The sequence below is a fragment of the Rutidosis leptorrhynchoides genome, chromosome 7 (genome assembly GCF_046630445.1).
Source record: "Rutidosis leptorrhynchoides isolate AG116_Rl617_1_P2 chromosome 7, CSIRO_AGI_Rlap_v1, whole genome shotgun sequence".
NCBI lineage: Eukaryota > Viridiplantae > Streptophyta > Magnoliopsida > Asterales > Asteraceae > Rutidosis > Rutidosis leptorrhynchoides.
In genome coordinates, this window is record NC_092339.1 from 298,057,498 (window position 1) to 298,129,586 (window position 72,089).

Below are 72,089 nucleotides of genomic sequence, written 5' to 3' on the forward strand. Positions count from 1 at the left end.
TAACGATAGTAATAATAATAACAATAACAATTTTTAATGATAATACTTATATTAATAACGATAATGATAATAATAATAATAATAATTAGATGATAATAACGACGATAATAACGACGATAGTAATATTAATAATTATTTTAATAATAATACTAAAACTAATGATAATGCACTTGACCATATCTTTTAATCCGTTCATCAAAACCAAACGCTTTCTAAATGAAAAGTTATTAATTTTTCGCCAGCTTTCCAACGACATGCAAATCATATACCTTATTTCAGTAGCATATGTATTAAATTCGTGATTTATCATAAACTATTTAATGACAAAATTAATCATACAAACATGCATAATCATATTTACTCGAGCACTAGTCAGGGATACACTATTAATATATAAAAGATAAGATATGAATGCTTACGTATCAATATTTTGATACAATATTGCAGGAAAGTACGTAGACGCAACGGAGATGATAAACACTAGGTTTGACTTACGAGCAATACCCCCGAACCATACCCATAACCTCTATAGCTATAACCCATAATTTCCTTAGCTTTAACTCACTCGAAAAAACCATTTTGAAATCACTTGGACAGCACTCCGTCGTAATATTTTATGTATATTACTAATAATAATAATACTCTTAACCATAAGATTAATAATAATATTAATCTTAATAATAATAATAATAATAATAATAATAATAATAATAATAATAATAATAATAATAATAATAATAATAATAATAATAATAATATACGGAGGAAGTAATATGTGAATGGATATTTGTGTGTGTGTGCAATTCAGTGAACGAGCTCGACTTTTATAATGTTGGAGTGACCGACGGCCATGCGATCGCATGGCTCCCCAGGCCTTCTCCCATGCGATCACATGGGTTGATTTACCAGCCCACAAGTTTTTGTTTCGGCTTTGCCGACGGTTTTATTAATTTAAATATATATAATCTATATAATTAATTATATATTATATTATATTCACGTGCAGAGTTGACTTGTAACTTTAGTCCTAATAAATTGTACGTTGTCACTCGACTTATGTCCCGGTTCCAGTTTTTCGAATGTCCTTTCGTACACTTAGAAAACTAGCACTTTATGTTTCGTGTAATGTATCTTTATACATAACAAGACTCAAATCAATGAAAAACTATCCCACTCAAAGTGTAACTTATTCATTTGAGTGTTTTGGTCATTTGCTTCTTTAAATCATCGTTTCGCTATATATATATATATATATAGTATTATTTTAAATCAAAACATTTTATATTAAAGTTATATTTTATCATTTTGAAAAATATATATGTATATATTCATTTAAAAATATAAATTTATATATATTAGAAATATAATATTTAGTTTTTCAAATACTAATTATATATTTCAAAGTATAATTTAAGATCGTTTACTTAATAGACATTATTATATCATATAACGTTTTCATTTTAAACTTAACTAGGTATAATTCATTTATGTACTAGCGTTTATTTTAACTTCTTAAACGTACTAATTATCATATCTACATATCAATCGAATCACTAAGTGAGTGTTACTATCGTTTACTTAACTAATTTGAAATCATATACATTTAATATACATAAACATGTTTTAAATGCACGTTGCAAGTTATTTATATATTTATATTCAATTAAATCACGGACCGTTATTATTTATAACCTGTCAAAAGGTTTCTAGAAAGATTCTAAATTTTAAGATAACGTTAAAACCTTTATCCTTATTAAAATGGCTCGGTAACAATTTGTCAAAAGTGGTTCCAGATATTTATAAAGTTATATTCTTTTTAAAGAAGACGTGACACTCAAATCCTTTTATATAATTTCAATAAAAGATAATGATAATAACTTTTATAATCTAATTCTTGACATGTTGTAAAATGTACTAATCTTACAAAATATTATCGTAGTACATTTTATATAGCATAAAACTTTAATTAAGTTTTATATACATATTCAAATTACATTATAAAACGTTTTAATAATAGAATTCTTTTAGACTGAAAACATTTTCGTACGTTTGAAACTAAATCAAATAACTATCATAAAGTTTATTCTTCTAAAACTAATTATATTCAGATCACATAATCTATTACTAGAACTTATATTTATTTTAAATCCTCATAAGTTTGTATTAACTTGTTTAATAACAATCAAGTGTTACTATATCTATTAATTGTATTCGAAACCATTTATATATAAGTTCAATATACTTTGTCTATATATATATATATATATATATATATATATATATATATATATATATATGTATACACGTTTCACATAACACGTTTTATTACATAGATGTTTATCTAAAACGAATAAGTATAACCTTATACATTTAATACCTTATTAACTTTTTCAAGCCATATAATAGATTTCATAACTTATTTTCATATCAACCAAACCGTTTAATGTTTTATTAATATTTCTCAATTTAATATACACACATATATATGTACATATCTATTCACACATAATTGTTCGTGAATCGTCGAGAACAGTCGCAGGGTAATTGAATATATACAAGTAGTTCAAAAATTTTTGAGGTTCAACATTACAGACTTTGCTTATCGTGTCGGAAACATATAAAGATCAAGTTTAAATTTGGTCGGAAATTTTTGGGTTGTCACAGTTATTGTGTGAGTTTGTTATCTGTAAGTAAAGTTTCTAAAGATAGTAAACTTATAATAAGCTTTGATGATTCTAAATGTTATATTCAGGATTCCAAAACCAAAATGATAAAGGGGACTGGTAGTGAAAAAGGAGGATTATATTTGTTTGGTAATGTGCATGGTGACAATATTGTTTGTAATAATGGTATCTTCTATTATGAATCTTTCTCTATTTGGCATTCTAGACTTGGGCATCCTGCATTTCAAGTTTTAAATGTTTTAAAAATCAACTAAAACTTAATCATACTTTTGACAATTTACCTTGTGAAGTTTGTCTTAAAGCCAAACAAACAAGGGAACCTTTTCCTTTAAGTGAGCATAAATTCAAATGTGTTGGTGATCTAATTCATCTTGATCTGTGAGGTCCATATAGTGTAGCTAGTAGAGAAGGATTTAAATTTTTTTTAACTATTGTTGATGATTTCAGTAGGGTTGTCTGGTTATATTTTTTGAAATCCAAGGATGAGGTGTTTGAATATGTGGAGAGTTTTGTTAATCTAATTAAAACTCAATTTGATAAAACTGTTAAAGTGTTTAGAAATGATAATGGAATTGAGTTTGTAAATAATAACATGAGAATCTTTTGTGATAAAATTGGAATCATTCATCAAACTTCATGTACTTATACACCTCAACAAAATGGTATTGTTGAGAGAAAATATAGGCACTTATTAAATGTTGCTAAATCTCTTATGTTTCAAGGGGGAATTCATCTTTATATGTGGACTGAGTGTGTATTAACTGCTACTTATTTTATTAACAGGCTGCCATCTAAGGTTCTAGTAGGAAAGTCCCCATTCCAGATCATTTATGGCCATGTACCTTCTTTCTCCCATTTCAAAAGCTTTGGGTGTCTTTGTTTTGTTAAGATTTTGAATGTTACTGATAAGTTTTCTGAGAGGTCTGAAAAAGGTGTTTTTCTTGGTTATTCTAATTTCAAAAAAGCATATAAAGTTTGGAGTCTTGATAGTAAAGCAATGGTTTTCTCTAGAGATGTTATATTCTTTGAAGATGTTTTTCCTTTTAAATTGACGAGATCAGAAAATAATGAGTCTTGTGTTAATCAACTGAATTTCTTTTATCTATTTTATCCTAAAAAATCTGATGCTCCAAGTTTTCAAAAACCCAATGATGAAGGGAGAAATTTATCAAGTCATGATCATGATGTGGCATCTTCATCTCAGTCACCATACCATTCTACAAACTTGGGAGCTGGTCTGGATGATGATTATACTCATGATCATGATATTCATGATGATAATACAATTGAAATCCCTGAGGGTACATACAATCAAAATCAAGTTAATATTGTGAGACGGCCCGTCCTAATCCATAAGGACGAATACAATAACATACGATTACATTGCGAGGTATTTGTCCTCTAAATGATACATTTTACAAACACTGCATTCGTTTTTAAAAGACAAACTTTCATTACATCGAAAGTTGACAGGCATGCATACCATTTCATAATATATCCAAACTATAAATGACTTAGTAATAATATTGTTGAACTCAATGATTCGAATGCAACGTCTTTTGAAATATGCCATGAATGACTCCAAATAATATCTTTAAAATGAGCAAATGCACAGCGGAAGGTTTCTTTAATACCTGAGAATAAACATGCTTAAAAGTGTCAACCAAAAGGTTGGTGAGTTCATTAGTTTATTATAATAAATCATTCTATAATTTTTAATAGACCACAAGATTTCATTTTCAAAACAACATACAGGATTAACACATTTGTATACAAATCCATTCATACGAGTAAACACCTGGTAACCGACATTAACAATAATGCATATAGGATATCCCCAAAGATATATGATTAACACATCTGTATACGTACAGGATTAACACATTTGTACAAAAATCAAAGTACTAAAGCATCCAAACTCTCAGGATGGGGGTCGTTAGTGCCCGTAGACCTACCTTTAGGATTCGCGTCAATTTGGGGCCAGTTCCCAAATTCTTATGTTACCAAGCTAAAAGGGGTGATATCCGGTATAATACTCAAATCGTAGAATGTTTTAAGTACTTGTGTCTATTTCGTCAAACATTTATAAAAAAACAGCGCATGTATTCTCAGCCCAAAAATATATATAAAAGGGAATAATGAAACTCGAAATACTGTATCTTGTAGTAAATATACATGTGACGGCATTGAACAAGTGTAAGATTAGCCTCGGATTCACGAACCTATATTAAGTATATATATATTTATATGTTGGTCAATATCTGTCTAGCAATTTTGGTCAAGTCGTAGTGTATCACAATCCTAATGCTCGAGATTATCATGCAAAAGTCAACAAAAGTCAATTTCACCCAAAATGACTTTAAAAAAAACAATACATGTTTATTATATAACTTAAATAGTCGTTTTATATATTAAAATATATTTATCAGATTTTATTAAAGTAAATAATACAAGTCATTTATTAATAAATAAAAAATGTATATTAAAATTTTATATATGATAAAAATATGCTTTTATATCTTAAGTAATATAGTTTATATTGTTCACCTACTATCATAAAAATATAGTGGTATGTATTTATATTACGTGTGGTAAAAATATCTTTATATCGCATATTTATTTGATAGGATAATATTGATAATAATAATAATAAATAAAAGTTCTATTATTTTGTAATAATAATAATTATTATTATTCTACTAATAATAATAACAATATTTATATTTACTAATGATGATAAAAATTATGATAAAATGATAATTCTAATCATGATAATTTTAATAATAACGATACTTTTTAATAATAATATTTTTATATAACAATAATAATTTTTTTTTAAAATGATAATTTTTAATAATAATACTAAAATGATAATAATAATGATATTTTATAATAAAAATGATAATTTTAATGAAAATGATAGTTTTAATATTAATAATACTTTTAATAATAATAATATTGATAAAAATAATGAAAACAATATTTTTATCTAAATCAATATCATACAATATTTTAATTTCATCATGATACTTATACTCGTTATTTCCTAATCGATTTATTTAATAGCTTTTAGTCCTCTTTTAAATCGCATTCATAATAATGATAATAATAATAGTAATTATAATGATTAGATGATAATAATATTAGTTTTAATGATACTAATAATAATAATAATAAATATTATAATAATATCAATGATAATAATAATAATAATATTAATAATAATAATAATAATAATAATAATAATAATAATAATAATAATAATAATAATAATAATGATAATAATAATAATGATAATGATAATAATAATAATAATAATAATAATAATAATAATAATAACGATAATGATAATATTAATAATAAGTTTAATAATAATAACGACAGTAATAATAGAAATAACAATTTTTAATGATAATACTTATATTAATAACGATAATTATAATAATAATAATAATAATAATAATAATAATAATAATAATAATAGTAATAATAATAATAATATTAATAATAATAATAATAATAATAATAATAACGACGATAATAATAATAACGACGATAATAACGACGATAGTAATAATAATAATAATTTTTAATAATAATACGAAAATTAATGATAATTCAGTTGGTCATATCTTTTAATCCGTTAATCGAAACCACACGACTTCTAAATGAAAGGTTATTAATTTTTTGACAGCTTTTCAACGACATGCATATCATATACCTTATCTCAGTAGCATATGTATTAAATTCATGATTCATCATAAACTATATAACGACGAAAATAAACATTCAAGCATGCATAATCATATATACTCGAGCACTAGTCAGGGATACACTATTAATATATAAAAGATAAGATATGAATGCTCACGTATCAATATTGAGATTCAATATTGCAGGAAAGTACGTAGACGCAACGGAGATGATAAATCTAATGACCCGTCCTAATCCATCTGGACGAATACATTACATTTGGTTACATCACGAGGTACTTGACCTCTATATGATACATTTTACAAACATTGCATTCGTTTTTTTTTTTAAGATAAACTTTCATTACATCAAAAATTGACGGCATGCATACCATTTCATAATATATCCAACTATAATGACTTAATGATAATCTTGATGAACTCAACGACTCGAATGCAACGTCTTTTGAAATATGTAATGAATGACTCCAAGTAAGATCTCTAAAATGAGCTAATGCACAGCGAAAGATTTCTTTAATACCTGAGAATAAACATGCTTTAAAGTGTCAACCAAAAGGTTGGTGAGTTCATTAGTTTATCATAATCGATCATTTCCATAATTTTAATAGACCACAAGATTTCAATTTTTCCATAAATATCATTCTCATATCAGGCATTTCGCAAACTGCATAGAGATAAAAATCATTCATATGGTGAACACTTGATAACCGAACTAATAGGATGCATATAGAATATCCCCATCACTCCGGGACTCTCATCGGACATGATAATCGAAGTACTAAAGCATTCGTAACCTGAATGGGACGTGTCAAGGTTCATAGATCTATCTTTAGGATTCGCATCAATTAGGGGCCATTTCCCTAGTTCTTAGGCTACCAAGCTAAAAGGGGCATATTCAATTCGATAATCCAACCATAGAATGTAGTTTTAAGTACGTGTGTCTATTTCGTCAAACATTTATAAAATCAGCGCATGTATTCTCAGTCCCAAAAATATATATTGCAAAAGCATTTAAAAAGAGAGTAATGAAACTCACAATACGATATTTTGTAGTAAAAATATGCATACGACGATATCGAACAATGCAGGGTTGGCCTCGGATTCACGAACCTATATCAAGTATATATATTAACACGTATAATTGTAATCGGACAAATTTTTATATAATTAGTGATATGAATTTTATATAATAATTTTTTTATAGGTTTCCTTAATAAATTAAATATATCCATTTTATGTATAAAAATATTAATATTGTTAAGTTATATATATTGAGTATAGTTTTAATATTTATTTGATAAATTAATACTACGTAATAAAAATGTTAATAAAAATTTTCTAAAAATGATAATTTTAACAATCATGATAATAAAGATATTTATATTCTTAATAATGATAATATTAATAATAATAATAATAATAATAATAATAATAATAATCATAATAATAATACTATAAAAATAATGATTTTACTAATAATAATAATACTAATATTTATATTAATAATTACAATGATAATACTACTACTACTAATAATACTAATACTTATGACAATAATAAAAATAATAATGATAATAATAATAATAATAATAATAATAATAATAATAATAATAATAATAATAATAATAATAATAATAATAATAATAATAATAATATAATAATAATAAAATGCTACCTCAAAAGAATAGGCTTTTAAAAAAATAATGCCCCAGTCCGGGCTCGAACCCGCGACCTCAAGCTAACCCGAACACACCCTTAGCCATCCGTCTATTCTGTTTTTCTGATTAACATCTCAACTATATTGTATCTAACCTGTACATCGATGGGCCAACACAGTGAGCTGCAACTAAAAACTCTCGGCCCAATCAACTAAGTAAGATTCATCCCAATAGCAAGAATGACTACGGCCCACCAGATAAATTATCTAAGCCACTTAAAAGCCCAATCTCGGCCCAACACAAAAGGAGTCCATTAATCTATCGTTTATAAAAATTGGGTTTATTTGGACGTGGGATTTAAAGAATGTTTCGGTGTTCAATCATCATCATTCAACACCCAGTAGCCACTTCATCATCTAATACTATCACCATATATTCATAATCATTATCTAATCATAATAACCGAATTCATCTCATCTTCTTAACCACGATTTTATCATACCCTACTCTATTTTGATTATACGTAACCATCATCTTCATCATCATTTATATCATAATATTACAACATCTATCATCATCATCTTATTTTCCGCCATTTACGATTATCATTGTTATATTAACATAATCATAATCATCTTTCTTCATTATTATTAGCTTATCTCGTCATCACTCAATCATCATCTTAAACATTAACCCTACTCATCATCATCAATATTAATAACATAAGTTGAATCGAGTAGTAACAGAATCCTAATTGAACGAACACCATTAATCATTCATACTTATATTTGGGTTTTTGGCCCACAATAGGAACCCAATATAAAAAAAAATACGGCCCATGCAGACCAAATAAATCCTTTAAAGGATCGGGTACCAAATGCAATGGATGTATGCGTGTAATAGCTGGCTCCACAGCAATCCAAAAGTAATATTTATTCTCTAAATGGTTATCAATTTGTCGGCCAAAAGCAAAAGAAAGAGTAGGTGCAACACTTTTGTCTTGGCACAGAATTTTGTTAACCAAAACATTATTAATTTTTACCCTCTACATCATCATCCATCTTTGTTTCATGACTTAATATTATCTTCGTATCATCATGTTTCATCATTATCATACTCGTAATACCATCCTCATCATCAACATCTTAATCATTACGATCACATTATCACTATCATCTTCTCATCATCACTATTTCTGCAGTATTAGCAGCGGAGGAAGAAAGAAGAAAAAAAAATACAGTCGAGCAAAAAAAAGAAGTTGTAACAAAAGTGGTGCTGGGTTGCAGTTTGTTTTGGGTTCGTTTTGAACATAAACAGTCGTAGCAGTAGTACTAGAGAGTGGGTGACAATGTGTGTTTGACAAACAGAAATAAAATGCAGATGGTTGTTTTATTGGTTTCATCAAGCTTAAAGAGGGTAACGGAAGCAGTTGTAACAGCGGTTTTGGGTTTGTTATCGAAACAAAAAATAGAAATTTAACATAGCAGTCGGTGATGGTGTCGTAGGATGGCTGGGAAGTGATGGAGGTTTGATGGTTTAAACAAAAACAAGGACAAACGCATCATCCATAGTTGTTTGGTGAAGGTGCACGATTGAAATTGAAATAGAAGAATAGAAGTGGCAGTAGCAGTAGTTATAAAGTGTGCTTGGGTTATCTACGGATTTAACAAAAAAAATATATAACTAATGATGGAAGGGTGGCAAGTTTTGGGTTGTGGTGATCAGACTCACAGTCATAGAAGTAGTCGGGCGGTTTTGGTGTCGTGTGGTGGTTGTCTAAAACCGAAGCAAGAGAGGGATAGAGAGATGGAGATGGTGCTCATGAAAGGTGGTTAATGGGTGTCTATCTATATTCATATGCTATATATATGTATATCTATAATATAGAGATTAGATAGATAATAGAAAAGAAATAAAGAAGTGGGTGTACGTGAAGCTCGATGGAGAGGGTGGCGGTTTATGGTGATCATGAGTGGTGCTCCGGTGGTTGTGGTTGGAGATCTTGATGATAGTCGATGGTTTTATAGTGTGTGGTTTCTCGGTTGGTTCATGAGTGTAATATATAAGCATATTACATATGTATATATATAAAAATTTAGTTATAGTTCATAACAATAATTAGAATAATATAATAATAATTAGTAAAACATAGTGCAAATGGAATGAATCACACACAGTAATGCAGCCTTTAAATTTAACTCTTTCTACCGACGCTTTTACACGGACTATTATTTCGTACTCTGTTGTTACTCAATGGCGAATAAAAGTCTTCGGAAAAATCTCAAATTTTTAGATTAAATAGCTTTATTTATTTTGGTCATTATGGTATAAAATTCAGTCATTAATTATTAAATAAAAATTACATTAATTATTCACTCCCAACCCCAAGTAAAATATGGAAAGTTTTAAAATTCAACAAATGGTTCTTAAATACATTTTTAATAAGTCTAAAATTTGTAAAACTCATTTTCAGATCATCGTTTATTTTAAAATAACATATGTTCGAATTTAACTTGTTTAATATTGATCGAATGATAAATGAGTGTAACCGTCGTTTACTAAATAGATTCGAAATTATTCACTTTCAATATACTATATATATACATTTTAATTTAACAAATCTTATTAGATAAACGATTAAACTAATTATATATTTTTAACTAAATAAATTTAATATTATTATATATTTACAAATAACATTCATATATATATATACATATCTATTTGCAGATATTTGTTCGTGAATCGTCGAGAGCAGTCGAAGGTCAATTGAATATATGAAACAGTTCAAACTTTTTGAGACTCAACCTAACAGACTTTGCTTATCGTGTCGAAATCATATAAAGATTAAGTTTAAATTTGTTCGGAAATTTCCAGGTCATCACAATAAACACTAGATTTGACTCACGAGCATACCCCCGAATAATACCCATAACCTCCATAGCTATAACCCATAATTTCCTTAGCTCTATCCCGCTCATAAAACCCGTTTTGAAATAACTCGCTCATGACCTCGTCGTAGTATTTTATGTATAATAATAATAATACTCCTAATTATAAGATTAATAATAATATTAATCTTAATAATAATAATAATAATAATAATAATAATAATAATAATAATAATAATAATAATAATAATAATAATAATAATAATAATAATAAATATCTATATTTATACGGAGTATGTGAAAATAATGAATCAGAAAACCAGTTTTCGCTCAATTTATAGAACTTGGCTGCCACCTACTACCCATGCGATCGCATGGGTTTGGCCATTATGCCATGTGATCGCATGGCTTGTTTCTCCAGCTCATGATCCACTAAATCTTCTGCCGACACACGTTTATTATTATTTAATATATAATATATTTAATATATATAATTATATATATATATTATATTATATTTACATGCGTAGTTAAATTGAAATTTTAGTTTCGATAGTTCATACATTGGAAAACGGTTTATGTCTCAGTTCCGGTTTTTCGAACGACGTTTCATACGCTTAGAGAACTAGCATTTTACATTACGCGACGAGTACCATTATCAATAATTAGACTTAAATCAAAGAAAAACAATCCTACTCAAAATGTAACTTATTCATTTGAGTGTTTTGGTCAGTTGCTTCTTTAAATCATTGTTTCACTATATATATATATATATATATATATATATATATATATATATATACACAATAGTATTATTTTAAATCAAAACATTTTATATTAAAGTTATATTTTATCATTTAATATATATATATATATATATATATATATATATATATATATATATATATATATATATATATATATATATATATATTCATTTAGAAATATAAGTTTATATATATTAGAAATATTTATTTAATAATATTTAGTTTTTCAAATACTAATTATATTTCAAAGTTCATTTTAGAATCGTTTAGATAATAGAAAAATATTATGTTTACGTTTTTGAAACCCTATTTATATATTTGTAATTTATAATATAAGCTTTAATTAAATTCTTCAAAATTCATATACACATTATCTTATAAAAAGTCTTGATTAATAAAGTTCTTTTTAAACTGAAACATTTTTGTACGTTTAAATCAAATATAATAACTTTGTTTTCTAAAACTAAATATATGTAAGAATCATTTTATTAAAAAGGTTAAAATGGAAATCGTTATATTATAAAACATTTTAAAAAAAATAAAGTTATTTATACTCATAATAGGTTTCAAACTTTTAAATTACAGGTTGCTGGTGAAGCGTGGGATAAGTCCAAAGGTTAAATAAACGTATGAAATCATGTAAAATGTCGATTTACTTAACTTGTCAATATCCCACATCTAAGTTATTTACACTATACGTTCTTACATTCACATGAAAGTTATAATAATTATATTATAAAAGTCACAAGGAAAATATGGTAAAGCATGACTTGGAATTCAAACAGGAATCTCCACTAACCTTTGTCAAGTTTCTGTTAATTGACACATTTGTTCTCACTTGTAAATCACATTACCAATTATTCCGAATACCGTTAAAAAGGAAAGGTTTTCTAAATCAAAGTGAACCTCTCAACAGAGACACGTAAATCATATAATGAATCTTGATAATTCAATCATTTGATATTATCTTCTAATTCCATCGATAAACATATCGAAACAAATACACTCATGTAAAGTATTATATGCTTAATACTTTGTTAACATTCTCAAGTTATAATATATATATATATAACGGTTCGTGAATCGTTGGAATTTGGTCGGGGTTAAATGAATGCATGAACACAGTTTAAAATTCTTGAGATTCAACTTTACAAACTTTGCTTATCATGTCGAAATAATATAAAGATAAAGTTTAAATCTGGTCGAAAATTTTCGGGTTGTCACATATTGATCATGGGGTCTCAAATACTAGCATAGATACTGTTAGAAAATCTAATAGAGTGTCTAATTTACCAAAAAGATTTGATGATTTTGTTTAAGATGGGAAAGTTAAGTATAGTTTTGAAAGAGTAGTAAATTACTCTTATCTTAGTACTGATAATTTCTGTTTCACTTCTAGTCTTAATAAAAGTATTGAACCTAAACAATACTTTGAAGCTGCATCTGACCCTAATTGGGTTGCTGCTATGAATGATGAGATGGATGCTTTAAATAGGAACAATACATGGATTCTTACTGATCTTCCTCCTGGAAGAAAGACCATAGGGTGTAAATGGATATATAAAACTAAATATAGGTCTACAGGAGAGATAAAAAGGTAAAAGGCTTGGTTGCTAAAGGGTATAGTCAAAAAGAGGGTGTAGATTATGATGAGACTTTTTCTCCTGTTGCTAAGATGGTTACTGTTAGATGCTTAATTACTCTGGCTGTTCAAAATAATTGGAAATTATATCAATTAGATGTTAATAATACTTTTCTATATGGAGATTCGTTAGAATATGTTTATATGGATCTGCCTCAAGGATATTTTTCAAAAAATGAAACCAAGGTTTGTAAATTGGTTAAGTCTTTGTATGGTCTTAAACAAGCACCAAGACAATGGAATGACAAGTTAAGTGTTGTGTTGCATGAACATGGTTTTAGACAATCTATTTCTGATTATTCATTGTTTGTTAAAAAGTCTGAATCTGTGTTTATTGCCATGTTGGTATATGTAGATGATATTGTTGTGACAGGAAATGTTGAATCTGAAATTGATAAATTTAAAATGTTTTCAAAATCAAAATTTAAAATTAAAGATTTAAGAGTGTTAAAATATTTTTTTAGGAATAGAAGTTTTAAAAGTACCTAATGGTGTTTGTCTTAATCAAAGAAAGTATTGCCTTGAACTTATTCATGAATTTGGTTTACTTGGATCTAAACATGTATCTTCTCCTCTTGAATCAAATCTAAAAATATTGTCTGATGCTTCTGATTCTGATCCTTTGCTTGATAACATTACTAATTATCAAAAGTTGATTGGTAAGCTAATCCATTTAACTATTACAAGACCTGACATTGCTTATATTGTACAATGCTTAAGTAGATATATGCATTCACCTTTAGATATGGATTGTTAATATTCTTTCTGATCTTTCAGTTTCTGATTTACTTCCCATTGATTTGTATCGTGATAATAGATTTGCTGTTCTTTTAGCTGTCAATCCTATGTTTCATGAGAGAACCAAACATTTTGAGATTGATTTACATATAGTTAGAGATAAATGTGTTTCTGATTTTCTTAACATTGTAAACATAGATTCTGAAAATCAAATTGCAGATGTATTTACTAAAGGGTTGGGAATTGGTCAACATGCTTGTTTGTGTAACAAATTAAATCTTAAAGACTTGTTTCGGAAATCAGATTGAGGGGGGATATTAAAATATCAATCTTATTTCTTTGCTTAATATTGTCTCATGGCAAGATTAGCCTTTGTGCAGGTTGCAGGTTTATAGTTTTTCTCTTATTATCAAAGTTATGGGGTCAAAGTGTGAAAAGCAAAAGATTTATGTTGCTGCTAAAGATATTTGTGGCTGTTTCATAAAGATATAAAGTTCAAGGGCTTGCTTGCAATTTCTTAAATTATATTAATTTATATACCCGTATTTTGAGTTTATAGGGTATTCAGATCATTCTTATTTTTTTTCTGGCAATTTAGGGTTTTCATACGATTGCTTTTCATCTTCATCATCTTGGTGATTTCTTTCATTCTGTTCTTCGATTCATCTAGCTTCTGTAGAAGATTGTAATCTTGAATCTGGATTGATATTTAAAGAGTGTTATGATTTCTGGTATTATTCTTTAAATCTTTACAAAAAGAAAAGAAATTTGTTTTCTAAACATGTGTCATCTAAGAAGTGTAAACCAAAATTTGATTTATCATCATCTTCCGCTTCACCAAAAATCCTTTAAGTACTTTATATCAGAGTTAAATAAGTTTGAGACACGACCCGTAAGCCTTCTAGATAAACAAAAGTTTTTCAATCACCATTGCTTCCACGAAAACTCTTTTTGAATGATTGCCGAGTTTCATTTCAAGTTGAAATGCAATGACAAAGGGACCTAAATTGACACTACTTACAACTGATTTTCAAAAAAAGTCAAAAACAATTGGGCCCATCTTCAAATGGGTTCCAAAAGTTACCTCAGAGTAACTAGTTTTCGAGATGGCTGATATATGTTATAGCTTATCACCCGGCCTTAACCGAATTTCAAAATGGTTTGATATCCTACCCTAACTTAAAGATAGGAACCAAAATAGCTGATACATATATTATTGTATCACCCGTACTTTAAATTATTTTCTAAAAAAAAATGATCTTTTCAAGGGGGAGAAAATTAATAGCGCCTTTTGGACTTTAATATGACTAGCCTTTAAGATCCCGTGCGTTGCACGGCAGGCCCTAATAAGACTAAATATAAAATGTTAACGAACTTATCAAAAACAACATCGATATAAAACATCACTTGATATTAAAACAAACAATTTTTTCAATTGATAAAGATAGAACACACGTTTCTTAAAGTCGTAGGTGAAAAACCACTTTGTGCCAGGTTTGAGACGATTTTCTTTCTAGAAACAGTTGAATCTGTACGTCACTGGAAGGTTTGGCTTTTTCTTTGACTCTTCCTGTTTCAACCTCCATTTGTATTTGCGCCTCGCCAAATTGTAACATGACACTCTTTCTCCACTACGTAGTCAGGGAAGTTTCATCAATTCTTCAAGAACAACTTTAACTTGTTGTGTTGTAAATTCAGCACGACACAACTTTCGGCTCCTCTATACCTTCAAGCAAAAGATATACGTAGTACAAATTATTATTCACCATTCCTTAAAAATTTAATAAAACAACCCCAATTCCAAAATAGGTTTTTAGGTATAATATATAAACCATTATAATATATTGATATTACAATTAGAGTTGGTATCTTATTTGCAGATATATAAAATAAACCACTTTGGTGGTGTTTTAATTCTAATAACGCATGACTATTCGAACTTTATATTTAAAAAAGTTGAAATAAAGATAAGAACAGATGGCCAGAATTTAGGCCATAATGTAGTAAGTACCCATGTACCCAACTATAGATGCACAAACCGGATAAAAAACCGGATTCGGACAACAAAAAAACCGGATTTTTTTGTCCGGATTTTTCGGAACCGGTTCCGGATCTGGTTCCGGTTCTCGGCGTCGGATTTTTTTCTGGAACCGGTTCTTTTTCGGATCTCGATCGGATTTTTTCGGATTTTTCTTGGACTAGGATTCGATTTTGCGAATTATATTTTTACCGGTTCTATTTTTTTTAACGTTTGACAACAATAATATAATCGGTATAAAGAAAAGTTATAATGCTCAACACAATAGATAATATAAATAACAATATTCGAACAATACAATTATAAAAATAACACTTTTATTCGAACGATACAATAATAAAAATAACAACACTTTTATTCGAACAATACAATTATAATTAATACATTTCGAGCTTCGGCATGGCCATCACCCAATAATGTATTAAGAATAAAGTATATTGAGCTTCGTCATTGCCATCACCCGTTATACTTTAGTCGTCAAATGACCCAAATGTGTTATCTTGTTGAGCGCGTTGAGGACGGTGCCTTCGATCGTAGTCTTCAAAAGCGGGGTCATCAACTAGAGAAAGGTAAGCTTGTTGGTAACCCGATACATTCATTTCGGTTTGGTCCATATCAAACGCTTCATAGTCACCTTCATCCACTTCGTTTAGTTCATTGTCGGAATTCTCTTCGGTTGTTGTAGGTGATAATCCCGCTAAATTTTCTTCATACTCTATACATTCTTCAATGTCGTTATATAACGAACCTTCTAATGAAGTTTGATCTTGTATCCTATCTACCCCATCCAAATAATCTTTCAAACATACACATACTTTCACGGCTTGGGGGGGTAAGTCTTGACCTTCTTTCCGATATAATTCGACCACTCAAAGAAAATGCCGATTCGGAAGCTACGGTTGAAGCTTGAATGGTAAATAAGTCACTAGCCATAATGCTTAATATTGGATATGTGTCTTGTTTTGTTTCCCACCATTTTAAAATGTCAAGGTTGTTAAATTGTTCTTCACTCATGTTTAGTGCAAAGTTTGCCATCTTATAATTTCCCAACCCGCTTGTGGGTGCCGATGTTCGTGCACGTTTGGAAGCGTCTTCACGTACCAAGTTAAAAAGACTTATTTTGAGGTCTCGGCTCCTTCGAGAAGATGATCCGGGTTGGTCAACAATTGAGTTTGATTGTCGACCATATTTTGTTGCATAAATACCAAACATATTCTCAAAAACATCATTAAAAGCGCGTACTTGGTTCAAAAGATAGTTGGGTTCGTCATCGAAAATACCATGCACACAATCAAAGTTGGTATATATTGTTGTCATCAATCGTTCAACCCCATTAAAATTTAATCGTGGGTCAAGTGCGGCCGCACATAAAAATACCTTCGGTATCTCTCCAAAATATTTTTTTAGTTTTTTTCTTATATGAAAAAAAAAAAAAAAAAAAAAAAAAAAATCGCTTGTCTAAAAATAACATTATTTGAGTTCGCAAATTCGCATATTTTTTCCGTCATTTATAAAATTGTTCTAAAACTAGTACGCTAGTTGGGTAATAAACACCCGATAACATTGTTGATGCCTCTTTAAAAACTTGTAAAAAACTTGTTAATGATTCCAAGTCATCCCATTCGTCGTCACTAATTGGTTCGGAAAATCCCTTTCTAAGTAGTTTTCTATTAAAAGCTATTAACGTTTCTTTTTGACGTAAAATATTTTCGAACATTAAACAAGTAGAATTCCATCTTGTTTTATTATCAAAATAAGGACCTAACCAAGTGTCATGACAATCTTTAACAAAAGCCTTATAGTTATGATGTCGTGCGTTGCTCGTACGATAAATCGTTACTAATAATCTTCTAAATTTTTCTTTTAATGAAGAACAAAAAGCTAAACAATCTTGAACTCCCAAGTTTATAATATGAGCAACACAACGTGTATGAATAAATGCACCATTTAAAATTGGTCTAAGTGCAATTTTTAACTCACTCATGGCCGCATCATTATTAGATGCATTATCTAGCGAAATTGTAAAAACTTTATCGATTAAATTATATTCTTCTAAAGTGTCTTGTAACGCTTTTTTTATATTATTACCGTTATGTGGATAACCAAATATTTTAAAATCGATAACACGTTTCATTAAAAGCCACGAATCGGGATTAAACCAATGAGCGGTAACGGCTAAATAAGAATTTGTCATTCCATGTGGTGCGCTCCAAACATCACAAGTTATAGAAATCCTATGTTTATATGTTCGAAAACCTTCAATTATTTCAGTTTTAGCTTTTTTCATAATTTAAAGGCGTCACGTCTTAAGGTAGAACGACTTACATTGCTATATCGCGGTTGTAGTCGATTCCGAATTAGCTCCGTAAGCCTTGAATTGTCGAAGTGGTTGAAAGGAAGCGCTTGTTGAATGACAAACCTTGACAAATCTTGCCGAAGAGCTTCGGCATCGTATTCAAAAATCGAACCATCGGCCCGCATTGTTTGTTGTCTCGGGTCTTGCCTTGCACTACAACTTTTGTCAAGATGTTTTCTTAACGTTGTATTACCCGAAACACCCATGAACTTCATACATTGTGTACAACGAGCTTTTTCCGCACCATCCTTCATTACACACAACTCGAATTTGGACCAAACGTCCCCTTTTCGCTTTGTTTCTTTTTTGTAATCAATATCGGCCGTAGTGTAGCCTTGTGAAGATGTTCCAACGGAAGCGGAACCGGAAGCTTGTGAATTATCCATTATGAGATAAGTAGAGATTAGAGAATATTTAGTGATTTAGAAAGAAATATGAGAATGTTTGTTGGTGCATTTTCAACTAAAGCTAAACCATGTATTTATAATGGACTTTATGGGATTGAAATGGTCAAAAAAAAAACTCAAAAAACTGCAAAAAAAGGCTGAAACTGCAAAAAAAAAAAAAAAAAAAAAAAAAAAAAGGCTATTTTTTTGAAAAACCGGATCGGATAAAATCCGATTTATATCCGAAAAAAATCCGGTTCTCTTGAAAGATATCAAAGAAATTAACCATCAATTGTACTAAAAATAATAAAAATAATTATCATTTTAATAATAACAATAACAATAACAATAACAATAATATAATAAACAATAAATAATCAAAGTAAAAACATGAAAAAAATACCTGAATCTTATTATTGAAGATCAACAATGTTCTTTTTAAGGATAATCTTAGTGACTAAATCTTGACGATAGTTTAATTTGATGCTCTAGAAATACCCTTTGATAAATACTATGTATTCCTGCTATATGTGTTCTGAAACATCACAGATTAAAAATTAGTGCATTAAAAAACTCACAAATATGTCAGTCACAATAAAAAGCAAACATTGGAGTCCCTCATTGACGTTGAGTAGGCAAACCTTTGTTCTCAATAATGACATACAAATGAATAACGATATACAAATGTATCTATATTGTAAGTGGTGTAACAAAGTAAATCACGATAAAACAAATAGATTGTTTCATGAAAACTGTAGAACTTCCACTACTAACTAAAAACATAAAATTAGTCACATATGAGCACCAAAAAATCAAAGTGAGCTTCGTAAACAAAACTAACAAAGTCTAACATGACCTGAATTCTTAACAAACTTCGTAAATAAAGAACATACATGTCATCATACAAAATTAATGGCCAAAATAAACTCCCAATGCATATGAGACTTCATTAAAAATGAAACTGTAAGTTGGTAATTGATAATGCATACAATATTTTTTCAAATTACAAAGACATACATCATAAATTTATGGACACTGATTAACATATATAAAACCAAAATTACAACCGCAAAACTCAAAATAATCACTGTAACCCATAAGATTCAATTGTTACAGCAGATAGTTAAAACAAAATACCTTCTTCAATCGGAATAAGAGTTTAATTACCTGGAAAATCAAAATAACATCCAATCTGCTGCCCACCACCATCACAAATCGTCGACATCAGTAATAACAAAAAAAAAAAAAAAAAATCAGTGTACTTACTGTGGGAAATCGAAGGTGCCAAAGGTAGCAAGAGTGGCGATTATACTGGCGACCAATTTCGTTTACATATGATTTAAAGAAACAATAACAACAGGATAACCAACAAACCTTACTGATTAAAATGCAGTGTTGGGACCAAAAAAGTTCAGAAACACAACACAGATCTCATCATGCACAAACTTTCTTAAAATATCAGGTAAATAACTAAGAAACTGTTGTAGAGAGACGTACCCAAAAGACGAAAACAGAAAACACTTGAAATCGCCATAAAAACCAAAAATAAATAAAATTGAACACCAAGATAGAATTAAATGCAGTGTTGGGACCAAAAAACTTACAATCAGAACAACATCCTATCGTACACGAGCTTTCTTAGACCTAGCATGTAAATGTCTATAAGCTTGTTGTGATGATGGGAAAACAAAAACATATGCCAGAACAATAAATACTAAAAAATCAAATAAAAATCAGCAAACCATGACGAAACCGAAAAGACCAGAACAAATAACACTCAAAAACGCCATAAAAAACCAAAAAACAGCACATCATGAAAGATTAAAATGCGGACCAAAAAAAGCTTACAATCAGAACACCATCCTATCATACACAAGCTTTCTCAGACCTATCATGTAAATAACTATAAGCTTATTGTGATGATGGAAAAACGAAATCATATGCCAGAACAGAAAACATTAAAAAAATGACATAAAAACCTGCAAACCACGAAGGATTAGAAGACCAATAAATAGATAAATCATGGAAAATAAAGTAAAAGCATAATAGCATGACAACTTCTAAATATAGTTTAAGTAATCAAAATACAACCCTCTAAATATAAACGATCACCTTTTGAATGACTCTGCAACTGTACATCTGAAGACTAAGAGGCAAAACATGATCGATAAGTTGATCAGCTAACTCCTTTATCTGACTCTCAGTTCCATGCTCAAAAAAACTCTACATTTATATATAAATATAAACTTCTAAGCATTGAATAATATATAATAATATATAATATATAATATAAAAGTAAAAAAGCCATTAAAATGAAAGACAATATTGATAAGTTAAATTACCTTCTTTATGACATAATTCCCAAAGACATCAGTAATCAAAACATGAGCATGAAGAATAATCTCTGGAAATACTAAATTCTTTCCTTCAATGGTTGCGGTTTCAAGCTTCTGTTGAATAAACGGCTTCCATAGTGATCCGTACTGCACCAACAAAAAGATATAGACACAACTATGAATATGTATAGAAACACAAATACAAAAAGTTAATGATTCATATAACTCTTTGGCTCACCTAAACTCAATGACATGACCAACAAAGGATTTAGTGACTTGTGCAGAATATATTATATTATGTACCTTAGCATATAATCAGGTAAACCAACTAACCACCAAATCTACAGATCTAAGGGCATTTTTTTCAACATTTGACAGCACAAATATTTGTAGCGGCTAGTCATATTCAGAACAAATGTGTGTTACTGGCAGAAATATAAAGGTATAAAAGTGCATACACAACATATCTTGAGATATGGAAACCAACAAAGGCAAATCGACAAACAAAATTGAAGTGATGAAATCAGTATGCATTCTGCACAAAAAATCTATAATCAAACAAATACACACACACACACACACACACACACACACACACACACAAAAACTACCTTCATGAAATTAAATTGCTTAAAACAAAAGCTTTATGAATTGGAATGACAATTTTAACCTATACAAACATTTCGAGGTTAAAGATGAACTCTAAAATTTTTAATTAGAGAATTATAAAAATAAAAAAAAAAACAATGGTTAACATATGAACTGATACACATCTCGGTGGTTTGCGTATTAATCAACAAATTCGAAAAACATAAATTAGCTTTTACATCAAACCAGCAAAATTAAACCGTATTGAAAAATAATCAGAATCAATTAGTTAGTACATACCTGATTGTAAACTGATTGGAAATCATTTGATCTTCAAATTGAACTGATTGGGAATCGATTGGAAAGTAGCACAAACCCTAAACCATTCACGTGGCCGGATCGATTGGAAATCAGTTGGCCTTCAAGTTTTCATCAAAATCGTTTTACGGCCGTATCGAATCGAAGGTGGTTATGTGGTTGAAGGAATACATCGGAGACAAAAAACAGTGATAATCGTAACGGGTTTTGTGAGCGACTAATCGTCTTTAGGCCGGAAAGGTGGTTGACGGGTTGCGACGGTGGTTATGTGGCCGTCGGTTTTCATGAACATTTGTGGTGCAAAAATTATACCTTCTGGTTGTGAATAAAGAGATGAAAAAATTGGTGTCTTTTGACGGATGATTTGGAGCAGATCGGAGGAGTAATCGACGATGAAAAAGATTATGGGGAAGATGGGGAAGAAGAAAGGTTGAGATGAGACCTAACCAATCAGTTTTGGACAGATGTCTTTTCCTAGCATTTTTTTGTTTTTTAATTGGGCCAATAGGAATATAACATGTTGATGGGTAGGAGTAGAATAGCAGATAGTATGACCGTGGCAACAAGCCACACGGTTTGTTTGTAAGGGGTAGAGAAGATTTGTGAACATATTTCAGTACACAACCTGAACTTCAAATGGTTTTTATTCATTTTAAAAATAAAACCCGATTTTCAAAGCAGCTTATAAACATAAACATATCAGTTTATAACTCGTGCTAAATATGTCAGTTTATAACCTCACTAAATAAATTTTTTATTTTTTTTTACTTTAGCTTTAACTTTGATGAATAATTTTCATTTTATCAACTGACTATTCATTCATGATGAACAAGGTGAATCATATTTATCATGAAGGGGAGAAATGAGAATATGGTTGATAAAAGTGGAAATTAATGAGCTTTCTCTGTAAGTCGCAATTGTGAGGTGTGGTTTAACAAGCTCGCGTGTGGGAGTTTGTAACTCACGACTGGAAATTGGCCTCGCCATGCTTCTCACGAACGCGAGATTTTGTGAAGAGGGAGACTCGCGATCGCGAGTCTGGATCTGACGGGAGAAATTAGACGTGTTCTGTTAATTGTAATTAGACGTGTTCCGTTTGTTCAATTAGATGTGTTCCGTTAGTTCAATTAGACGTGTTCCATTGGTTAACCCTGGTTAAAATGTATAATATTTCAACTAATATACCCGCCAAATTTTTTGCCACATAACACCTGCCAAATTTTTTGCCACCAGATGTGATTCAACTACAACTAGACGTGTTCAAAATTAAAAATTAATAAAAAAAATCAAATTTATTAGAAAATCAAAGTATATATAATATTTTTAAATTTTATTTACAAAAGAAATACATTTACATAACTCTAAACTTAAAAAGCTAATGTTATAATATAAGCTAGCTACTATGTGTGTTCTCCGATCTTGCTATATGTAGGTTCTCATGCTGCCTTCCTGCCTCTTGCCTTCATACCTTCACTTCTACTGTTTAGGTAAGAATTCATGCTAATTTAAAGGGTATCATCAAACATTTTATATTTTTATTTAAACGTTATGTCTATATCTATTAAGGTCAAATGCTGCAAAATACATATGGTTGTGAATGTATAATAAATTGATAAAGTGAACTTATTTATAAAACCTACAAATAGCTGAAGTTGGGACAGTCTGAACACCATTTCGCTGATTATAAAACGGAATTTTGGTAAATAATTCATAATAATCAGTAACTAAATAAAACCATACCAGTGATATAACATGTTGGTTTAATAGTATGTCCAACAGATGCAAGGCAGTAAAAATCTGCAATGAAATCAAGTACCTGAAGGCAACATAACAATAAACAAATAACTGTTGAAAACCAAAAAAGACAATTTATATAAAAAAATCTGAGAAATTGAAATTCCTACTAACTCATTTGAGAATAAGACGCAAAATCACCAGTTATGCTAGACAACATAGATTGTTTGCATTCTATTTGGACAAAACAAAACCTGTTTGCAAATTCAGAACAACAATGTCAAAAACATTATAAGGTAAACCTTCATGGGCAACTTGTAAGCTTGATCAGTATGAGTTAGAACATATATATCTACAAAACAAAAAGACATTAACATGACAACATAACAAAGAAAAAACATAAATAAGAACTTACCATTAGTAAGTTCAATTCTTACGGGATTACAAACAATTGCTAGAGTGATATGTGAATCCCACAGGCCTTCAACATAGGCTCATCGTGTAGTAGTCTTGTTCAGCTTCAACGCCTTTTAAAATAAACAAAATAAAGTGCCTACAACTGAGAGCAGGGCACAAAAGCATCAATGATAAACAGCTCATCTCAGAGGCAACAATAAAAACTAAAAAAAAAGCATGAAAAAATAACGAATAAGAAACATACCATCAGCAACCGAAAATGCATCCATACACCAACACATATATGCTACATGTGAAATTCAAAATCGACGACACTACAAACGTAAGCATCTAATTCGAACAACCAAACTTAAAGACAACATAAATAAAATAAAATCATTACTTGAAAATAAAGAAGATAACCAATTATGTTGACGTTCGCAAGTGTAGCAGCAAATGCCCGAAGCAAAGCGAAAATATAACATCCAGTTCGAAATTAAGAACAATAATAAACATGATATGCATAAAAAAGGAAAGATCGAAGGAAAAATAGAATCAAAGATGAGTACTCTCTTTGAAACCTCATAGGCAAAGAACAATCGCAATAAAAAATAAGGTAAAAATATTTTTTCCTGCATTTAAAAGATAAAATACAGGCATCTCATTCTATTAAGAGTGAATTAGACCATTAAATTTCCTGAAAAGTAAAGTTCAATACTTTAATCAACGGGAACGTCAACCAAAAAATATACAATATATACAAAGAAACGATGTTAACAGAAAGGAAAATAATTACGTTCATTCAGGCATTTACACAAACACATGGTGTGCTACATAAAATATATATTCATTAAAGAAACTCAACAAATGATGTATGTATTTCCTGAGAGAATAATTACTTGGAAACATCACAAAAGATCCTTCAAAGCAGAATCAGAAATTTTTTCGCAAAAACAATCGTAAATTAAAAGAACAACAATATGGAAGAAGATGAAAAATCGAACGAAATAGAAAAAAGGCAGCACGATCGGTCCTGGCAGTTCGATGTGTACTCTACCTCCAGCGCCACTTCATACCTACCATTTATTAGCGGTGGTGGTGAGGGGTTTAATGGAAGATGATAGCAACCGGTTTAGAAGGTAGGGTAAAAAGTGTCAGATCTAGGCTTTGTAGGTGAATTTAGTTTGGGAGCTAGGGTTAGCAGTTGAGAAATCGTTGGGGAGAATGAAATAGATATTGGCTTAGTATTGTAATAGATAATAGGCTTAATATTAAAGAGAGGGGTTGAGAATTAAGGCAAGAATGAACTAAGATGGAGGTTTAAAAGTTTAAAGTGATTAAGAGGAAACAAGGCCGGCTGAAAAAATTAATAACACGTCTAAATAATAACATATTTAGACGTGTTGCTATCAATTAGACATGTTCATGTTAAATTTATTAGACATGTTATTGTCAATTACTCGTGTTCCTGGTACAACTTATTAGATGTGTTGTCAATTAGACGTGTCCTGGTAAAACTTATTAGACGTGGTCATCAACTAGAGGTGTTATACTTATTTAGACGTGTTACAGGTTTCTAAATAGACGTGTTCCTTCTATTATTTACACGTGTTCCGAATTTTATTTTAGAGAATGTTAATTAGAGGTGTTCCTTTAGCTTATGTAGACGTGTTAGTTCATCAACACTTCTAAATAAGGGGCACTAAATGAGGCGAAATGTAGTAGTTATTGTTTTTCATATTTAAGCATCCTATTATAACCCATATTCTCTTTGGTGGTCGAGGATTAAAGTAATCATCTTTGATTACATATAACCTCATTAAATTCTCTTGTCTTTATTATTCTTGGTAGTTTCTTCGTATACATCAAATATTTTTGTTTATTGTAACTTGTAAGTGACTTTGATAACTTGAGATTATCAAGTCTTGTTAGAGCTCACGCACTTATTTCTAACACAAGCTTTCGGTGAGCTATTTAATCTTGAATTATTCATTCCAACCATTTTCCTTTTTAATATTTTTTTATACTTTTTGAGTTTTATAAGATTTACAAATAATTTAGAAAATAAATATAGTTTTAAAGTGTTAGATTTTTATAGAAATATTGTTCAACCTCATAGGAAACTAAGAGTTGAACAACCTTGACCCAAATAACGATTCAGAGAGACACGAGTATTCGGTTGGCTGAAACGTACTTCATAACGGCAAAGTGAAATTGCTAACAACAAACAAGACCACGGTTGACCCATCGTCGGACCATAGTTCGGCCAAGAAACATGCTTTCACAAATTCACCCATTATGTTGTTGGTTTGGCCCTTGTATTATAATAGTGACTCTAGTCCAACTGAAAGTTTATCATAATCTGTAAATTAATTCACGTGTGTAGTCTATGACTTAGTGTACATCATACTAGCTAACTATCCTAGACAAGTGAGGTTATTCAAACTATTGCATCGTGTATATATGTATATGTCATATGTATCTCTTGTTAATAATAATAATAATTCATTATTATCTCATTAACTTGTTATAGTATCAGAAGCTGTAAAAGAGGCTTAAATCGCCAGAATGAACATTCAATCATGCTTCTACATCAAACAAATCGATTTCTTCCTGGCTACCTCAACCAAAATCGTTCAGCTCAACGCCCCAACTCATTTACCAACAAAACTCACCCAATTCAATTTTGTTGTATGGCATCGACAACTTTCTCCACCCTAATCGGCTATGATGTTCCTGGTTTCATTGATGGCTCGATTAAAACACCTCCCAAGGTTCAAGAAGATAAACCAAACCCGGCTTAACTGCTATGGTTTCGCCAAGATCAGATTATTCTGAACGCTATTCTGGGCAGTTGTTCACCCAACATTCAAACACATATCTCAGGTGTTACAACTTCAAAGGCAGCGTAGGACAGACTAAATGCCCTATACGCCAACAAGTCTCGTACTAGGGTTATCTCGTTGAAACAGAGGCTCATGGAAAACTCGGCTGATGACAAAACGGTCGCTGTATACCTTCAAGAAATGCGTAGTATTGCAGACGATCTTGCTCTTACAGATAGTAAGATTGATGAGGATGATTTGGTTCTCTATATTCTCCACGGACTTGGCAACCATTTTAAAGAAATTTGTGCCGCTGTACGTGCCCGAGACACCCCAATATCCTTTGATGAACTCCACGACAAACTTGTCAATTATGAGATACAACAAAAAACGACCGCTCCTCCAGCGGCTCCTGTTCTTCCAACAGCCAACTATACACAGAGAGGCTATCGCCCAAATAACCGAGGTCCTCGAACAGGCCATCAAACCACACAAATGACTAGGAACTACTCGACCTCCAACTGGATCTCGAACTACAGCTCAGTCAAATTAGTTTAGAAACAGTGGTTCCTCATGCTCCTATAATAAGGACGTCTACTGTAACTTTTGCCTTAGAAATGGCCATTCTGTGAAGGAGTGTTGCTCACTGGCTCGATTTCTCAAAGAGAATGAAGTTGTTCCTATTGCTAATTTGCCTCTACACATCGGTCTTCCTCTCCTTCATGGATAGTAGACACGGGGGCATCTCATCACGTCAACACCAACACCAACAATCATCAATCATTCTCAAAGAGACTGGGCATCTCATCACGTTTACACATTTCCCATCTTGGTCATACATTTATAAATATACCACATCGCTCTTTTGCATTAAATGACATTTTATGTGTACCTTCATCTCGCAAAGATCTATTATCAGTTGCTAAGTTTTGTCGTACTAACCGCGTTTCAATGAAATTTTTTCCTTTTCATTTTCTTGTGAAGGATCTGAAAATGCGGGCACCTTTACTTCGGGGGAAAACTTGCAATGATCTATACTATCTGCGCCAATCAACACCACCGCAAGCTCATTCCGTACAACTCAATAATATGGTACAATCGCTTGGCCCATCCGTCTTCTACTGTTTTTAATTATCTTGTGAAACACGCAAAGTTAATGCATGTTTCTAATTCAAATGTTAGCAAACATTGTGATTCATGTCATTGTAATAAAAGCAAAAAATTGCCATTTGTTGAATCTTCTCTTGTTAGCACACGACCCCTGCAACTAGTGTATTCAGATGCATTTGAGGTCCCACGGACTAATCACATGATCAATTTCGATACTATGTTACATTTATCGACCATTACTCCAAGTATATATGGTTGTATCCCTTACGCAATGAGTCAGATTTGTCCACAATCTTCCCACAGTTTAAAACACTTGTGGAGAATGTATGTCAACAAACCCTCACTGCCTTATATTCCAATAACGGAGGGGAATATGTTGGTCTAAAATCATTTATGAACGAACATGGTATCTCTCATTATACCACACCATCGCCCAAACCGGAACACTATGGTTTCGCGGAACGCCGACACCATAACATACTCACTACAGCTCTTGCATTACTACAAGAGGCTGGACTCCCTTCTAAATTCTGGTCATATGCAGTAGTCACTACTGCATACCTCATAAACTGATTACCAACACCCACTCGCCCACCTTATATTGGGACATCTACGGAAGCAGAATACAAGGCGGTTGCAAATGAAACTTCTGAGCTAATCTGATGCAGAATCTGGTACCGATGGCCTGAATAAAGACAAGTGGGCTCAGATTTATCAGCGGAGGCCCAAGCCGCATGTTGGGCTCCTGGAATATTTTGGTGAAACGTAATTTGGGCCCATTTGTGGGCTAAGAGATTCAGCTTAAGGAGGAAGGATTCAAAGGCGGCTGTTTACAGCTAGAGTCATTGTTGGACTCTAGTTTATCTAGTTTTTAAATTTGAATGTTTGTTCTTATCGTATTCTAGTTTAAGTGTTAAATAAGGCTTTAGCCTAGCCATTGTAATCAGTTTTTTTTGTTACAAAATTATCGTGAATAATAAACAGCCGCGGCTATTTTCCAGCCTCTTTCTTGTTTCGATCTTAAACATTGTTTGGCCACGATCAATTACTACATTAAGTGGTATCCAGAGTCAGGAATGGCCGAACAACAGCCTCGTCGTGGTGCTTACCGATCGGTGAGAATCGGTGATCCTGACCCATATGTGGAGATCGAACGCCTACAAAGAAAGATCGCAAAGTTGGAGCTGAAGAACCACTCATTGTATGATGATCGTAGTTCTGAGCAGTCACGTGATGATAGCGATCAGTATAACATGTTTACTGATCAAGATTCACGAGACTATCGTAGAGGGTATAATGACCCTTTGCGTGGCTTGGGCATGAAGGTGGAGATCCCGGAATTTATGGGAATTTTGGAACCGGACGATTTCATTGATTAGTTAAGTACCGTCGAACGAGTATTTGACATTAAAGACATTCCAGAGCACCTCAAAGTGAAATTGGTTGCGATTAAACTGCGCAAACATGCGTCTTTGTGGTGGGAGAATTTGTGTAAACATCGGGCGTATGCCCGAAAATCTAAGGTAGCAACTTGGGATAAAATGAAGAAACTCTTGTGGTCTAAGTTTCTTCCCGAACGTTATAAACAAGAAGCATATTTGGAATACCATAACTTGAAGCAACGAAGTATGAGTATTGAGGAGCTTATTCGTGAATTCGATCGGGCTCGTTTACGTTGTGATGTTCAAGAGGAAGAAGAGCAAACAATTGCTAGATTTCTTACCGCGTTAAACACTAACATCGCTGAGATCGTTTCGTTACAAACTTACTGGACATACAGTGATGTGTGCCAACTTGTGGTTAAAATTGAGAAACAGCAAAGAGGGAAGAGTAAAACCCCGTTTTTCAGGAGTAACACACCGTCGGTTTCCAAAGTGAACTCGACGACTCCAGAAAAAGCCAAAAGCGAGCAGCGTCTAACTGGTTCAACTAGCAACACTCGGGTTCCCAAATGTGTCAATTGCCAAGGATTTGGCCACTTATCTCGGGACTGCCCAGACAGAAAGGTTGTCGCTTATTGTGATGACCAAGAGGAGCCCATATACGACACCGATAATAAGCAAGAGGACCGCTTGTATGAGTGTGATAAAATTATCTATCCGGACCACGGGGAATCATTAGTCATACGCAGAGCCCTCAAAACAGTCACAGCCCCTACTACTGATCCATCTTGGTTACGCCACAACATTTTTCGTACTAAAGTTACCTCCAAAGGAAAAGTTTGTACGATGATCATCGATGGTGGGAGTTGTGAAAATGCGGTTTTAACAGAAATGGTAGAAAAGTTAGCCCTTGTAGCTGAAGACCATCCCGAACCATACCAACTCACGTGGTTAAAACGGGGAAATCATATTAAAGTGACGAAGCGGTGTTTAGTTCAATTTTCAATTGGGAAATTCTACAAGGATGAAGTATGGTGCGAAGTCATCCCGATGGATGCGTGTCATCTCTTACTCGGGCGACCATGGCAATATGATCGAAAGACGAAGCATGATGGGTTCCGTAATACGTATAGTTTTGTGAAGGATGAGTTTAACATCACATTAGTGCCACTTGACACCAGAAACGAGCCAGACTCAAGTCTCATTCTGAATAGGGCAGCCTTTGAGGATGAAGCAAAGGCAAAGTTGATTGTATTTTCTCTCATCGTAGAAGAAATTAACCCGGCCATATCTCACGTACCACCTGCTGTTCAACCACTTATAGCCGAGTTTAGTGATGCTTTTCCAGACGAAATTCCGGCAGGCTTACCTATTATGCAGGACATCCAACATTGTATTAACTTTGTGCCAGGTTCCATCATCCTAAACAAACCGGCATATCATCTTAACCCGAAGGAATTCGAGGAGTTACAATGACAGGTTACCGAGCTCTTGAATAAAGGATTGATACGAGAAAGTATGAGCCTGTGCGCGGTACCCGCTCTTTTAGTACCCAAACAGGGAGGTTCATTTCGCATGTGTATTGATAGCCGGGTCGTTAACAAAATTACGGTCGAATATCGGTTTTCTATTACACGGTTCGACGACCTGATCGACCAGTTGAGCGGGGCAGTGGTATTCTCAAAGATTGACCTTCGTAGTGGGTATCACCAAATACGCATGAGACCCAGTGATGAGTGGAAAACGGCATTTAAAACGAGGGATGGATTATATGAGTGGATGGTGATGCCCTTTGGTCTATCCAACCCACCGAGCACGTTTATGCGCTTAATGAATCAGGTATTTAAACCTTTTATCGGTCGATTTGTTGTGGTTTATTTCGATGAAATTTTGGTGTACAGTTTAGACGAGACATAACATATGCAGCACTTACGTGACGTCTTCACTGTTTTGCGCGAACAAAAGTTGTATGCAAATGGGGAAAAAATGTCACTTTTTAACTTGTGAAGTCACATTCTTGGGGTATATTATCTCGAGCAACGGGATACGCATGGATGAAGTGAAAATTGAAGCAATAACCAACTGGCCATTACCTTCCAGTATTCATGAGATCAGGAGCTTCCATGGGCTCGCATCCTTTTATTGTCAATTCATCCACAATTTTAGCACAATTATCGCTCCCGTTACCGACTGTATGAAAGGAGGGCGGTTATCTTGGACACTCGAAGCCACTGCCACCTTTAATTCATTAAAAGAAAAGGTAACAAATGCTCCTATACTCGCACTTCCAAATTTTAATGATGTTTTTCAGGTGGAGTGTGACGCCTCCGGAGTTGGTATTGGGGGGGTTCTCAGTCAGAATAAGAGACCCGTTGCTTATTTTAGCGAAAATTTAAATGAGGTACGTCGACGATATTCAACATATGACCGTGAGTTCTACGTTATTGTTCATTCTCTTGAAGTGTGGCGGCACTATTTACTACCGGCTGAATTTATCTTGTATTCGGACCATGAATCGCTTAAGTACATCCATGGTCAACATAAGTTGAACCCGCGTCATGAAAAATGGGTCGAGTCACTACAAGCATTCTCATTTGTTATTAAACATAAGGCAGGCACGCTGAATCAGGTCGCGAATGCATTGAGCAGGAGGCATACGTTGCTCAATACAGTGGGTATTCGGGTCACAGGGTTCGAACATTGGCGGGGTTTGTATGTTACTGATCGAGATTTTAAGCATGCGTGGGACAAGTGTACACAAGGGGTGTATGGTTCATTTCTAATATGTGATGGTTATATATTCAAAAATTCCAGGTTGTGTGTACCAGGAGGTTCAAACCGCGAAGCTATAATTCTCGAAGCACATGCAGGTGGGTTGGGCGGCCATTTTGGTATGAACAAAACTCTTGCGGGTATTAAGGAGCGTTTTTATTGGCCGCATATGGAACGGGATGTCAACCGCATCGTAGCAAGGTGTCGGGTGTGTCATATCACCAAAACTCATGGTACGAATGCAGGTCTTTACTCACCACTTCCAGTCCTAAATGGTCCTTGGGAGGATGTATCACTTGATTTTGTTTTGGGGTTACCAAGAACGCAACGTCAGAAAGACTCGATCATGGTTGTGGTCGATCGTTTTTCCAAAATGGCACACTTTCTTCCGTGTGTAAAGACATTCGATGCTAGTCAAGTTGCTCGGTTATACTTTGAAGAAGTTGTCCGCTTGCATGGGGTTCCTAAATCAATTACATCAGATCGAGACGTCAAGTTTATAAGTCACTTTTGGCGTACTTTGTGGGCCCGGGTGGGTTCCAAGTTACAATTTAGTAGCTCGCACCACCCACAAATGGATGGACAAACTGAAATGCCCCGTTCATATACAATATAAATGATTCACAATAGTTGATTACATCGCGAGGTAATTGACCCCTATATGATACATTTTACAATCATTGCATTCGTTTTTAAAAGACAAACTTTCTTTACATCGAAAGTTGACGACAAGCATACTATTTCGTAATACCTCCAACTATAATTGACTTAATAATAATCTTGATGAACTCGACGACTCGAATGCAACGTCTTTTGAAATATGTCATGAATGACTCCAAGTAATATCTCTAATATGAGCAAATGCACAGCGGAAGATTTCTTTCATACCTGAGAATAAACATGCTTTCAAGTGTCAACCAAAAGGTTGGTGAGTTCATAGGTTTATCATAAAACAATAAAATTCATCATTTTGATAGACCACAAGATTTAAATCCTGCATGGTACAAATGGACCCGAATCCTATACTGATAATGCTAAAAACGAACATATATTTCATAGCATTATCCCTCAATAAAGACAAGCTTTTAGTTGCAATTGTTCTATTTACAAGTGATATTCGTTTAAATAATAAAACGTGAAGATAAAAGACAGATTCGACGAATTGAAGACGCAAACGACCAAAAAGCTCAAAAGTACAAATTACAATCAAAGTGGTTCAAATTATTGGTGAGAAACGTCTCAAAATTAGAAGAGTACAAGCTGCAAAAGCAAAATACAAGATACTAAATTGTACGAAAGGACGTTCGAAAATCCGGAACCGGGACCAAAGTCAACTCTCAACGCTCGACACAACAGACTAAAAATTACAAGTCAACTATGCACATGAATATAATATAATATATAATTAATTCTTAAAATTATATATATATATATATATATATATATATATATATATATATATTATATTATATTATATTATATATTATAAACGTCGGCAAGCTAGTGAACAAAATCACTTGGGCTGGATCCAGCTGGCCATGCGATCGCATGGCCTGGAAGAACAAAACCCATACGATCGCATGGCCCCAAAAGTTGGGTCAGGTCCTATAAATTTTGTGACGACCCGGAAATTTCTGACCAAATTTAAACCTAACCTTTATATGTTTCCGACACGATAAGCAGAATTTGTAATGTTGAATCTCAAAAAGTTTGGAACTACATTAATGTAATCAATTACCCTTTGACCGTGTTCGACGATTCACAAACAATTATGTGTATATAGATATGTATATATAATATATAATAACTGAAAACATTAAAAAAGTATTAGATATATGATACTTTACATGAACATATTTGTTTCGATATATTTATCGACATAATTAAGAGATAATATCAAATGATTGAATTATCAGATACATTATGATATGATTACGGGCCAATGTTATGAGGTCCACTGTGATTTAAGAAATCTATTCTTTTTAACAATATTCGGAAAATGGTAAAGTGATCTATAAGTAAGAACGTGGAGTGTAAATAACTTAGATGTTGGATATCGACAAGTTAAGTAACTCGACATTTTTCATTAAGATGATTTCATACGTTTATTGAACCTTTGGACTTTATCCCATGCTTCACCAACAGACTGTAATTTAAAAACTTGAAACCTATTATCAATATATATAATTCTACTTTTCTAAAATGTTTTATGATATAACGATTTAAATTAATATTAAATATATTTATACGCGTATTATACGTACATATTTTTATACTTTTACTATACTTTAACTTTACCTTTACTTTACTTTTACTTTACTTTTACTTTACTTTAACTTTAATAATTTACTTTAATAATTCACTTTAATAATTCATACTTTAATAATTCACTTTAATAATTCATACTTTAATAATTCACTTTAATAATTCATACTTTAATAATTCATTTTAATAATTCAAAAATCTATTATAAATAGAATTCAATAGGTTTCATTATTTCATAGAAACTTGAAAATATATTTCTCTAAACTCTCTCAATCGAATTACATATATATATTTACTTAGTATTACATATATATATTTACTTAGTATTATTTCAAGATATTATTAGTATACATAAAATACTACGACGGAGTTATATTCAGACGATTTCAAAATAAGTTTTCAAACGAGATAGAGCTAAGGAAATTATGGGTTATAGCTATGGAGGTTATGGGTATTGTTCGAGGGTATTGCTCGTGAGGTCAACCTAACGTTTATCATTTTCGTTGCGTCTACGTACTTTCCTGCAATATTGAATCACAATATTGATACGTGAGCATTCATATCTTATCTTTTATATATTAATAGTGTATCCCTGACTAGTGCTCGAGTATATATGATTATGCATGTTTGTATGCTTAGTTTCGTCGTTAAATAGTTTATGATAAATCACGAATTTGATACATATGCTACTGAGATAAGGTATATGATATGCATGTCGTTGAAAAGTTAAAGAAAAATTAATAACTTTTCATTTAGAAATCGTGTGGGTTCGATGAACGGATTAAAAGATATGGTCAACTGAATTATTATTAATTTTAATATTATTATTAAAACGATTATTATAATTGTTATCAGTTGATGTTATTACTAAAATTATCTTTATTACTAAAAATTAATATTTTTATTGAAACTATCATTTTATTATTTTTATCATTATTATTATTATCAATATTATTTTATCAAATAAATATGCGTACAGAGATATTTTTACCACACGTAATATAATTACATTAATAATACATACCACTATATTTTTATGATATTAAGTGAATTTTATAAATTTTATTACTTGAGATATATAAAAGTATATTTTTATCATTTATGAATTTAAATATAAATTTTTATTTATTAATAAATGACTTGTATTATTTAGTATAATAAGATCTGATAAATATATTTAAATATATAAAACGACTATATATAAGTTATATAATAAACATGTATAGATTTTGGAAGTCATTTTGGGTCAAGTTGACTTTTGTTGACTTTTGCATGTCGGTCTCGAGCATTAGGATTGTGATACACTACGACTTGACCTAAATTGTTAGACAGATATTGACCAACATATAAATATATATACTTAATATAGGTTCGTGAATCCGAGACAAACCCTGCACTTGTTCAGTGCCGTCATATACATAATTGCTACGAAATACAGTATTGTGAGTTTCATTACTCCCTTTTTATATATATTTTTGTGCTGAGAATACATGCACTATTTTATAATTATTTTACGAAATGGACACAAGTACTAAAAACATATTCTACGTTGAGTTGTACCACTTTGCATATTTTTCCCTAATAGCTTGGTAACTACCATTTACATGCGGTATTGTAAATGTGAATCCTGTTAATAGATCTATCGGGCCTGACAACCCCAACCGGACTGGACGACCAGTATTCAACGGTTGCACAGTACTTCGTTTCAGTGACTACACTTGGTACAGTGTAGTGAGATTTCATAATAAAGGGAATATGCGACGTTGATTAAATGTTAAGTATGGTTACCAAGTGCTCAACCACTTAGAATAATTTTATTAAAACGTTTATGTATATGAAATCTTGTGGTCTATTACTATTACGAAAATGATTGATTATGATAAACTAATGAACTCACCAACATTTTGGTTGACACTTTAAAGCATGTTTATTCTCAGGTATTAAAGAAATCTTCCGCTGTGCATTAGCTCATTTTAAGGATATTACTTGGAGTCATTCATGACATACTTTGAAAGACGTTGCATTCGAGTCGTTGAGTTCATCAAGATTAATATTAAGTCAATTATAGTTGGATGTAATATGAAATGGTATGCATGCCGTTAATTTTAGATGTAAAGAAAGTTTGTCTTTTAAAAACGAATGCAATGTTTGTAAAACGTATCATATAGAGGTCAAATACCTCGTAATGTAATCAACTATTGTGAATAGTTTATAATGTATATGAACGGGTCCTTTCAGTTGGTATCAGAGCGGTGGTCTTAGCGAACCAGGTCTTGCATTAGTGTGTCTAACTAATAGTTGTTAAGATGCATTAGTGAGTCTGGACTTCGACCGTGTCTGCATGTCAAAAAGTTTGCTTATCTATTCTAGTCAGAAATCCTCTACTTATCATCCTTAGGAAATTACCTGCTTATCATTTTAAGTCTAGACGCATTTTCCTGCATTTATTGCATAATAGTGTATAGACGGATTCTTATCTTAGCACATCTATTACTGTGAACTTTGACTGACATCTTTTCAAAGATACTCCGTAATTTACGGAATTTTGGTATTATATATACATATGCAAATTATGTAATTGAAGAATACCAAATGTAAATTCTACAATCTATTTCATACCAAAAATTCTTTCCCTGATCCTACGAGATGGATCCCTCAACCAGTTCGAATTCCTCAGATTCCGGCAGCTATTCCGATATGGATATCTACCTGAGCTCTGAAAGTAGCATCACCGGAATGGATCAACCAATTTCCCATCATCTATTTTGGATGAATTGGGGATGGGTCCGTAGTCAACTCAACCATTAGAGACAAGAAGAAGGTGATCCCTTCCATCCACCACATTGCCCTCTTGGCGATGAACCTGAAGCACTTACAGGCGAACCTGTTCGAGACACCATTTTCTCACTCATTGCTAGAGTATCTCGTCATGATTATATACTATCCCATATTGCGAAACTTATTCATCCGCTCGTTCCAACCGCCAATCATCCCGGTGTACTAGCAGAAATTAACGAACTTCGCGCCCGAGTAGTGGCTTTGGAACACATGGTGCAAGGATTACAAACACCATCAGCAGCACCAGCAACATAACCAATACCACCAGTAACATCCACATCGCAAGCCTCAATACCACAGCTTCAGCAGCATCACTAGCAGTTACCGTCAGTATCATCAGCATCAACAATATCGTCAGCACCACCATCACCGTCAGTACTGTCAGCATCATCAGCACTAGCAGCACCTATAACATCACAAGTTCCGTCAGTTCAAGAATCGCCGTGGACGTCATCATTGATCAACAACGAGTATTTTGTATCAACGAGTTATGAAGTATTAACTCATTCTTCTGAAGAAATTATATATATATATTATATATATATGAATGCTGAAACTATAAAAATCTTTCGTACTAAGCTATTGAATATGAATTGAAAAAGGGTAGATACTACTCAGTTAAATTCATATTACTAATATGCTATGATGTACATCCTTTGTTAACAACCTAACCATCGTAACTACAATCTTTGATTCAATTAAATGAATTCGGTTTCATAATAAACCAAGTGTATCATTCAATAACATGTTTGATTTTACACTTTCATCTTCAATGTACTCGAAACTTACTGGAAAACAACATTCGTATCTTGTGAAGTTAGCAAGAGTTCTATGAGCATCAGCATAATTCACTAAGGAAATATCTATAAGAATAAATATTGAAGTATTGATTACATTAGCGAAATACTCCGCGAAGATTATGTAATCTCTAATGTTTTAGATATTATTCTTTACTAATCCAAGCCGAAAATCAAATGAGCTTAATATGATATTAACTCATTACATCTGTATTACATCTGAAGAAAATATACATACATATATTTTTATAAAGACTGTAATGAAAAATTCTTGTTCAAAATATTATTTGTGACATTTTTTTAACGGGTAGGTAATACCCGAGAGATATATAAATGCACAATTAATATATTACATTCTTCGATTCTAATTCAGTAAATCATCAACTATACTCCCTATTTTCACAACAGTATACCTTCTTTTATAAGAAATCAAAACAACCATACTCATTCAAATTCAATCACCTATTCTGATTTTTGAAATCTCAGAATGCAACTCGAGATATAAGCAAAACCATCACTCTTAGATCCTTACATTTTTTCAAAGCTATACTTTGACTTCAAAACTATGATAGAACATCACTTTTAATTGTAACACTCAAAAGGATACGAGAATCAATAGAGATTTATGACGAATTTATCCTTTGAATATTGACAATGACAAGCTGCATTTAAAATGCTTTGAAATTTCGGAAGACACTTCAAATAAGGAACAATCGAGATGATGATCCAATCACACATTACCCGAAGTCTTGTACCTGAAAAACTCTCGAACCCAAAGTCATATTTTAACACGTACCCGCGTTGAATTCTTTAGCATTTATTAGCAAAAACAACCTTACGATTCTTTTCAAAGTAGCCAGTTTTGTCACAGCTCCAACAAGTCAACTTCGACTTTTCAGTAAAACTAATTTTATTATAACTTTGATAGATATGCTGCCCTTTCACCATCGTTACTGGGGAACCTTTCATATCTCACCACATTAGCAGTAAACTTATCAACAACTTCATTAACCTTCAACTTAAACCTCTCTGAAAAGTCACTATACTTATTCATTGAAACTCCATCTCTTACTCATCCGCATCTTGCAATAAGAATTGCTATACCAATTACTGAAAATCAGCAATCAGTATTTTGAAATCTCGCAGCGTTTCTACTTCAATAGTTATATATACATATAATGTCTATCTCCTAAACTTACACACTTCGAATGTGAAGTTTCTGAAAAACATCTTAAACTGTGAATTAGTTCTCGAAATGCTAATAAACAGCAGAAACTGTAAACGACTTTAACAGTCAAAAGTTTGATGACAAAGAATAATGTGTTGGTAAAGCCCAGAAAAAGAGAAGAGTTGGTACTGAACAATGGATTGAGCAGACCGTGAAGGAAACCAAGGACAAATACAAGGACCAAAGTTTGTATTTAAAGAATCTTGATGATTCTGTTTCTGACGAAGTCATTAACGAATACCTTGCTCCTGACTCTAAACCTTTGCGGACCTTATTCTTCATCATCATCTTATCTTAAATATTATAAGATATCTTCGTATCTCTCATTATACATATTCTCCATATTTCTGGAGATATTTTCACAACTATTCTTATCTGAGATCATTTATTTCTCCATAATATCTGCAACATAAAAGAAACTGTGTTGGTTTCTAAATTCTGAAAAAATTCAAATATGAATGTTTTGAAGTAGTGTTGGGAACCGAAGCGTGAGTTAGTATAATATAATGACACTTGATCAACGTGATTATATTACAGTAATTCATGCTGAGTTTCTAATGGAACGTGATGATTCACAGAACATACCGTCATCATGTGCCATTTACACGACTCTTACATTCTACCAAATCTCCAAACATATTAAGAACATATCTTCTTGATAGTTCTATCTTTTCGGATATTCTGGTAATTTGCCAAATCAAGATCGTACCATTACGATTTCCTTCTTAGAACATTAACTATGTTCATCCAAAACTTCATACCTACTAATTCTGGACCATTATTCGCTTGACTTAAAGCCGGGAAGAGACAACAAAAGTATGAAACTCTGAAATATAAGGGAGAATATAAAGTCCAATAACAACACATAAATTACAAACCGTGTATATCAATGTTTATCGCAACATAAAGACACGGGAGAATTAAAAACACTATAACCCCAAGGGCGAAGTAGAAGAAAACAGATTCCTCCTGTGGAAGTTGGAAAAGGAGAATGATTGTTGCGATAGTAAGGATAAGGAAAAGGATTAGAACTGGATTAAGCATTTTCGCAATCTTTTGAAATTGGAATTGAGTATAGAAGTGCTAAAAACTAATGGAATGGAAAAGGTAAATATATAAGGGAAATATCAGACGTAGTAATCAGGACAGATCATCGCATTTAATTAAAAAGATCCTAATTTCCTTAAATCTCGAAGAAACAGATCTTATAGATTTCCAAGATTTTTTTTTTTGAATCCCTTGAATTCCGGAATTCAACCATGACTACGTCAAAAATTATGACGAAACTTATTTTCCTCATTCCACTATTTTGTGATAGCTTCACTCATACGCTTCAAGTAATCGGATCATTTTATCCATATTACTCTATGGTAATAAAATCCTATCTATCAATACATATCCGTCATGAAAACATTTTTATGGTTAGCCATGACGACCTCGATCAAATTTCGGGACGAAATTTCTTTAACGGGTAGGTACTGTGACGACCCGGAAATTTCTGACCAAATTTAAACCTAACCTTTATATGTTTCCGACACGATAAGCAGAATTTGTAATGTTGAATCTCAAAAAATTTGGAACTACATTAATGTAATGAATTACCCTTTGACCGTGTTCGATGATTCACGAACAATTATGTGTATATAGATATGTATATATAATATATAATAACTGAAAACATTAACAAAGTATTAGATATATGATACTTTACATGAACGTATTTATTTCGATATATTTATCGACAGAATTAAGAGATAATATCAAATGATTGAATTATCAGATACATTATGATATGATTACGGGCCAATGTTATGAGGTCCACTGTGATTTAAGAAATCTATTCTTTTTGACAATATTCGGAAAATGGTAAAGTGATCTATAAGTAAGAACGTGGAGTGTAAATAACTTAGATGTTGGATATCGACAAGTTAAGTAACTCGACATTTTTCATTAAGATGATTTCATACGTTTATTAAACCTTTAGACTTTATCCCATGCTTCACCAACAGATTGTAATTTAAAAACTTGAAACCTATTATGAATATATATAATTCTACTTTTCTAAAATGTTTTATGATATAACGATTTAAATTAATATTAAATATATTTATACGCGTATTATACGTACATAGTTTTATACTTTAACTTTACCTTTACTTTACTTTTACTTTACTTTTACTTTACTTTAACTTTAATAATTCACTTTAATAATTCACTTTAATAATTCACTTTAATAATTCATACTTTAATAATTCACTTTAATAATTCATACTTTAATAATTCACTTTAATAATTCATACTTTAATAATTCACTTTAATAATTCAAAAATCTATTATAAATAGAATTCAATAGGTTTCATTATTTCATAAAAACTTGAAAATATATTTCTCTAAACTCTCTCAATCGAATTACATATATATATTTACTTAGTATTACACATATATATTTACTTAGTATTATTTCAAGATATTATTAGTATACATAAAATACTACGACGGCGTTATATTCAGACGATTTCAAAATAAGTTTTCAAACGAGATAGAGCTAAGGAAATTATGGGTTATAGCTATGGAGGTTATGGGTATTGTTCGAGGGTATTGCTCGTGAGGTCAACCTAACGTTTATCATTTTCGTTGCGTCTACGTACTTTCCTGCAATATTGAATCACAATATTGATATGTGAGCATTCATATCTTATCTTTTATATATTAATAGTGTATCCCTGACTAGTGCTCGAGTATATATGATTATGCATGTTTGTATGCTTAGTTTCGTCGTTAAATAGTTTATGATAAATCACGAATTTGATACATATGCTACTAAGATAAGGTATATGATATGCATGTCGTTGAAAAGCTAAAGAAAAATTAATAACTTTTCATTTAGAAATCGTGTGGGTTCGATGAACGGATTAAAAGATATGGTCAACTGAATTATTATTAATTTTAATATTATTATTAAAACGATTATTATAATTGTTATCAGTTGATGTTATTACTAAAATTATCTTTATTGCTAAAAATTAATATTTTTATTGAAACTATCATTTTATTATTTTTATCATTATTATTATTATCAATATTATTTTATCAAATAAATATGCGTATAAATATATTTTTACCACACGTAATATAATTACATTAATAATACATACCACTATATTTTTATGATATTAAGTGAATTTTATAAATTTTATTACTTGAGATATATAAAAGTATATTTTTATCATATATGAATTTAAATATAAATTTTTATTTATTAATAAATGACTTGTATTATTTAGTATAATAAGATCTGATAAATATATTTAAATATATAAAACGACTATATATAAGTTATATAATAAACATGTATAGATTTTAGAAGTCATTTTGGGTCAAGTTGAATTTTGTTGACTTTTGCATGTCGGTCTCGAGCATTAGGATTGTGATACACTCGACTTGACCTAAATTGTTAGACAGATATTGACCAACATATAAATATATATACTTAATATAGGTTCGTGAATCCGAGACAAACCCTGCACTTGTTCAGTGCCGTCATATACATAATTGCTATGAAATACAGTATTGTGAGTTTCATTACTCCCTTTTTATATATATTTTTTGTGCTGAGAATACATGCACTGTTTTATAATTGTTTTACGAAATGGACACAAGTACTAAAAACATATTCTACGTTGAGTTATACCACTTTGCATATTTTTGCCTAATAGCTTGGTAACTACCATTTACATGCGGTATTGTAAACGCGAATCCTGTTGATAGATCTATCGGGCCTGACAACCCCAACCGGACTGGACGACCAGTATTCAACGGTTGCACAATACTTCGTTTCAGTGACTACACTTGGTACAGTGTAGTGAGATTTCATAATAAAAGGAATATGCGACGTTGATTAAATGTTAAGTATGGTTACCAAGTGCTCAACCACTTAGAATATTTTTATTAAAACGCTTATGTATATGAAATCTTGTGGTCTATTACTATTACGAAAATGATTGATTATGATAAACTAATGAACTCACCAACCTTTTGGTTGACACTTTAAAGCATGTTTATTCTCAGGTATTAAAGAAATCTTCCGCTGTGCATTAGCTCATTTTAAGGATATTACTTGGAGTCATTCATGACATACTTTGAAAGACGTTGCATTCGAGTCATTGAGTTCATCAAGATTAATATTAAGTCAATTATAGTTGAATGTAATATGAAATGGTATGCATGCTGTTAATTTTAGATGTAAAGAAAGTTTGTCTTTTAAAAACGAATGCAATGTTTGTAAAACGTATCATATAGAGGTCAAATACCTCGCGATGTAATCAACTATTGTGAATCATTTATAATATATATGAACGGGTCCTTTCAAATTTCGCGTGTTTTGGCCGAATGTTTTACATCTTTTTCTATTCTTACTCTCAAACGTATATATATATATATATATATATATATATATATATATATATATATATATATATATATATATATTATAATTTTAATTTTAATTTTAATTTTAATTTTAATTAATAATAAGGGTATGTTAGCGAATGTTGTAAGGGTGTAAGTCGAAATTCTGTCCGTGTAACGCTACGCTATTTTTAATCATTGTAAGTTATGTTCAACCTTTTTAAATTAATGTCTCGTAGCTAAGTTATTATTATGCTTATTTAAGTCGAAGTAATCATGATGTTGGGCTAAATATTTAAGACAGGGTAATTGGGCTTTGTACCATAATTGGGGTTTGGACAAAAGAACGACACTTGTGGAAATTAGACTATGGGCTATTGATGGGCTTTATATTTGTTTAATTAAATGATAGTTTGTTAATTTAATATAAAGATTTACAATTGGACGTACCTATAAATAACCATATACACTCGATCGGACACGATGGGCGGGATATTTATAAGTACTAATAATCGTTCATTTAACCAGACACGGGAATGGATTAATAGTCAATGGACTTATTAAAACAGGGGTGAATTATATACAAGGACACTTAGTGTAATTATAGTTTAAGTCCCCAATTAGTTAGAATATTTGACTTCGGATATATGGATAATTTGACGAGGACACTCGCACTTTATATTTATGACTGATGGACTGTTATGGACAAAAACCAGACGGACATATGGAATAATCCAGGACAAAGGACAATTAACCCATGGGAATAAACTAAAATCAACACGTCAATCATCATGATTACTGAAGTTTAAATAAGCATAATTCCTTTATTTCATATTTAATTGCTGATAATGCTAAAAACGAACATATATTTCATAGCATTATCCCTCAAGAAAGACAAGCTTTTAGTTGAAATTGTTCTATTTACAAGTGATATTCGTTTAAATAATAAAAGGTGAAGACAAAAGACAGATTCGATGAATTGAAGACGCAAACGACCAAAAAGCTCAAAAGTACAAAATACAATCAAAGTGGTTCCAATTATTGATGAGAAACGTTTCAAAATTACAAGAGTACAAGACGCGAAACGCAAAGTGCAAGATATTAAATTATACGCAAGGACGTTCGAAAATCCGGAACCGGGACCAAAGTCAACTCTCAACGCTCGACGCAACGGACTAAAAATTACAAGTCAACTATGCACATAAATATAATATAATATTTAAATAATTCTTATAATTATTTATATATTATATTTATTTATTAAAACGTCGACAAGCAAAGAAACAAAAATCATGTGAGCTGTTACCTACCACCATGCAATCGCATGGCCTGGAGGCACAAAAGCCATGCGATCGCATGGCCCTGAAATCCAGGCCTGGTCCTATAAAGTTCGCGAGTTTTGGACGAAATTTTACATCTTTTTCTTCTTTCTCTCATACGTAAGAGATATATATATATATATATATATATATATATATATATATATATATATTTTAATTTTAATTTTAAATTCTAATAATAAGGGTATGTTAGCGAATGTTGTAAGGGTGTAAGTCGAAATTCTGTCCGTGTAACGCTATGCTATTTTTAATCACTGTAAGTTATGGTTAATGTTATTTTTAAATTAATGTCTCGTAGCTAAGTTATTATTATGCTTATTTAAGCCGAAGAAATCATGATGTTGGGCTAAAAATATTAAAATTGGGTAATTGGGCTTTGTACCATAATTGGGGTTTGGATAAAAGAATGACACTTATGGAAATTAGACTATGGGCTATTAATGGGCTTTATATTTGTTTAACTAAATGATAGTTTGTTAATTTTAATATAAAGATTTACAATTGGACATACCTATAAATAACCATATACACTCAATCGGATACGATGGGCGGGGTATTTATATGTACGAATAATCGTTCATTTAACTGGACACGGGAATGGATTAATAGTTAATAGACTTATTAAAACAGGGGTGAAATTATGTACAAGGACACTTGGCGTAATTGTTAACAAAGTATTAAGACCTTGTTACAATTCGAATCCCCAATTAGTTGGAATATTTGACTTCGGGAATAAGAATAATTTGAGGAGGACACTCGCACTTTAAATTTATGACCGATGGACTGTTATGGACAAAAACCAGACGGACATATTGAATAATCCAGGACAAAGGACAATTAACCCATGGGAATAAACTAAAAATCAACACGTCAAACATCATGATTATGGAAGTTTAAATAAGCATAATTCTTTTATTTCATATTTAATTGCACTTTTAATTATCGCACTTTTATTTATTATCATTGTATTTAATTGCACTTTTAATTATCGTACTCTTTAATTATCGCAATTTTATTTTATCGCACTTTTATTTATCGCAATTTCATTATCGTTATTTACTTTACGCTTTAAATTAAGTTATATTTATTTTTAATATTTTACATTAGGTTTTAACTGCGACTAAAGTTTTAAAAATCGTCAAACCGATCATTAAACGGTAAAACCCCCCTTTTATAATAATAATATCACTTATATATATATTTGTATTTTTATAAATTTAAAACTAATATATCGTTAAGCTTGTTTAAGAGTTCCCTGTGGACGAACCGGACTTACTAAAAACTACACTACTGTACGATTAGGTACACTGCCTATAAGTGTTGTAGCAAGGTTTATGTATATCCATTTTATAAATAAATAAATATCTTGTGTAAAATTGTATCATATTTAATAGTATTACGTTGCAAAAATAATACTATTTTATATATACCTCGCATAACATCAAGTATTTTTGGCGCCGCTGCCGGGGACAATTCTGCTTAAACGCCGGAAGCGCAACGCTATATAAAAAAAAGATTTTTTAATTTTTAAGTTTACTTTTATAAAAATTCGCTTTTGTAAAAATACTTTTTAAATAATATATTCAAAAATATAAAAAGAAAAACAAAAAAATTATATATTTTTAATAGTTTGTTAAATATTTAAGTGTTATAAAGTTTCTTTATTTTTATTTTTAAGTTTGTAAAAATATAAATTTTATTTAAATATTTTGTATTTATTTAAAACAGAAAACTGAAAAAAAAATATAAAAACTACTCGGCCCGTACTGTAGCAGCCCAAGGCCTGGCCCGTAACCCTAGCTCATGCGATCGCATGAGCCCGAAGGCAAAACTTCATGCGATCGCATGAAGCTGTCTGACACGCCACAGTAAACCCTAAAACAGCATTAATTACGGAGTATATTATATATATTTATTATTATAACCCTAATTAGGTTTAGTTATTTAATTATTTAGTATTAGTTGTTATTAATTTGTATTTTAAGTTTAATTAGTTTAATTAAATTACAAAATTAGTAGTTTTATTAAATAAATAATATAAAAATAATATTTTTATAAAAATTGTACTTTTTACAACTTTAAGTATATTTTTATATTTTGTTCCTTTTTATTCGTTTTAGCGTAATATTTGTATTTTTCGCTCGTTTTTAGTTTTAAGATATAGTTTTTGCCATAGTTATTTTTATTTCTAGATTTTTAGGCTTTGCCGTAAAATCCCTTAAGTGCTTTTTCTTTAGACTAAGATTTAAGTACTTTAGGATTTTGTGACGCCGTTTTTATATTTTAGTACCTTTTTAAGTTATTGCCATTTGGGATATAGTTTTTCTTTTAGGCTTTAATATTTTAGACACAACTTTTAATTCTTAGTTTTTAGTTCCTTTTTAAGTTTCGACGCACTACTTTCTTATTTTTATTTTTCGACTTTTTATTTTTCGACGTTTTTCGACGCGCTCTTTTTCTTTCTTATTTCTCGACATTCTAGTTTTTAGGACATAGAATTTTTCTATTTCTTCTCTCTAAATTTCTTTAAACTTTAACGAAAAATTATTTTAAGTGGTTAAATTGATAGACATCAAAATTTTCTGGTTCGTAGTAATAGTTGGATTTGTACGTGGACTGGGTTATTGGAGCCAAATAGTACTCAATTATATTGAGACCAAACGAATCCTGCCCCTCTGCTGCATCTTTTGGCTATTCGAAACGTGGGCAAAATCAGAAAAGTCTATTAATTTGATAACTTATATAATTTTTCTTATTGTTATAACTAATAGGATATTCAGTGAATGCACCGAGCAAAACGTTCACCACCTTTTGTACGTTCACCACCTGTAACTCGATCAAGACATCTAGCAAATATTGTCGCCGTTGATTTTTCTTTAGAATCGTCATCCAGTCGACCAATTACTCCAATTCAAATTTCCGATAATCCATTTTTTGAACCCGACCTCACAATTGAGAATCCGGAGAATATTCAGGGACAATTTATAGATCCTGAACCATTAATCTTTCCTCTAAGTATGGAAGACCGAATGAGAGCTAAACGCACTGGCCAAGGTCACGCAATTACTCAACCTGACATTAATGCGCCAGATTATGAAATCAAGGGACAAATTCTACATATGGTAACTAATCAATGCCAATTTAGTGGTGCACCGAAGAAAGATCCAAATGAACATCTTCGTACCTTTAATAGGATCTGAACACTATTTAAAATAAGAGAAGTGGAGGATGAACAGATATATCTCATGTTATTTCCCTGGACTTTAAAGGGAGAAGCCAAAGATTGGTTGGAATCGTTACCTGAAGGAGCGATTGATACATGGGACGTTTTAGTTGAAAAATTTCTCAAACAATTCTTTCCGGCATCTAAAGCCGTAAGACTTCAAGGAGAAATTGTTACGTTCACACAGAAGCCAAACGAAACTCTATATGAGGCGTGGACAAGATTTGGAAAGTTATTAAGAGGATGTCCGCAACATGGTTTGGACACTTGTCAAATAGTACAAATATTCTACCAAGGATGCGACATCACTACAAGAAAATACATCGATATAGCAGCTGGTGGTTCCAATATGAAGAAAACAGCAACTGATGCTTACAAAATTATTGATAACACTGCTTCCCACTCACATGAGTGGCACCAAGAAAAAGATATCGTTAGATCATCTAAAGCAGCTAGAGCCAATTCTAGCCATGACTTAGATTCCATTTCCGCAAAGATAGATGCTGTCGAGAGACGAATGGAAAAGATGACTAAAGATATCCACTCAATACGAATTAGTTGTGAGCAGTGTGGAGGACCACATTTGACAAAAGATTGTCTCAGTATTGAACTAACAATGGAACAAAGAGAGAATGTTTCATACATAAACTAAAGGCCTGGAAATAATTATTAGAATAATTATCAACCACCAAGACCGATCTACAATCAAAACTAGAATTATAACCGAAATGTTCCATACAACAACCAACAAGGTCCTAGCAATCAACAAGTATCCAATAATACTTACAACCAGCAAAGACCTGTTTTTTAAAACAAACCACCACAAACCGATGATAAAAAGCCAAATTTAGAAGATATGATGTCGAAGCTAGTTGAATCTCAAACTCAATTTTTCACATCTCAGAAACAAACGAATGAACAAAATGCTCAAGCATTTAGAAATCAACAAGCTTCTATTCAAAATTTGGAATAAGAAGTGAGCAACCTAGCAAGGTTAATAGGTGAAAGAAAACCGGAAAGTCTACCTAGTGATACAAATGCTAACCCCCGGAATGAAACAGCTAAAGCCATTACCACAAGAAGTGGTATTACACTTAAACCACCTGAAATACCTATAATTTCTGATGAAGCTATTCCTACTCCACAAGAACCACAATCTGATCAAGATAAGGAAAAAGAACCGGTAGTTGAAAAGGTTAATGAAGATAACACAGTTAAGGATAAACCTTATGTTAAACCATACCAACCACCACTTCCTTACCCGAGTAAAATGAGAAAAGAGAGACTTGAAGCCGAGCAATCCAAATTCTTAGATATGTTTAAACAGATTAATGTAAATCTTCCTTTCATTGATGTGATTTCAGGAATGCCTAGATATGCTAAATTCTTGAAAGATCTAATCACTAATAGAAAGAAAATGGAAGAACTCTCGGCTGTTACTATGAATGCTAATTGTTCTGCAGTGCTGTTGAATAAGATACTAGAAAAATTATCAGATCCAGGAAGTTTCACAATTCCATGTTTTCTGGGTAGTCTTAGTTCAATAGAAGCATTGGCAGACTTAGGTGCTAGTATAAATTTAATGCCATATTCATTATACGCTAAACTAGACCTTGGAGAATTGAAACCAACACGAATAAGCATACAACTAGCCGATCGATCAGTAAAATATCCTAGAGGGATAATGGAGAACATGCTAGTTAAAGTTGGTACTTTAGTATTTCCAGTAGATTTTGTTATTCTAGACATGGAAGAAGATTCTCGAGTACCTCTCATATTAGGAAGACCATTCTTAAACACGGCTAAAGCAATAATAGACGTGTTTGGTAAGAAACTGACCCTAAGTATAGAGGACAAGAGTGTTACCTTTTCAGTTGATAGAGCAATGCAACAACTGCAATCTGCAGATGATACATGTTATTATATTCAAACTATAGAATCACATGCAGAATTGTTAGAAGAATTTCCAGAATTACAAGGAACAGGAGAATGTTCTTTAGGAGAAGGAACTGAACCAATTGATGAAACTGAAATGATAGCTACACTTATGGCTAATGGATATGAACCAACAACAGAAGAAATTCAAATGCTAAAAGAAGAAGATAGATATCGATATAAATCATCGATAGAAGAACTACCGACATTAGAGTTAAAGCCATTTCCAAACCATTTGGAATATGCTTATTTACATGGTGAGTCTGAATTACCTGTAATAATATTGTCTTCTCTTACTGAAAATGAAAAATCTCAGCTCATTTCTGTACTAAAAGCTCATAAACCAGCTATTGCATGGAAAATTCATGATATTAAAGGAATAAGTCCTTCGTATTGCACACATAAAATCCTTATGGAAGAAGGTCATAAAACGTATGTGCAACGCCAATGAAGACTAAATAATAATATGCAAGATGTTGCTAAGAAAGAAATTATTAAACTGCTAGATGCAGGTTTAATTTATCCAATCTCTGATAGTCCATGGGTAAGCCCAGTTCAATGCGTACCTAAGAAGGGTGGCATGACTGTCATCACAAATGAGAAAAATGAGCTTATTCCTACTAGGACTGTAACAGGATGGCGTGTTTGTATTGATTATAGAAAATTAAATGACGCCACTAGAAAAGATCACTTTCCATTACCTTTCATTGATCAAATGTTGGAAAGATTAGCCGGAAATAGTTACTATTATTTTCTTGACGGTTTTTCCGGATATTTTCAAATTCCAATAGCACCCGAGGACCAAGATAAAACCACGTTCACGTGCCCTTATGGTACTTTTGCTTACAAACGCATGCCACTTGGACTTTGCAACGCCCCTGCAACCTTTCAAAGGTGCATGATGGCGATTTTTCACGACATGATAGAAGAATGCATGAAAGTTTTCATGGATGACTTTTCAGTATTCGGTGATACTTTTGAAACATGTCTAGTTAATCTTGAACGAATGTTTATTAGATGCGAACAATCAAATCTAGTACTTAATTGGGAGAAATGCCATTTCATGGTTAAAGAAGACATCGTTCTTGGACATAAAATCTCAAAGGAAGGAATTGAAGTGGATAGAGCTAAAATAGATGTAATTGCTAAACTTCCACATCCCACCAATGTTAGAAGAGTTAGGAGTTTTCTAGGGCATGCCGGTTTTTACCGACGTTTCATAAAAGATTTTTCTAAAATTGCCACTCCTATGAATAAACTCCTAGAAAAGGATGCTCCATTCATCTTTTCGGATGAATGCATCAAATCTTTTAATATTCTTATAGAGAAACTCACTAATGCGCCGATCATGATAACTCTAAATTGGAATATACCGTTTGAACTTATGTGCGATGCAAGTGATTTTGCAATGGGAGCCGTTTTAGGACAAAGGATTGAAAAACGATTTCAACCTATTTATTATGCTAGTAAGACGTTACAAGGAGCACAAACGAATTACACAACTACTGAAAAAGAACTCCTTGCTATTGTCTTTGCTTTTGACAAATTTCGTTCATATCTCGTTCTAGGTAAAACGGTGGTCTATACCGACCATTCTGCTCTTAGATACCTATTTTCGAAACAAGATGCCAAACCACGATTAATCCGTTGGATCTTACTCTTACAAGAGTTAGATATTGAAATCCGAGATAAAAAGGGACCAGAAAATCTCGCCGCTGATCATCTTTCTCGTCGTGAAAATCCCGAATTAGAAGTTCTAAATGAATCAGCCATACAAGACAACTTTCCTGATGAATATCTATTGAAGATAGATTATAATGAAATTCCATGGTTTGTAGACTATGCAAACTATTTAGTATGTGGATTCCTTGAAAAAAGGATTGTCGTACCAAAAACGAAAGAAATTCTTTAGTGATATAAAACACTATTTCTGGGAAGATCCACATTTGTTTAAAAGATGTCCCGATGGAATAATACGCCGATGTGTATTCGGAGATGAAGCCAGTCAAATCTTAAACCATTGTCACACAGGACCAACAGGAGGGCATTATGGGCCTCAACTTACAGCAAGAAAAGTTTACGATGCTGGATTCTATTGGCCTACAATTTTCAAAGACTCACACCTTCTTTGCAAATCCTGTGATGCTTGTCAAAGGGCCGAAAAAATAAGTCAACGTGATGAAATGCCACAAAATGTCATTCAAGTATGTGAAGTATTTGACATTTGGGGTATTGACTTTATGGGTCCATTTCCAAAATCTCATAATAATCTCTACATTCTCGTTGCCATTGATTATGTATCTAAATGGGCGGAAGCACAAGCTCTCCCAACTAACGATGTACGAGTTGTAGTAAACTTTTTAAAACGTCTTTTTGCTAGGTTCGGAACTCCGAAAGCTTTAATAAGTGATCGGGGTACTCATTTTTGTAATAATCAACTTGAAAAAGTTCTCAAAAGATATGGAGTAACTCATAAAATCTCCACTGCTTATCATCCACAAACAAGTGGACAAGTTGAAAATACCAACCGAGCTTTAAAACGTATTCTAAAGAAAACCGTAGGATCAAATCCGAAGGAATGGTCCATGAAATTGGAGGATGCACTCTGGGCTTTTAGAACAGCCTACAAAACTCCAATTGGAACCACACCTTTCAAACTCGTTTACGGAAAAGCATGTCATCTTCCCGTAGAAATTGAACACAAAGCATTTTGGGCTTTGAAGACATGTAATCTTGATTTACTTGAAGCTGGACGTCTACGGTTAAGTCAGTTAAACGAATTAGAAGAATTAAGACACGAAGCATATGAAAATTCGTTAATCTATAAAGAAAGAACGAAGAAACGGCATGATAAAAGAATCAGAAGTTCAAAAGAATTTAAAGAAGGAGACAGAGTTCTTCTTTTCAATTCACGATTCAAGCTATTTCCTGGAAAATTGAAATCAAGATGGTCTGGACCATTCATAGTCAAAAGAGTTTTCCCATACAGAACAGTAGAATTAATAAATTTAAATGGGATTGAATTTAAGGTTAATGGTCACAGAGTTAAACATTACATAGATAGTCCAATGGAAGTTGACAACGAAGTTAATCACAATTTCAACACCACAGCTAACTAAGTGTGGGGAGAATCAAGTCTTTAAAGGATAATATGTATTTCTGTTAGAGTTAGATGTTCTGTTTTCGTGTAGTTCTCGAAAATGGAATCCGAATGGTCTTTCCCTAGCAGACCCTAAAGAACTAGTCTTCTCCCCCCATTCTGAATTTTTATTTTTTTGGGTTTTACGAGATGAAGACTTCCTGTGAACTAAACCATGGTCTAATGCTACACTTTTTGATCACTAAAGGTAATAATGACACCCTTCTAAGTGAAATAGTATCATTAATCAGAGGCAAATTGGATGGAGTAAGAAAAGAACTCAGAAAAGATCATCATAAGATACATTTTGGTAAAGGAAAATCAAAATCCGCAACAAAAAGAAGAGCATGACATCTTGAAAGATGTTATAAATGCGGAAAATGGTCACACGAAGGTAAATGTTCAAATAATCAAACATATTCAAATACCGAATTTGTTACTCTATGCAGAGAAGGACCGTTTATATGTTTAGAAGAAAAGATATTGAAGATTCGAGGTTATGCTTACGTAGCTATGGAAAATCAAATCACACGACTCTCCTATGAGTCGGCTAAAGTAGGTCTCTGAGAATTCTTTCTCACAGGTAAGTATGTACAGTTTTTTTTATTGCTTTTAACCTTTTGATAATAAACGCTGAATCGTTCGCTATAAAGTATTAAATTGGTATTCAATAAAATTAGGTATGCGTAACCGAAATTATTGATATCATACAAAAATTTATTACATCACTGCGAAATTTACCGTTTAATCTTAAGGTATAAATATCTTTAATCAATCAACCCAAAATATTTCAGAAATTCGTCAGGAGTAAAACGAGGTCGTTGAACCGAAATTACTTTACCAAAAAGAGGGGCGTATATTTTTGACAATATTTGATTGATTAAAGTGGGATAAAAGACCAAAAAGATTTTTTAATTTTTATTTTTACTTTTTTTTAAAATTAATATTAAATTATTATTGTAAACTTTTTAAAATCAATATATTTAATTTTGTACATATTTGAAAAATTAATATTTTTAATATAAGTTTGTATGTCTAAAAAAAATATAATATTAATTTGTTGTGAATTTATAATATGAATTTCTAATTTTATGCATTTTAAATTTAATCTTGGTGTGAATTTAAAAACAAAATTTACTTTATTTCATTAAGTTAAAAATGTGATTTCTAAAAATTCGTCGTGAGTTGAAAACTAGGTCGTTGAACCGAAATTGCTCTACCCGAGGGCGGGACGAGAACTTTTATTATCATTATTTTTAATCTTATTGAATTAAAGTATAAAAAACATTAAAAAAACCCAAAAATCTTTGCTTTTAAAACAACGCTTTGAATTGATAAATTTTTAAAATTTTGTCGAGGGACGGACTAGAACATCGTTCCGAAACGCCCTCACTCCTAAAAAGAGACAAATTTTTAAAATTTGTTAATCTATATTTTAAAAGTATAAGGTTTTTATATAATAAAAAAAAATCCAGACCCCCATGCGATCGCATGGGGTTTGGCCTTCAACCTCATGCGATCGCATGAGGACAAATTTCAGGTCTGGAACAAGTAACCAGCGAGTCTGCTCTAATCTTCATAAACTCCCATTCCACCACACACACAAACACACGAGCAAACACACACATAAACTCCTAAAATCTTCATTTTTCAACCAAATTTCACCAAATTTTTCACAAAACTTCGCTACAATCATGCCTAGGTTCGGATTTTTTAGCAAGAAGGTAAAAATTACACCCCTAATCTCTTAAATTTCTTAGTTTTTGTAATAATTACCAATATTTTACCTAATTTGATTTTGTCAATTTTTAGTGTAATTAGAGTTAAATTGTTAGTATATTATGCATGTATAACTTAGATTGATGCTATTTAACATGATTTGAAGCCAAAAACTTCAAAAATTTTAGAAATCTAGGGTTTGTGTTCTTGAGCAATTTGGGGCTTTTTGATATAAACAGGTTATGGTCGATTTTTTTCATGAATTATTGCTAAATTAAGTAGTGTAACATGTTTAGGTAGCTAAATGATCCAAACTTTGATCCTAAACATGATTTTTAAGAATTAAAGTGGACTTTTTAGGTATAAAATTCATTAACTTGATTAAATTGATGTAAATGCCATTTGAAACTTATTTAATTTCTAGTAATGGTTATTTTAACATGTTATTTGAGTTGAATGCTTATGAACTTTGTAAACATTTTCATATATGCTTATTTGAAAAAGTGTAGAATTGTAAAAATTGTGAAAATGTGTATAAGTTTAATTTTGATTAAACATGTTATTGTAATTGTTTAAAGTTGTTATTTTGCTAACACTAATGCATATTTGGATGCACAAAATTTGTGTTTAATGTGTTTTACAGAGATTTACTAATACTGATGGTGCATCATCATCATCTAGACAACCTGCTCCAGAACCTGAACCAGAAATACAATATGAACCTGAACAGGAGCAACAACAGGAACAACAACAACAACCTGATCAACACGTACCTTATTATGATCCGCATCAAGAATATGTTGATGCCTACATAGTATTTCTGATGCATCTGATAGTAGCACATCCGACGATTCATGAAGAACAGTTGCATCCCAATCTGAGATTTGATCGAAGCTGGAAAGATTACCCAACATATCAAAGTAAAAAATTCAAACTGGTATCGAAAAATGTAGAAGTGCTAAGGGTAATCGATTGGGAGCCTTTGGAAAGGGTCCAACTTGCTAACTTATTTAGACAGCATCTGATCCAAAGGTATGGCAGCTCTTATTTTCCCAATTGGGAACGTTTATTCACCATTCGTAGGCCTGTATATAAGGAATGGTGCGTTGAGCTTATGAGTACTATTTCACTTAATGCGGATGTAGATAGGTTAGAAGTTTTCTTAGATTTATACTTGGCCGTAGGATGTACAGGATGTCCATGCATGACATGGCCAGGGCTTTACAGATATATACGCCCGCTAAATTGCTATTACCCGATTATACAAACTTGATTTATCATGGTGAAAGGGTAGATAGGAATTTTGATGCTAACGCCATCTGGAGGCGTATGTCAGATTTTAATGTTTTTGGGCGGGCAGGAACACATACCTACTTACATATTAACAAAGCTGAACTTCGTATAATTCATAGATTTCTGGCTAACTCGATTACACAGAGAGGTCACAACAAGGAGAAAATGACCTTACATGATTTATTTTACCTAAAGTGTATTCGAGACCCAAAAGGCTTTGTTAATATCCCTTACTGTGTTGGTTTTTATTTGTCTAAGATGGTGGAAGGAGTACAGGAAGGGGGAATAATAGGAGGAGGTATTTTTGTTACTCTCATTGGAGAGTATTTGGGTGTAGATAGGGATCAGAGGGGTCCACTTATGGTATGTAGGGAACAGGTTGAGCCTTTAGGATTGAGGGTCTATCAGGATGCTAAGGTATTAAAGAGCAGATGCAACTAGGCAATACCCTATGATGGTAATCATCCACAGGTAGAGAGAGGTTCAGATGAGGAAATGGAGGAAGCGGATGACATTAGGGATGTCATTAGGGAGGCTATGACTGACGTCTACCAGCATATAAATGAGGTAGAAATGACGAACGAGGAGAGACATAGACGGTACGAGTAGTGGCAAGCCCGGAATGAGTACGAGCATTCCAGGCAACGACAGCATGATAGATGGCACTATCATCAGCATCAGATCATGAGCCGACTATCACCTTAGGATCACTACGTACCGACCCGACCTGCTTACTATCCTCTACACCAGCCCGAGATGAGACCACCATATACTCTCTACAACCCTAACCAGGCCTATCAGTACACCTATCACCAACCATGGAACCCGACTGACGACATGAACTTGAACCTCTATCCAGATTGATATAGTTTCTGTTGGTGATTTCAATAATTTTAATTTTTTATTATTTTTATTTATTTATGTTTAAACATACAAATATTGATACTTTTATGTAAGTTTAATATTTTTATTATGTTGTACTAATATTTCATATTTGATTTGAAAGTGGGATGTTAAGTCCCATTTCAAATTACCATGCATGTTTATATTTGTATTGTATGTATTTTATTTCATGTACACAACAGGGTAAAATAGCGCATTTTCAAAGACTGGCATTAAGTTTAGCAAAAGCTACTAATTTTGACGACAAAATGAAAAACAAATGTGATGTAACAACAAGACGGAATGAACAAATGATGTGCACCATTTATCATTCAGCAAACAAACGCCAATATGTTTGGAAACTTTGGTAAAATTTAATCATTTTTCTACGCTAATCACCCTCAATAATTTAAATTGTTACTGATTTCTTGCAAATGAGGGCATTGCAAGATCTTAAGTGTGGGAAGGGATTAAATTCTTTCGATTTTTTAAAATTTTAACTTATACACTTGGTTATCATTAAAAATACTAGTAATGCGGTAGTTGTCTTAGAATCTAGTGCTCTCTGATAATAAAGAACAGCCCTAGTCTTATATACTGACTACCCAATTCTAGTAAAATTTTTCAAAATTTTCAAATAAATGAATTCAAAATCATGTTTATACATATTTATGAACGATAAAACTAGGTGTTAACACCGAAATTATTGTTACCTCGGAAAAGACATAAATTGAGAAACAACCCAAAATGTTAGAATTCATTTAAAATGGAATAGAGAACAATAAAAAGGCAAAGAAAGGAAAATAAAAGCCAAGTGTGGGAAAAATTTACCAAGTTATTTAAAACATATATCACATATTTTTGTACAAATAACTGAACATGCTTTTGTTTTGGACAAAATTAACTGTTTTACCCGGTAAATTGTAATATAAATGGAAGAAAAGATGGATCTACATGATGAATCAATTCCATCATTAAAAGGAAGTAAAGTCTTCCAAAAAAGACACGCGCTTCTTGATTTAGGTCAGGAAGTTGTCGTCCAGACCAGTTATAGAGTCTACGAAAAACCTTGAAAAGTTTTCTCGAAAATCAGCTGGAAATCCACGGACCTCAACATCAAACAGGGTAGCCAAGTGGTCAGACTTATCCTAACCATGAGAGGATCTGTCTCGTAAAATAGGGAGCGCGCCGTGTAAATTAGCTTGATAAGACTAATGAATCAGATCCCCAGAAAGGATAATCTCCTTAAAGATCAAAAATCAGCTTTTAAGACTGATATTACTCAATCCTTGAGATTGACTTTTAAAGATTGAGAATTACAAACTCATGAAATTCGATGATATCTAAACTCGAGCTTGGAGGAGAAAATATTTTGATCAAATTACAAACCGATTTGTTTTCTGAAAACCCATTTTTAATGCGTTCATTACCATTGAACGTAAAATCCTAGGAATTCACCTCGAATTCATTAGGTCACCTGAACCAAATCGGGTGTCAACTATAAGAACGGTGGTTGCATAGCATGGTCAAAGACAGGACCTTGTGCCAGACCAAAAAACTATAGGGTGATCTTTACTATTGCTCCTACAAAGGATAGTAATTGCATCAGACACGATATAGACCATAATTAAAAGCATGTCACGGGACATTGCCTTAACAGTTGCTTGTTCAACGATTTCCTTTACAACCAGACGGTAGTATACTGGATGTGTTGCTTTCCAAATACAAGGTTAGCAAGTGGGTGATACAAAACCGCAAGTTTTGAGCTAAAATTTTCAAATCTGAAACCCACAAAACCCACAAAAACATTTTGCAAACACCGGTGAAGGGTTATTCCGGAAAACTTATCTAGGGTAAAAGCTAGATTGAATTTTCAAAAGATCAAATATTTTCATAAAGATCCAATTTCCTTAAGGATCTAAATTTTCATAGTCATATGGGACTGTAAACCACAACGTTACTACCATTGTTCATACCGCCGTATAGAATTCACTGATGTACAAAGTGTGAAGAATAAAGAAGTGATTCTAGTATTTTTATTTTCAAGACTATATTGCTTGAGGGCAAGCAACGCTCAAGTGTGAGAATATTTGATAATGCTAAAAACGAACATATATTTCATAGCATTATCCCTCAAGAAAGACAAGTTTTTAGTTGCAATTGTTCTATTTACAAGTGATATTCGTTTAAATAATAAAAGGTGAAGACAAAAGACAGATTCGACGAATTGAAGACGCAAATGACCAAAAAGCTCAAAAGTACAAATTACAATCAAAGTGGTTCAAATTATTGGTGAGAAACGTCTCAAAATTAGAAGAGTACAAGCCGCAAAACGCAAAATACAAGATATTAAATTGTACGAAAGGACGTTCGAAAATTCGGAATTGGGACCAAAGTCAACTCTCAACGCTCGACGCAACGGACTAAAAATTACAAGTCAACTATGCACATGAATATAATATAATATATAATTAATTCTTATAATTATATATATATATATTATATTATATATTATATACGTCGGCAACCTAGTGAACAAAAGCACTTGGGCTGGATCCAGCTGGCCATGCGATCGCATGGCCTGGAAGAACAAAACCCATGCGATCGCATGGCCCCAAAAGTTGGGTCAGGTCCTATAAATTTTGCGTGTTTTGGCCGAATGTTTTACATCTTTTTCTCTTCTTACTCTCAAACGTATACGTATATATATATATATATATATATATATATATATATATATATTATAATTTTAATTTTAATTTTAATAATAAGGGTATGTTAGCGAATGTTGTAAGGGTGTAAGTCGAAATTCTGTCCGTGTAACGCTACGCTATTTTTAATCATTGTAAGTTATGTTCAACATTTTTAAATTAATGTCTCGTATCTAAGTTATTATTATGCTTATTTAAGTCGAAGTAATCATGATGTTGGGCTAAATATTTAAGACAGGGTAATTGGGCTTTGTACCATAATTGGGGTTTGGACAAAAGAACGACACTTGTGGAAATTAGACTATGGGCTATTGATGGGCTTTATATTTGTTTAATTAAATGATAGTTTGTTAATATAATATAAAGATTTACAATTGGACGTACCTATAAATAACCATATATACTCGATCGGACACGATGGGCGGGATATTTATAAGTACTAATAATCGTTCATTTAACCGGACAGGGGAATGGATTAATAGTCAATGGACTTATTAAAACATGGGTGAATTATATACAAGGACACTTGGTGTAATTATAGTTTAAGTCCCCAATTAGTTGGAATATTTGACTTCGGATATAAGGATAATTTGGCGAGGACACTCGCACTTTATATTTATGACTGATGGACTGTTATGGACAAAAACCAGACGGACATATGGAATAATCCAGGACAAAGGACAATTAAACCATGGGAATAAACTAAAATCAACACGTCAAACATCATGATTACGGAAGTTTAAATAAGCATAATTCCTTTATTTCATATTTAATTACACTTTTAATTATCGCACTTTAATTTATTGTCATTTTAATTATCGTACTTTTTAATTATCGCAATTTTATTTATTGTCATTTTATTTATCACACTTTTAATTATTGCAATTTCATTATCGTCATTTACTTTACGCTTTAAATTAAGTCATATTTATTTTTAATATTTTACATTAGGTTTTAACAGCGACTAAAGTTTTAAAATCGACAAACTGGTCATTAAACGGTAAAAACTCCCTTTTATAATGATAATACTACTCATATATATTTATATATTTACAAATATAAGTTTTAAAAATATAGCGTTAAACTTGGCTAGCTCCCTGTGGAACGAACCGGACTTACTAAAAACTACACTACTGTACGATTCGGTACACTGCCTATAAGTGTTGTAGCAAGGTTTAGGTATATCCATTCTATAAATAAATAAATATCTTGTGTAAAATTGTATCGTATTTAATAGTATTTCATAATAAATATATAACTATTTTGTATACACCTCGCATAACATCATATACCCACCTGTAATGTACATGTGATATCTTTTAAATACAGTACACCTTTCTCGTGTACGAAATCATCTTTCATAAATCATAGTAACCGTACACATATCTTGTGCACAAAAATAACATATACATAACATTCACTTTTCATTGCTTTCATAGCTTGGCTTAGTAACTGACCTTAAGATATTATGCGCATAATAATATCCCCAAAATAGAACATCTCGTCTGTATAATAATCATATAAACTTCGAAGTACTAAACACCATGCCCACTAACCCTTCCGTCTAGTGAACATTCTGGGTGGGGGTGTTAAACCCGGTAGCTACCTTTAGGATTCGCGTCAATTAGGCGTGCACTAATTCTCAAAATTAGTGATGTTCCCTAATTCTTAGGTTACCAAGCAATAATAATCAGGGGAAAAATATTCATATCAATTGTGGCAATTATCACGTCCACATAATTCAATGGTGGTAATTATCATGTCCACATAATTCATTCCAGGAATGTTTTGCTTGTGTCTATCTCGTCAAACATTTATAAAAGCATTTCATGTATTCGCAGTTTAAAATGTATTTCAAAAGCATTTAATAAAGCAGTTGTAAAAGTAGCGCATATATTCTCAGTCCCAAAAATGTAAAGAGTAAAAGGGAATCAAATGAACTCACAATACTGTATTTTGTAGTAAAAATACATATGACGACATTGAACAATGCAGGGTTGACCTCGGATTCACGAACCTATATCATTTATATGTATATTAATACATATAATCATAATTTAACAATTTCACATATTATAACCTATTTTATATATTATATATATTTAATTTGTGTATATACATTTACATTGATTAATATTTATATAGTTATATTAATATATATTTGGTTAGTATTATATTAAAAATACTTAATTTACATTTATAATGATTAATATTTATATAGTTATATTAATATATATTTGGTTAGTATTATATTAAAAATACTTAATTTGTTTTATATGAATGTTTATATAAAAATGTTAATATGATTAATACATACTTAATGTAATATTACTAAAAGTATATTTTTATATACAAAGTGGTTATTTGGTAACATAATATCAATAATAGTAATAAAAGTTGTTTTTGATTATAATGATAATAATACTATTAATAATAATAATTATAAAAATAATGATTTTACAAATAATAATAATACTAATATTTATATTAATATCTATAATGATAATAATATTACTAATGCTAATGTTAATACTTATAATAATAATAATAATAATAATAATAATAATAATAATAATAATAATAATAATAATAATAATAATAATAATAATAATAATAATTATAGAATACAACCTTTGAAGAAACAAGCATTTAAAAAGAAATGCCACTGCCTCGTCTCGAACTCACGACCTCTCATTCACCCAACACTCGTCTAACCATTCCTCCATCCATTCATTTTCATTTTAGCTTAAACCCTAAATTCATTTAACTCGTTCTTCTACTTCTTCACTAACGTTTTAACTATCCTAATATCATCATCGCCTATATCATACCCCATCATCATCATAACTCGTTTATCAACATCAATCTACTCGTTAATTTAATAGAAACATAAACGGGAGTGTGCTGTAGTAGGAAAAACATCATGGTCTTCATATAGTCGATTTCCATTTTCTATATTTCAGTCCAATCATGGCAGCCCAATGATAATTAATCTATTGATATAGCCCAATTAATACAACCAATTCTCGGTCCACTAAATAAATTTACAGCCCACTAGAGAACTAAACATAATGGCCCAAAATACAAACGTAAAAGGTAGCCCACTACAGGGTCTTTAATCCACCAGCCGTATAATTGTTTTAAATGAAAAGAAAGTGTCGGTGTTTGTTCTTGATAACAGGAAAATTATCAAGCAAGTTGCAGTAGCTTTATTCGATTATAATAACAATATTTATTGCATTCGAGAAAAGAAAAAAATATAGCAGTAGGCGATGGGTGTTGAGATTGAAGTTGGTAATTTACAGGCTGATAGAGAACAGTAACGGAGGTGGTTTTCATGGTGGTTGTGTGGTGTTCGGTCAGGAGACCGTCGACACAACAGTTGTAGAAACAGTAGGCGTCGATGGTGATTTTCTTTATGGGGTTTTTCTTTGGACAGAATTAAAAACAGAAGCATGTAACAACGTAGCAGCAACGATTAAATGATGGTTGCAGGTGCAGTGGTGGCTTGTAGGTTGAAGACGGGTAGCCGGAAGTGGTAGTAAAGGTTTAGGTTTGATTCTTTACTCGACAGAAAAAAAAATATCCATCATGGTTATGGGTCTGGTCGGCTTAATGGAAACAGAAATATAAATATAACAGCGTACTGTGAAGATCGACATAAATAATCAGGAGATAACGAAAAGAAAAATGAGTAGTTGATGTTCTCTTGATGAAGATGGTTCAGTGGTGGTGATTGTTGGTAAAATCAAACAGAGACAAAAACATGCGATTAGTAGTAGTAGTGAATCATAACGATGGTGGCGGTTGTGGTGCTCGGACAAAAATATAAAACAGAAACAGATATGATGGTAGTTGTGGGTTGGATCACGTAAAGGAACAACAACAACAATGAAAAGAAAAGAAAAAAAAATGGTATTTCTTGGTGTTTGGTTGTTATGATGTAAGTGATGATTTTCTCAACTTGATTAGAAACAGAAAATAATAGTGAATGGTGATTTAACGAAGAAGAAATAAAAGAGGGAGGGACAGAGAAAGAAAAGAAACAACAAACTCAAGTGGGTTTTTGTGATGGTTGAGGTGGTGGATGTAGGTGGTGTTCTACGGTGGTTGTGATGGGCGGTGTTAGTGGTGGTGAACTCCAGTGTCGGTTGTAGCAAAGTGGCCAGAGGATGGTTCTTTAAGAAGTTGAGGAGGTTGCCAAGTGTATATAGATAGAAATAAAATAGATAGATGGGTTCCTCCTCTGTTAGATATATATGTATGTGTATATATAAAGATAGATGTTTGTGTAGTAGATTAAAAATGATCAAGTGGGGTAACTAAGTGATTGGTGATCCATGGATATAGAAAAAAAAAACAGTTTAAATTGTTTAAAGTTGATGTCAATTGTCGAATAGCAGAGGATTGAATAACAAGTGGCTTGTTTGAGTTGCAAATACAAAGCACATGTAAAAGCATGTCTTTAAAATTAATAAACCGATTGATGATGTACTAATTTACACCGTGACAACGAATAGTATACAAAAAATTAGATCGAATAATAAATGTCATTTTCCAACTGAAAAGTTTTAGAAATACACACAACTTTAAGAATTTAGAGTTAACGAAGTCAATGTTGTTACCTTTTATATTTGGCACTTAATAATGATTCTAATATGATAGTGGGTATGTGTCAGTGAAAAGCAAAAACAACTTTCAAATTTCAATATCATGCCTATTCAATTTACGGATACACAATCAATCAAATTAGAGTAGTAATTTAATATTAATAATAATTAATAAATAAATAATATAATAATATAATAACAATCAATCAAATTGTTAGCCGTCGTCTACCATCTTACTCACGGACTGAAATTTGTGCTCCGTTGATAAATCAGTGGCAGACTAAAAAGTCTCCAGAAAAATCCCAAAATTTTATATTAAGTTTCTTTAATTATTTTAGTCATTATGGTATAAAATTCGGTCATTAACTATTAAATAAAAATTACATCACTGTCCGCGCTCGATTCGAGGTAAAATATGAAAAGTGTTTAAATTTAACAATTGGCTCATAAATACATTTTTAATAAGTCTATAGTTTATATAACTCATTTTTGGATCACCGTTTATTTTAAAATCACATAAGTTCGAATTAAACTTCTCTAAATAATAATCGAAACGTCCAATGAGTATTACAATCATTTAATATTTATTTTTACTATACTTTATATATATATATATATATATATATATATATATATATATATATATATTTATATATATATATAGTTATGTTGTAAATAATAATTATTATAATATTCTATTTTTTTATTTTTTTTATTTTACATAATTCGTTTTAATAATAACATATAATGTTTTGAATTATATTTCCAATTATTATTTATTATATATATATATATATATATATATATATATATATATATATATATATATATATATATATATATATATTCACATAACTATTTACAAATAGTGGTTCGTGAATCGTCGGGAATAGTCACAAGTTAAATGATTCCATATAAATAGTTCAAGATTTTTAGACTCAACATTACAGACTTTGCTTATCGTGTCGAAATCAAATAAAGATCATGTTTAAATTTGGTCGAAAATTTCCGGGTCGTCACACAAACCGAGGTCGTCAATAGGAGTTTGGGTAATCTTTTGCGTTGTCTTATTGATGATCACCCCAAACAATGGGATCTTACGTTGCCCCAAGCTGAGTTCGCTTTCAACTCCTCGGTTAACCGCACTACGGGTAAAAGTCCATTCATGCTTGTTTATGGTCGGAATCCAGCCACTCCATTCGATTGGTTGCCAAAACCGGCTCTTCCTGATGTGCCACAGGATGGGGGTGACCTTGCTGATCTTATGAAGCTGTTACACGAGCAGATTCATAACCGTATCACTACTCAAAACAAGAAGTACAAAGCACATGTAGATAAACGCCGTAAGAAAGTGGTGTTTCGTGAGGGTGATCTGGTCTGGATTTATTTGCATAAGGAACGGTTTCTGGGTGGTCGCCATGGTAAGCTACAACCTCGGGCCGATGGACCATTCAAGGTTCTCAAGAAGATCAACGATAATGCTTACCGTATTGCTTTACCGGGCCACTACAACGTGTCAGCAACCTTTAACGTTGCAGATTTGTCACCGTATTTATCTGATGGCGAGCAACCTTCTGAATCGAGGTCGAGTTCTTCCGAAGGGGGGAGGATGATGCAGAATCTGGTACCGATGGCCTGAATAAAGATAAGTGGGCTTAGATTTATCAGCGGAGGCCCAAGCCGCATGTTGGGCTCCTGGAATATTTTGGTGAAATGTAATTTGGGCCTATTGGTGGGCTAAGAGATTCAGCTTAAGGAGGAAGGATTCTAAGGCGGCTGTTTACAGCTAGAGTCATTGTTGGACTCTAGTATATCTAGTTTTTAAATTTGAATGTTTGTTCTTATCGTATTCTAGTTTAAGTGTTAAATAAGGCTTTAGCCTAGCCATTGTAATCAGTTTTTTTTTGTGACAAAATTATCGTGAATAATAAACAGCCGCGGCTATTTTCCAGCCTCTTTCTTGTTTCGATCTTAAACATTGTTTGGCCAAGATCAATTACTACATTATAATCTGGATTAGAAACCTGTTGTCTGAACTTGGGATCACATCAACCTGCTCGCCCACCTTATATTGGGACTACATCAGAGCTACATATTTGTGTGCAAATCCAGTGTTTCACAACAAGATGAAGCATATTGCCCTCGATTATCACTTCGTTCGTGAAAAAATTCAGGATGGCTCACTTCAAGTTCAACATATAACTACTAAAGACCAGCCTGCAGATAACTTACAAAGGCACTCCATCAGTTTTCCTATCTCAAGTTTCGATCCAAGATTGGCGTTACAAATGGTGCCGCCATCTTGCAGGGGCATAATAGTGACTCTAGTCCAACTGGAAGTTTATCATAATGTGTAAATTAATTCACGTATATAGTGTATCACTTAGTCTACATACTAGCCAACTATCCTAGATAAGTGGGGTTATTCAAACTATTGCATCGTATATATATATATATATATATATATATATATATATATATATATATATATATATATATATATATATATATATATATATGTATCTGTCATGTGTATCTCTTGTGAATAATAACAATTCATTATTATCTCATTAACTTGTTATGGTATAAAAGAGGCTTAAATCGTCAAAATGAACATTCTATCACGCATCTACATCAAACAAATCGATTTCTTCATGGCTACCTCAACCAAAACCATTCAGCTCAACGCCCCAACTCATTTACCAACAAAAGTCACCCAATTCAATTTTGTTGTATGGCATCGACAACTTTTCTCCACCCTAATCGGCTATGATGTTCCTGGATTCATTGATGGCTCGATTAAAACACCTCCCAAGGTTCAAGAAAACAAACCAAACCCGGCTTAACTGCTATGGTTTCGCCAAGATCAGATTATTCTGAACGCTATTCTGGGCAGTTGTTCACCCAACATTCAAACACATATCTAAGGTGTTACAACTTCAAAGGCAGCGTGGGACAGACTAAATACCCTATACGCCAACAAGTCTCGTACTAGGGTTATCTCGTTGAAATAGGGGCTCATGGAAAACTCAGCTGATGACAAAACGGTCACTCTATACCATCAAGAAATGCGTAGTATTGCAGATGATCTTGCTCTTGCAGATAGTAAGATTGATGAGGATGACTTGGAAACAGTTTTAAAGAAATTTGTGCCGCTGTATGTGCCCGAGACACCCCAATATCCTTTGATGAACTCCACGACAAACTTGTCGATTATGAGATACAACAAAAAATGACCGCTCCTCCAGCAACTCCTGTTCTTCCAACAGCCAATTATACACAGAGAGGCTATCGCCCAAATAACCAAGTTCCTCGAACAAGCCATCAAACCACACAAATGACTAGGAACACTCGACCTCCAACTGGATCTCGACCTACAGCTCAGTCAAATCAGTCCAGAAACAGTGGTTCCTCATGCTCCTATAATAAGGACGCCTACTGTAACTTTTGCCTTAGAAATGGCCATTCTATGAAGGAGTGTTGCTCACTGGCTCGATTTCTCAAAGAGAATGAAGTTGTTCCTATTGCTAATTTTGCCTCTACATATCGGTCTTCCTCTCCTTCATGGATAGTAGACACGGGGGCATCTCATCACGTCAACAATCTTTAATCATTCTCAGACTATGGCGGTCCTGAGGAAATTATTCTTGGTAACGGATCAGGTTTACACATTTCCCATCTTGGTCATACATTTATTAATACACCACATCGCTCTTTTGCATTAAATAACATTTTATGTGTACCTTCATCTCGCAAAAATCTATTATCAGTTGATAAGTTTTGTCATATTAACCGTGTTTCAATGGAATTTTTTCCTTTTCATTTTGTTGTGAAGGATCTGAAAATGCGGGCACCTTTACTTCGGGGGGAAACTTGCAATGATCTATACTATCTGCGCCAACCGACACCACCGCAAGCTCATTCCGTACAACTCAATAATACATGGCACAATCGCTTGGCCCATCCGTCTCCTACTGTTTTTAATTATCTTGTGAAACACACAAAGTTAATGCATGTTTCTAGTTCAAATGTTAGCAAGCATTGTGATTCATGTCATTTTAATAAAAACAAAAAAATTGCCATTTGCTGAATCTTCTCTTGTTAGCACACGACCCCTGCAACTAGTGTATTCAGATGCATTTGAGGTCCTACGGACTAATCACATAATCAATTTCGATACTATGTTACATTTATTGACGATTACTCCAAGTATATATGGTTGTATCCCCTACGCAATAAGTCAGATTTGTCCACAATCTTCCCACAGTTTAAAACACTTGTGGAGAATGTATGTCAACAAACGCTCACTGCCTTATATTCCGATAACGGAGGGGAATATGGTGGTCTAAAATCATTTTTGAACGAACACGGTATCTCTCATTATACCACACCATCGCACAAACCGGAACACCGTGGTTTCGCGGAACGCCGACACCATAACATACTCACTACAGCTCTTGCATTACTACAAGAGGCTGGACTCCCTTCTAAATTCTGGTCATATACAGTAGTCACTGCTGCATACCTTATAAACCGATTACCAACACCCACTTTTTTAAAACCGTACCCCACTCAAGGTTATTTTTAAACGACGTCCAAATAATACTAGACTAAAAGCATTTGGATGCCTATGCTACCCATGGTTGCGTCCCTATACAACATCCAAACTACAACCTCGATCCATTGCGTGTGTATTTCTTGGTTACTCCCTCTCTCAATCTGCCTACAAATGCTATGATCCCTTGTCCAACAAAATCTATGTTTCTCGACATGTACGTTTTTGTGAAACAATATTTCCTCTAAAACAGTCCCAAGTAGATTACACCAATTTTCATGGCTTCACCAACTGTTGCACCTTTAAATGACTTCCCTGATCCAACAAGTGATATATCATCCCACATATTACATACTATTCCTACACCATCTCCAGCACTTCCCTCAACACATACATCCACCTAACCACAAGCAGATAACTCTTCACCAACCGATACACCTACATCATCTGCTACAATTCCAGTTCTTCACCATCATCTCATCCACCATCACCACAAGCTCCTCCTCCCCCTTCAACCTGTCCTTCTCGTGACGGAAATCAAAACTCAAAGTATTTCAACCACCCACCATTTACCAGTATCCATCGAACCAACATGTGTAACTTAGGCCCTTAAACACAATGAGTGGAGGGATGCTATGTCTACCGAATTCAATGTCCTGCTCAAAAATCAAATGTGGGAATTGGTTCCAAGATCTAACCAAAACATTTTGGGCAACAAATGGGTGTTTCATGTCAAACGACATCCGGATGGTTCTATTGATAAATTCAAGGCTGCCGACTTGTTGCAAAGGGGTTCCATCAGCGGCACGGTGTTGATTTTCATGACACCTTCAGTCCGGTCACGAAACCAGTCACAATTGGGAGTATTTTATGCCTAGCACTTTCCAATAAATGGTCATTATGCCAACTCAACATTAACAATGCCTTTCTTAATGGTACTCTCATGAAAGAGGTGTTTATAGCTCAGCCATCAGGTTTCGTGCATCCACAGTATCCTACACATGTTTGCAAACTTCGCAAAGCACACTACGGGCTTAAACAAGCACCGCGTGCATGGTACTTGGAACTCAAGAAATTCCTCATGACAGATAGTTTAGTTAATTCTGTAGCCGATCTATCCTTTCCTTATTCATCTATAAAACAAAGGGCATTATCACTTATTTTTTAGTATATATAGATGACATTATACTAACCAGCAACAATACCTCGTTCATTAATCATTTTGTGCAGCAACTTCATGAAAGGTTTGCTCTCAAAGACATCGGAAATCTACACCACTTTCTCAGTGTGGAAGTAGTGTCTGCATCATCAGGCATTTTCCTTTCACAACATAAGCATATACACGACATACTGATGGGTCACAAGATGGATGGTGTTTAACGACCCATCCTAATCCATAAGGACGAATGCATTACATTTGGTTACATCGCGAGGTACTTGACCTCTATATGATACATTTTACAAACACTGCATTCGTTTTTGAAAGACAAACTTTCATTACACTGAAAGTTGACAGGCATGCATACCATTTCAGAATATATCTAATCTATAATTGACTTAATAATGAATGCAACGTCTTTTGAAATATGTCATGAATGACTCCAAGTAATATCTCTAGAATAAGCAAATGCACAGCGGAAGATTTCTTTCATACCTGAGAATAAACATGCTTTAAAGTGTCAACCAAAAGGTTGGTGAGTTCATTAGTTTATCGTAATCAATCATTTTCATAATTTTAATAGACCACAAGATTTCATTTATCCATAAATATACATATATCAGGCATTTCGCAAACTGCATAGAGATAAAAAATCATTCATATGGATTGAATACCTGGTAATCTAAAAGGAGCCGTTCATATACATTATAAACGATTCACAACAGTTGATTACATCGCGAGGTATTTGACCTCTAAATGATACATTTTACAAACATTGCATTCGTTTTTAAAGACAAACTTTCTTTGTATCGAAAGTTGACGTCATGCATACCATTTCATAATACATCCAACTATAATTGACTTAATAATAATCTTGATGAACTCAACGACTCGAATGCAACGTCTTTTGAAATATGTCATGAATGACTCCAAGTAACATCTCTAATATAAGCAAATGCACAGCGAAAGATTTCTTTCATACCTGAGAATAAACATGCTTTAAAGTGTCAACCAAAAAGTTGGTGAGTTCATAGGTTTATCATAAAACAATAAAATTCATCATTTTGATAGACCACAAGATTTAAATCCTGCATGGTACAAATGGGCCCGAATCCTATACCCACCTATAATGTACATGCGATATCTTTTAAATACAGTACACCTTTCTCGTGTACAAAATCATCTTTCATAAATCTTAGTAACCGTATACATATCTCGTGCACAAAAATAACATACACATAACCTGTGTATAAAATCATTCTCTTGATACATAACATTCACTTTTCATTGCTTTCATAGCTTGGCTTGGTAACCAACCTTAACATATAATGCGCATAATAATATCCCCAAAACAGAACATCTCGTCTGTATAATAATCATATAAACTTCGAAGTACTAAACACCACGCCCACTAGCCCTTCCGTCTAGTGAACATTCTGGGTGGGGGTGTTAAACTCGGTAGCTACCTTTAGGATTCGCGTCAATTAGGCGTGTACTATTTCTCAAAATTAGTGATGTTCCCTAATTCTTAGGTTACCAAGCAATAATAATCAGGGAAAAAATATTCATATCAATTATGGCAATTATCACGTCCATATAATTCAATGGTGGCAATTATCACGTCCACATAATTCATTCGAGGAATGTTTTGCTT

The 72,089-nt window shown here is 32.2% G+C and overlaps 1 protein-coding gene and 1 long non-coding RNA gene across 3 annotated transcripts; one reads left to right on the forward strand and one right to left on the reverse strand.

The window, feature by feature from the left end:
* Positions 1-19,276: 19,276 nt before the first annotated feature.
* On the reverse strand, positions 19,277-22,670 carry LOC139857384 (uncharacterized). 2 transcript variants are annotated; one of them, XR_011762505.1, is made up of 4 exons: positions 22,098-22,670; positions 21,216-21,356; positions 20,041-21,096; positions 19,277-19,408 (listed from the first exon to the last, which is right to left on the reverse strand). It is a non-coding gene; the product is annotated as an uncharacterized lncRNA (long non-coding RNA). The 2 variants fall into 2 exon arrangements; XR_011762504.1 differs by having other exon boundaries at positions 19,277-21,096; positions 22,098-22,650.
* A 7,051-nt stretch (positions 22,671-29,721) lies between these two features.
* LOC139860099 (uncharacterized) lies at positions 29,722-31,038 on the forward strand. The gene has a single exon (XM_071848873.1). It carries the CDS (start codon positions 29,722-29,724, stop codon positions 31,036-31,038), a length of 1,317 nt encoding a protein of 438 aa, XP_071704974.1.
* Positions 31,039-72,089: the final 41,051 nt, after the last annotated feature.

Bases quoted from the DNA above. Each gene is read 5' to 3' on its own strand.
- LOC139860099 (XM_071848873.1), top strand. From the start codon at position 29,722: ATGAAGAAACTCTTGTGGTCTAAGTTTCTTCCCGAACGTTATAAACAA.